At 40.8% G+C, this 72,089-nt stretch overlaps 1 protein-coding gene across 3 annotated transcripts; it reads left to right on the top strand.

Annotated features, from left to right (window-relative positions):
• The first annotated feature begins 33,522 nt into the window (after positions 1 to 33,522).
• On the top strand, positions 33,523 to 37,582 carry LOC147460490 (uncharacterized). Of its 3 annotated transcripts, none has more exons than XM_086507827.1 (3): positions 33,523 to 33,671; positions 33,942 to 36,325; positions 36,417 to 37,582. In XM_086507827.1, exons 2-3 carry the CDS (start codon positions 33,955 to 33,957, stop codon positions 36,752 to 36,754), a joined length of 2,709 nt encoding a protein of 902 aa, XP_086363953.1. In that variant the 5' UTR covers positions 33,523 to 33,671; positions 33,942 to 33,954; the 3' UTR covers positions 36,755 to 37,582. The 3 variants fall into 3 exon arrangements, with proteins under 3 accessions (XP_086363953.1, XP_086363948.1, XP_086363954.1); XM_086507822.1 differs by having other exon boundaries at positions 33,936 to 36,325; XM_086507828.1 differs by having other exon boundaries at positions 33,617 to 33,641.
• Positions 37,583 to 72,089: the final 34,507 nt, after the last annotated feature.

Below are 72,089 nucleotides of genomic sequence, written 5' to 3'. Positions count from 1 at the left end.
ACTAGCAGATCCACATTCTTCTTGGATCTCAAACAAAAGCACGCTCTTCGACTCTATCATCAACACTTCCACTTCACTCCAAAGAGGCCACCAAGATACAAAGTTCCAAACCAAGTAGTGGCTTCTACTTTCACCTAGGCATCCAAGAGAGAGGGATCCACTAAAGTAAACCATGCCCATTACATTCATACCACCCTAACACATGTGAATAAGTAAGAGAACATCACCTTCTTAGGGGATCCAGAAGTACTTACAAGGATAGCATATCATGCTATCGGCTAGGCAGAACATCTACCGCCAGCCCAAGAACAAAATCTATGGCTAGCAAGAAAATGAGAAGAAGAATAATAATTAAAAACAAGAGCACCACCAAATTCGAATAGGCACAAGGTTGTGGACAAGACTTGTCAATGTGTCCGAAAAAGAGGCAACCACAGCAGCTGCGGCCGCAGCAAAAGCAACAAAAAGCAACAAGGAAGAATAAGAGAAAGAGGAAACTCCTCTGGAAAGGAAAACAAGGGGCAAAGGGAAAGCTAAAATGGATGAAGATAAGCCAAGAAGAGGATACGTCCTACAACACTGATAGAGGAGCCTATTTAGAAAGTGGCAAGGGTAGAAAGAGAAGCTACCGCATGTCATAAAATCTAATATCTAGCTAACCCAAATGATTTTCTCATATGAAACTGATCATTTAATGTGAGAGAATAAACGGGAACAAGAGCTAGAATAGAGACATGTGCTTCTAGACCTATCTCAACAGGGGACCAAAAGGAGAGATAGTTACATCTCAATAGGGGTCCAAAAGGAGATGGTCTACCAAAGAGAAATATGTAATAAGTGCTTCTAGACCTATCTCAACAAGGGAGAAAAAGGAGAAATGGCTGCATCTTAATAGCGGTCCAAAAGGAGACACTCTACCAAAGAGCAATGTGCAATAAGTGCTTCTAGACTTATCTCAACAGGGGACCAAGAGGAGAGATAGTTACATCTCAATAGGGGTCCAAAAGGAGGTAGTCTATCAAAGAGAAATGTGCATCTAATGGAGCTTAAAAGACCTTAGGGTTAGCTTCATTAAAGACCTCCAAAGGTTAGTGCTAAAAGTCCTTAGACCTTAGGCAAACTAGGGTTGTGCTTGAGGTGGGAACCCGGCCCAAGCTTGAGGTGCTTGTCGTGCTTGATGACTATGGTGCTTGAGGTGCTTGTCGTGCTTGATGACTAAGGTGCTTGTCGTGCTTGATGAATAAGGTGCTTGAGGTGCTTGTCATGCTTGATGAGGAAGGTGCTTGAGAAGCTTCCCATGCATGGGGGGTAAGGTGCTTGAGTAAAAAAGAGACCCTACAAAGGAGGGGGAAAGCCCCAAAGTTAGGGGAATCTATGACTTATAACCTTCCACTCACCCAAAGGGCACCCCCTTTTCTCAAGGGGCACATGGACACATGTCAGAATCTTCCTATGCTTAGCCACATGGTGTGCTTGAATGCTATTGGATGGGATAAAGAGGGGTCCGATGAGTTTCTAGTTCCATTCAAAAATTATCTAGATATTTTCAGGCTTTCTCTCTGAAAGGGATAAGGAGGACACTTCTCCAAAGACTATCCATGTGCTTGAAATGCATGTTGTATGTGATTGGCTAGGGGTAGAGGGGTCCAATGATCTTGAGGCACATCCAAAGCAAGCAAGGGGTCTGCTGGGGGGGTATACACCTCTCAGAGACTCACTTTTTTTCCACATTCTCACTTGGTGAAAGTAGAGGAACTCCACCTCCTTCTCCAAGCTTGTTGAGAAGTGAGAGCCTACACCAACACTCTTGGCTATGGAATGCAAATCCAACCAAGAGCCATGCTTCAATGCTTAAACTTGCCATCTTGCCCATCTTCATTACTATTCTATTATGTATGCTAGCAAGAAGAGTGATGATAAGTGAGAAACTATTTCTTTCTCCTATGAAATGTTTCTTCTTCCTCTTCCCTACCCTCATTCCTCGCTAGCTCTCTCCACCTTTGAAGGTGTTTGAGGCCTTAGGACTGAGGCTTGGGATAGTTAATGCTTTCTACAAAGTTTATGTTATGCTTGTGATGCATGAAGATTTCCATCTTCATTGCATCACCTAGGTCACAAGGAACACAAAGATTGTATTGTACCAAGTCTCCTTGATGGGAGAAACTATAATACAAATGCTTATTGGAGGGGGGACCGGCTCTGTATGAATCCAGTCCTCAACTGTTGTCATGTTCTCTAAACTCTCTCTCTTGCAAAAGTATTTTTCATGCCAAGTTAACTAAGTACAATGTTTACGTTGATACCATCAATTAAGTTCACCCGCTATGCTCACAAAGTAATCTCACAAAAGTGCTTTATCTAATTCTCTAATTCCGCTACTCTCAAAGTTCATAGGCCATTTCCATTTCATTGGTATCAGAGCATTTGATTTCTCTTTTCTTGCTTAAGAAGAGATCGCCAACTCCTCGCAAGAGGAAACGGTCAACCCATAGTCCATCTTGTCACTCCAAAAGGGAAGAGGGAAACAAAGGAAGAAAAAGACAAGAAAGAGGTCACCCACTTCTCCTTCTTCTTCACCTTCCTCCTCTTCCAACGAAATCTATGGCTATTCTCCTAGAGAATACAAGAGGGGAGGACATTGCAAATCTTACCCTACATGGCGAAGGTCCCAAAAGCTCAAGAAGTTCAAAGAGGGAGGAAAGAGTATCTCTTTTCTCACCTATGATGGCACCTTTGGTACTACCGACAAAGTATTGTCCTTCATCCAACAATTTGATGCGGCCTTTGGAGACGAGTGCTTCATGGAGTCCTCCAAGCTATGCCATGTAGCTACGCACTTCCAAAAATTGGCTCGTCAATGGTGGGCTAGCCTTCATGGAAACAGTGAATCCCCAAAGACATGAAAAACTCTACAAGTTTCCATCATGAAGCAATTCCTTGCAAGCGATGCAAAGGAAAAATTGCTTACCAAATGGCGGAGTTTGAAGCTTCTCCCCCATGAGTCTATCCACAAATATGTGGACAAGTTTTGGGAACTACATCTCAAAGCTATTGTCTTTCAAAAAAGTGTTAGGAGCAAGGACAGGCCTATCGTGCTTGCCCCCAAAGAAATGTGTGCAATGAGCCGCCTAGAGCCTCTATGGTTGAAGCTCCAAAAGAGGATGTTCATTGACAAAGATTTCTCCTTTCCTATGCTTGGGGAAAGATGAAAGAGCATGATGCCTTTATTTTGTTTGACCTTAGTTCAACTCACAACTTCATATCCGCGGAGTTGAACACCAAGCTAGGCATACAAGCCCTCAAGATGGGAGATACATTGAAAACAGATGGAGCTATCAAGGGACAAGAAGTCTCAGTTACTCAAATTGAGGCTTCATGACCAAAGTTATGTGGACAAAGAGGATTTCTCCATCTCCCCTCTCAAACATGGGGATGTTATCGTTGGGGCACCATGGGTTAACCGCATGGCTTCTAACATGAAGTTCCCTGAAAGGAGAATCTACTTCACCTACAAAGAAAAGAGCATGTACATACATGCTAATGACTCGGGGAACACCATATCCCTAGTAATATGCTTTTTTTTTATAAGTCCATGAAAAGCTCTACTTTTGCGTATATGATTTTTGTTGGAGAATCTGCAAATGATTCCAATGGTTTTACTTTTAATAATAAATGGAATAAAGAGGAATTAGAGTTTTCTAATTTCCTTAATGGATTCCAAGATGTTCTCGTTGATGACATCCCTAGTGAGCTACCTCCAAAATGATGGATGATGATCGTGCAATTGAGCTCCTACTAGGAAGCTCACCGCCTAACAAGCCTCCTTATCGAGTTTCCCAAGGTCAACAAGAAGAGATCATGAGGCAAGTGCATGAATTGGTGGAAAAAGGGATGATGAGGCCTAGCTCCTCTCCATTCTGTTCACTAGTACTTTTTAGTGCAAAAGAAAGACGGCACATATCACATGTGTGTCGACTATAGAGCACTAAATAGGATCACTATCAAAAAAAGAGATTTTCCCGTGCCGTGGGTAGAAGATCTATTTGATAAGTTAAAAGTTTTGGCTTGACAAATGCTCCAGATGCATTCAAACTCATGATGGACAAAAATCTTCAGGCCACTCAAATTCTCCTGAGGAGTACAAGCGACACCTCCAGGTAATCTTTCAAGTTTTGAGAGAGAATAAGCTTTTCATTAATCAAAAGAAAAGTGAATTTTTCCTACAAGAGATTCAATATTTAGGTCACATTATCTCTAAAGATGGTACCCGTATGGATCCAACAAAGTTAGAGGTAATAAAAGAATGGCCTAATCCAAGGAATCTACATGAGGTACGAAGCTTTATAGGTATGTGTGAATACTATAGATGCTTCAAAGAAATATTCTCGCTAATAGCAGGCCCATTACATGACTTAACACTAGAATGGTAACAGGACACTTCTGTGTCCTGTTAAGTGACCATTTTGCTTGAGTTATTTGAAGAGTATGAAAATGAATTTCTAGGTGCTATATATCCACAAAGTTGTCTTATGAGCTGAAAAAAACTTAGCATTTTTTTTTTAGTATCGATCTCATCATTAACCTTACTCTTGCACAACATTTTTGAACCTAAACTGTGTGAAAAAACGGGTCCTGTTTTTAGATTTTTTTCAATTTTTGGCAACTATACCACTCTAAACTTCATGTTTGTGAGGTTTAGATGGCTAGAGGTTAGGCCTTCATCGTTCTCTTAGGGAGAGCTAAGTGTTAAAATTGAAAGTTATGACCAATTTACAAGAATTGCATAATCCTATTTTTTGGTCAAAATTAGCTTATTTATGATTTTTTGTGTGGCTTTCTTGATATCCAAATTCAAATTTGATTGTGTAAGTGTAATGTATAACATAAAGCTAATCTTCCTTGAGTTTTGGGGGACCTAATATGCTATATAGCATAGTATATGATTGAGGCAATCTTTTCCATGCATGGGAACCCCCCCATATTTTTTTTCTCTTTTACCAAAAATATTTCCTATTATATAAGTTACTTTTGATTTTTTCTTCCCTTTTTCACTAACGTTTTAGCCTTTATTAAATAAATAATACTTATGCTAATCAATCACGATGTAGCATAATAAGTGAGCTTTCTTTGTTGATCTCTCTTTTGACCTTAAAAATATTAAATATATATATTCTAGTATTTTCTAATATATTTTTTTCATGTATGTATATTATTCCACTCTACCAAATATTTTATTCACTAGTTTTCAATTTCAAACCTTAACCCCACTTTCAAATTTCAATAATACCTCCATCTAGATGATTGCCAATCTTTTCAACACTCTAGGTCATGTTTTCATACACATGAAGGAGCTTACACTTGAAGGCAAGAGAGAAGTCCACTCAAAGGGGACCACCAAAAGACTTTTGCAGCCACAAATAATACATTATTTGGCTGAATTTTTTAAGTAAAGAAGAACCCTGAATCTGAAGGAGCCTTCAACATGAAAGATGTAGCTCGTGGTCTCAACTTTTAGCTCAATTGTTTTCAGAATTTTTGGAGTTATGAACACGGAGATATGATTTTTGTAGTGGACCCTAGTTTTCTCGTATAATGGTGACACATGCCATCCCCACTTTTCTTCCTTCTAGAATGGCTATGGTTCTACAAGTCTTCAAGCATGATTACAAGAGACAAGGCTCTTTTAATGAGGTCTTGGCTAGTCTAGAGTAATTCTATCACCATTTTTGGAGGATCCATCCTCATCAACAAATATCCACCTTCGACAACCTCTCTTATAATTTTCTTACCTCTCTCTTCTCTCCATAATAAGCTTATGTCTATCCAAAGCTAGACTATTGTAAATATTTCCTATCCTCTACATCCTACCCACATTCTCTCTTCTCTCTCTATTGACTCTGGTATTTTAAATAATGAGGAGACAAGATGGGAGCCACAGTCACATGCACCCCATTTTCCTAGTCACCAAAGTGGGACACTCACCTCAAATAGAAATATTGCTAAATCCTTCCCTCCTTCCCTATATAAGGAGGCCATGAGAGCTCACTTGGGGGAGAGAACACACACACGCACACACACACACACCTATCCATACACACTCTTGTGCTACATGCTTGTAGCATGAACCCTAATCACATAATCACAACACCATCATCATCACCATCACCATGCACAAAAGATGAGCACCACACCTCCACACCACTTGTAATTAAGGGTTGAAGGCACAATTTCAAGAAGAAGAAGGGTGGACACACTCATGATATTCCTCGCCATCAACTCCCATCTCTCTATTATGCCTCCTACGATCTTGTTCCCTTCTCATTTTCCTGCCATACGCTACCTATTGTATTCATCTTTTGCAAGCAATCAACACACTCCATCTTGGTGCCATACTTTGTGTCGCTTTGGATACATCTCATTGTGAGTATGGTATATGCTTGTTCCTTGCCATTTTTTTTCTGCTTATATTAAGGTGTGCGGATTCGCCACCACACACACACACACACTCTCTCTCTCCCTCTCATATTCCTATCATCTTGCTACTTCCATCTTAAGGTGTGCGGATTCGCCACCTTTTGTATGAGAAGTGAGCATACTTGCATGTATCCCTGACCTCGTTATCTTCCTTACTACATGCACGCGTAGCGAGCCCATTCTCACTCACTCACCACTCCTCTCACCTTATTCTCCGACCACCCCATTCCACATTTGGGCGTGGATCTTGAAATTGTTTTCCATGCATGCTTCATTGTGTATATGTATGCGTCCTAGCCGCATATCTTGCTAGGTGGTGCCCCTATTGTGTATTCCCCATGATGAGGCCATTGTGCATAGTCTTGGTGTAGAGGCCACCGGGTCTATTTTTTCACTTCCGCCTCTCATTTGGTGCCCCCACTGAGGAGGGCTCTTGAAAACCTTCAGTTTACAAGACTGAAAACCCTAAAATATTGTGAATGGATGAATGAGTATGAAGGATTTTCTAACTGGGCGACAGAAGAAGAAGAGCTCCAAGCACAACTAGACGAACTCCGCATCTCCATCGAAGCTCGAGTGCCAGGCGTAACGGTAATTGATTTGAAGTGGGAGAGTCAACCAACGCGCCAAACCCAGTGGATATACATAGGCCAAGTGCCAAGAAGAAGAAGGAGAAGGTGGATACCATGTCCGCAACCTACAACCAACCAACAACAACAAAATGGAAGGAGCTCTGCACAATAGAGAATCAACACTATTCTACTTTGAGAATCGGGTGACTCAAGTCACCGAGGTAATTATCATAGTCAGTTTTCAAGTCGCACCTGATGCTGCAGCACAGATAACAGAAGCATTGGCTCACATTCTCACTAGAGAAACTAGGGATCTACTGAGTTTGTTTCAGGAAAGAACACCACCCTCTCCTACAAGCTTGGACAGTGACTAAGCACCTCTAAGCTTCACATGAATCAGTACAACCTACCTCAAGACAGATCACACATACCAACACGTGTACGCTCAATCAAGGTAATATTGGACTTGAAGATTCACTACCAGCACGTCATTGACACCATGCCGGGTGGGGAGCGGTTTTTTGAGGTTCTGGCATCAGATCAACCATTTGTTTTACCTTTGGTACAAGGCAATGTACCGTTTGAAGTTTTAATCTATGTCCTAGTATAATAGGGTATACACGCCTCCTTGTAAAGAAGAAAAAATTTTGCAAGTTAAGAAGTGTGTCTTTCTAGCTCTCTCTCAGTAATTATGGCAAGTGTAGCATTTCCAACCTTTACTGGTAAGGTGGGCGAGGATGCTGCAGACTTTCTAGACAACTTAGAAATAGCATGTGTCATCTCTGCGAGAGATGATGATGCTTCGTGCTTGCGCATCTTCCCACTTCTAATGAAGGTGGAGGCAAGATCATGGTACAATGCCTTGGCACAAGAAACCAAGGAACGGTGGGACTTATTAAGGGTAGCCTTTGTCAAGCGTTTTGGAGAGGGCACAACATCAGAGAAACTATGGCAATTGTTGACAGAGTTGAAGCAGGGCAGTATGCTGGAATACGCATCATATGAGTCAAAGTTTGTAGATTTATGGGGGCGATGGGTTGCATCGCTAAGAGAGGATGAGGGGGCACCTGATTTCCTAAAGAAGGATCGGTTTGTGGCTGGGTTATGGCCAACTCTTAAAGAGAAGGTGAAGGGAAGGTTTCCTGCTACGTATGAGCTAGCAGTTGAAGTGGCCCGCCTTAAAGACAAGAAGTTGCGCCTACAAGCCAGGAATATCGATGGAGAGGAAGCCGTTAGGACCCCACCACCTCTAGCACCACCTACAACAGTCGCCCAGAGGATTCAACCACAAGAACCAATTGAAGATCAGCAAGACCTGCTCAACCGAATCACCAATCAACTTGAGAATCTCTCAGTCCATTTGATACAACAAGGGCATGCACACAATCGCAACCAAGAGCAAGGGAGAGGACAATGAAGGCAAAACCAAGAATACCACTGCTACAATTGTGGGGAGGATGGTCATGGCATGTACTACTGTCCACAACCAAGGAGGCAGAATTTCAACAGAGGAGCCAGACAAAACCAGGTTTCACCACCAAGAGCAAGACCACCACCACCGAGGGCACCACGACAAGCACCACCCATGCAAATCTTACAACCACCGATTCAACCACAACCACCACCACCACCACCACCACAACCTCTCATGCCACCCTTACCCCCACCACCAGTTGGCAATCAAACAGTAAGCGTCATCAGTCTTGAAGATAAAGGAAAGGAGAAAGTGGAGGAGGATAAGACCAAGGTTAAAGGAGTAGATGCCATTGGGGTAAAACGCGCTAGGCATGGTGAATCTTCCCAAAAGGGAGAAAAGATGAATACTAAAGGGGAATCTAGCAAAAAGCCCTCCAAGTCACGACGTAAAATTGACATTGTAGATTTCTCTTTGGGTGAATGTTCTAAACCATATGATTTGGTTCAAGATGTTTCTGTGCAGGGCCCAAAAATCACTTGGCCCCAGTTACTCCACCTAGCACCTAGGGTGAGGAGACAATGGACAAAGATGGTTAACACGAGGCGACCAAAGCCAAAGATAGCTCGGGCTATCTCTGGGAGGAATCTAGATGACATACTACCAGTGATGGATGCTTACATCAAAGGGCAACACATCTCCAATATCTACATCGATGGTGGCGCACAAATATGCGTCATGAGTGAAAAAATGATGCACCGTTTGAGTTTAGAGGTGAGTCGGCCGGCACCATGCCGAGCCAAAATGGCAAATAATTTAAAAGTTCAATGTCTTGGTGTCATAAATGCAGTTAGGATAAAGGCATTCAACACCGAGGTAGATGTGGACATCTTTGTCATGCCACACAAAGGGGAGGGCTATCCTATCATTCTAGGGAGGCCTTGGCTTATGGCTATGAGAGCTAAGCAGGACTGGGACACCGGCATAATCCAGATGAAGGATGCAAAAGGGAGGCCAAAACTTTACGACATGAAGATAGGTCAACAACGCGACATGGATCTAGAAACCTCCGAGGATGAGTTTTCTAGTGGTGAATCTTCAACCACTTCAGAGGAGGAGTCAACAGGGAGTGAAGGAAGTGATAGCTCCATTGAGGTAATGGGCCTCACATTCAACCACAACAAGGTGGACCCTTCAAATTTGCAACCACATGTGAAAGTGGTGAAGACACTTCAACTACCCCTATGGCACGAGATTGGTGAAAGACTCATGCAGAGAAATGCAATTGAGGTCTACTGGCACTTTAGGTTTTCCTTTCTAACTGTGAACATAGTGTGTAACATTAATTTGGGAAGCTCTTTAAGTTGGGTTGCGACAAGAGTGGAAGGATTGACATCAACAACCAGTGGAATCAATCTAGGACACACCAATCAAGGAAGAATGGTTTTGCATACTAGTGGTAACATGGAGTCATTTTTCAAAATGTGGTTTGCAGTTTATCTTTTGTACATGGTGGGCTCTCTTGTGCAACAGGCATCAACCATGCAATCTATCCATGTGGGCAACAGGTCTCTATCAATTTGGCATGAAGAAGGAAAACAAGCAAGATATGAGGATTATGGTTTCTTACTCCCTTTTGGCTATGTATCTGGACGAGGAAGCCATGCATGGTCCCACTTTGGAATACTTTCAAGGACTGATCAAGTTCTTTCCATACCTTCTATCACTTATGCAAGAGTTAATTCTTGTGCAGTTTGGGGACTCAAGAATCATTATAAGTGTGATCTTCTGAAGAGGGCATTATTGCAAACAATGGATTTACGCTTTGTGTGGGACCCAGGTGGACACCGAAAAGAACTTTGGGGAGCCTCATGCTTCCAAGGGATCCATCATTCCCTACAAGGATCTACCAGCCACCAAGGAGAAATCCTACTCTATTTCAACATACTCAAGAACAGAGCTAGAGGCATGAATACCTCTAGCCTTAGGGGGAGGGCTAATGAGGCAATCTTTTCCATGCATGGGAACCCCCCCATATTTTTTTTCTCTTTTACCAAAAATATTTCCTATTATATAAGTTACTTTTAATTTTTTCTTCCCTTTTTCACTAACATTTTAGCCTTTATTAAATAAATAATACTTATGCTAATCAATCACGATGTAGCATAATAAGTAAGCTTTCTTTGTTGATCTCTCTTTTGACCTTAAAAATATTAAATATATATATTCTAATATATTTTTTTCATGTATGTATATTATTCCACTCTACCAAATATTTTATTCACTAGTTTTCAATTTCAAACCTCAACCCCACTTTCAAATTTCAATAATACCTCCATCTAGATGATTGCCAATCTTTTCAACACTATAGGTCATGTTTTCATACACATGAAGGAGCTTACACTTGAAGGCAAGAGAGAAGTCCACTCAAAGGGGACCACCAAAAGACTTTTGCAGCCACAAATAATACATTATTTGGCTGAATTTTTTAAGTAAAGAAGAACCCTGAATCTAAAGGAGCGTTCAACATGAAAGATGTAGCTCGTGGTCTCAACTTTTAGCTCAATTGTTTTCAGAATTTTTGGAGTTATGAACACGGAGATATGATTTTTGTAGTGGACCCCAGTTTTCTCGTGTAATGGTGACACGGGCCATCTCCACTTTTCTTCCTTCTAGAATGGCTATGGTTCTACAAGTCTTCAAGCATGATTACAAGAGACAAGGCTCTTTTAATGAGGTCTTGGCTAGTCTAGAGTAATTCTATCACCATTTTTGGAGGATCCATCCTCATCAACAAATATCCACCTTCGACAACCTCTCTTATAATTTTCTTACCTCTCTCTTCTCTCCCTAATAAGCTTATGTCTATCCAAAGCTAGACTATTGTAAATATTTCCTATCCTCTACATCCTACCCACATTCTCTCTTCTCTCTCTATTGACTCTGATATTTTAAATAATGAGGAGACAAGATGGGAGCCACAGTCACATGCACCCCATTTTCCTAGTCACCAAAGTGGACACCTCAAATAGAAATATTGCTAAATCCTTCCCTCCTTCCCTATATAAGGAGGCCATGAGAGCTCACTTGGGGGAGAGAACACACACACACACACACACACACACACCTATCCATACACACTCTTGTGCTACATGCTTGTAGCATGAACCCTAATCACATAATCACAACACCATCATCATCACCATCACCATGCACAAAAGATGAGCACCACACCTCCACACCACTTGTAATTAAGGGTTAAAGGCACAATTTCAAGAAGAAAAAGGGTGGACACACTCATGATATTCCTCGCCATCAACTCCCATCTCTCCATTATGCCTCCTAAGATCTTGTTCCCTTCTCATTTTCCTGCCATACGCTACCTATTGTATTCATCTTTTACAAGCAATCAACACACTCCATCTTGGTGCCATACTTTGTGTCGCTTTGGATACATCTCATTGTGAGTATGGTATATGCTTGTTCCTTGCAATTTTTTTTCTGCTTATGTTAAGGTGTGCGGATTCGCCACCACACACACACACACTCTCTCTCCCTCTCATATTCCTATCATCTTGCTACTTCCATCTTAAGGTGTGCGGATTCGCCACCTTTTGTATGAGAAGTGAGCATACTTGCATGTATCCCTGACCTCGTTATCTTCCTTACTACATGCACGCGTAGCGAGCCCATTCTCACTCACTCACCACTCCTCTCACCTTATTCTCCGACCACCCCATTCCACATTTGGGCGTGGATCTTGAATTTTTTTTCCATGCATGCTTCATTGTGTATATGTATGCGTCCTAGCCGCATATCTTGCTAGGTGGTGCCCCTATTGTGTATTCCCCATGATGAGGCCATTGTGCATAGTCTTGGTGTAGAGGCCACCGGGTCTATTTTTTCACTTCCGCCTCTCATGATGATGGTTGAGTTTTTTGATTGCTGAAGAATACGATACATTTTAGAGTAGCAAGTATAACTTTCTCAATATTGCTAGTTTCTTAGGTCAATTGTGTGTATTTTGTAGGTAGTGACCATATCTAATTATAGACTACAAACTTGGCTAGATATTGAGTAGTTTCTATGGGTTTCTAGACGTCATAATGCTAAACCCAGTTTTTTCATGTTTGTTGTATTTAGCACTTTATCATTGCCCCCAAGGTTCCAATTGTAAGAGATCCATTATCCTTTTGACATGCTCCATGGCTCCTTTTGAATCCAAAGGCCCAAAGGGAACTAAGAAAACATGTATATAGTATCTGTATTGAGCGTGACTATAGAAACTTTGATGATAGGTCCGCAGAATGGCAAAAATGCAACTTTTTTGTACCTATTTTTTTTGCCCAAAAAAAAATTAGTGAGGTAAAAGCAACCATATGTTTTGGTCACAAACCCATTGAAGTTAACGGGGCATTTTATCTCACGTCCTACAAAAATCTCCACTCTTATTTATATGCAATCAACCGTAAGAAATTGCTGTTTTGGGCAAAATGCACTGGTCCATCAACTTTGGAGGCTTGTAGTGACCAAGGGATGAGAAAAATTACAAGTTTCTCATTTTTTCCATATGTAGTAGTTATTGAACTATAAGCTCATGAAAGGATTTTTCAAAATGAGTGGATCTACTATGGTTTTGGAATTTTTTCCCAAAACCCTGAAAGGACACTTTTATGTCCTGTTAGGTTACCATTCTAGTGTTAACAAATAAAAAAACGTTAAGTATTCATGGACTGCAAAAGTGTAAGAAGCTTTTGAGAAGCTTATCTCTCAATGTGTGCTCACACTACTAGATCTCTCAAAGCCATTTGAGGTCCAATGTGATGCTTGTGTTGATTGCCTTCGAGCTATTTTGCTTCAAGAAGGGCATGACATAGCATATGAGAGTCAACGACTCAACTCCGTTAAGCAAGTATTGGGCAAATACAAAAAAGAGATACAAGCTATTCTATATGCCCTTCACACGTGGAAACACTATCTCTTGTGGACTCCGTTCATCCTATGAATGGATCGCAAAGCCTCAAGAACTTCATGATGCAAACCAAGCTCTCCGACAAACAAATGAGGTGGGAAATTTTTCTTTTGCAATTTAAATTTCATATTGCTCACATTGTTGGCAAGCACAATCAAGTGGTCAATGCACTTTCACGACGGCCAAGGGTAAATGTGGTGTCTAGGGCAACTCACAATGATCTTATCTTTTATGATAAACAAGTATGCTATTGACCAAGACTTAAAGTATGTAATTACAGCCTTTGCATTAGGGAAGAAAAAAGAACCATTCACCTTGAAGGATGGTTATCTTCCAAATGGCAATAGGCTATGTGTTACTCACCCATACAATAAGAAAGTCATGTATGAATCCCATGCTTCTTCTTATGCGGGGCAAAGAGGGATTTTATAATCTACTCTTCGAGGAGTAGAAATGTATTTCTGTTGGTCTACCATGAAAAGTGAACATACAAGAATATGTTTCAAAATGCGTGGTATGCCAAAAGTTGAAATTTTACCGAGGGAAGCAACTTAGATTGTTTCAGTCGACAGGCTTAGCAAGAAAACACACGCTATGCCTGTCAAAAAGACTATTAAGGCGCATCAAACGGCAATCCTCTTCAAATCTCAAATTTTCAAGTATCATGGCTTGCCAACATTCATAGTGTCAGACATAGATTCTAAAATAACCAGTAATTTCTAGAAGGGTCTCTTTGAGAATCTAGGAATTAGATTAAATTTCTCTTTTGGAGCAAAGTGAAATAACTAATCTAATAATCCTTGATCTATTAAAATCCTATGTCATGGAAGTAGATCAACCTTCTCAATGAGAGAAGTACTTACCTCTTATAGAGTATGCGTACAATGACATTGTACATACTTAAATGGGGAAAGCACCTTTCGAGTTTAAAGAGCGAATCTCTCTCTCTCTCTCTCTCTCTCTCTCTCTCTCTCTCTCTCTCTCTCTCTCTCTCTCTCTCTCTCTCTCTCTCTCTGGCCTTCAATGGTGTACGCTAGACTCACAAGAATCTTTTCCAAAGATTAAAGAGGTTATATCCATCTCAAAGAAAAGGCAAAAAGGTATGCTGCTAATAAGCAGAGAGGATCCTTAGCCTTTAATAAAAATGATTGGCTCTTGCTAAAGTTTCTCAAGGCTCATCTCAGGCATACTACGCGCAAGAATCCTATGAGCCACCAAGAGTATTATGCTAAACTAGCAAAAAGATACTATGGTCCTTTTTAAATTCGTAAGCCAATCAATGAGATGGCTTATCAATTAAAGTTGCCCAACCATTGACTCATGCACAATGTCTTCCATGAGAGCCTACGTGAGCCTTGCAAAGGAGCACCACCAAAAGAAGCAATACTTGCAGATCCTCCAAAAATTGAAGATCAAGAAGAAGTACTTCAATCTGAGTCCATCCTACGACATGAAGACAAGGTATTAAGAAACGGTAAGATTATCCAATGATATCTTGTTAAGTTTTAGAATTATTCTTTTTAAAGATGCTAGATGATGGATGCAAGGAACCTAGCTTAAGGATAATATGAACCTTGTCAATGCTTACAATACTACACTAGAGTAAGGAAATGAACAATGTTTTTGTCTTATAAGACTAGTTCTCTTTTTATTATGCACAAATTTTTAAATAGTATGCATGCTTAGGATCATGTTTGTGATAACGACGTCTCTCAATTTGTCACTCTACTTTGGAACTATGATATGGACTAAAGAGCAGGCATGCTTACAACAGCTAAGTCTCCCAAGCACTAAATGGATTAGTTTTCCATCTTCAAATGATGTCATAGGGTAAAAAGGGATCCTCTACCCACTAAGAAACATGGACTAATGACTAGGTTTTATCTTCTCTACCTCATAGTCGAGGACGACTATGAGGTAATCATAGTCGAGGACGACTATGATTTCAAGAGAGAGGTAATGTCATAAAATATAAAATCTAGCTAACCCAAATTATTTTCTCATATAAAATTGATCATTTAATGTGGGAGAATAAACGCGAACAAGAGCTAGAATAGAGACATGTGCTTCTAGACCTATCTCAACAGGGGACCAAAAGGAGAGATAGTTACATCTCAATGGGGGTCCAAAAGGAGATGGTCTACCAAAGAGAAATATGTAATAAGTGCTTCTAGACCTATCTCAACTGGGGACCAAAGGAGAAATGGTTGCATCTCAATAGGGGTCCAAAAGGAGACGGTCTACCAAAGAGCAATGTGCAATAAGTGCTTCTAGACTTATCTCAACGGGGGACTAAGAGGAGAGATGGTTACATCTCAATAGGGGTCCAAAAGAAGGTAGTCTATCAAAGATAAATGTGCATCTAATGGAGCTTAAAATACCTTAGGGTTAGCTTCATGAAACTCCAAAGGCTAGTGTTAAAAGTCCTTAGACCTTAGGCAAGCTAGGGTTTTGCTTGAGGTGGGAACTTGGAGGTGGGAACCTGGCCCAAGCTTGAGGTGCTTGTCGTGCTTGATGACTAAGGTTCTTGAGGTGCTTGTTGTGCTTGATGACTAAGGTGCTTGAGGTGCTTGTCGTGCTTGATGACTAAGGTGCTTGAGGTGCTTGTCATGCTTGATGATTAAGGTGCTTGAGGTGCTTGTAATTCTTGATGAGGAAGGTGCTTGAAAAGCTTCCCATGCATGGGGGGTAAGGTGCTTGAGTAAAAAAGAGACCCTACAAAGGAGGGGGGAAGCCCCAAAGTTAGGGGAATCTTTGACTTAACCTTTCACTCACCCAAAGGGCACCCCCTTTTCTCAAGGGACACATGGACACATGTCAAATTCTCCCTATGCTTAGCCACATGGTGTGCTTGAATGCTATTGGATGGGCTAAAGAGGGGTCCAATGAGATTCTAGCTCCATTAAAAAAATATATAGATATTTTCAGGCACCACCGACTAGGACACCCACTGAAGACTGTATGGTGGACAAACTTTCCTCAACTATTCAGTTATTTCATGGGATATCAGATTTGGAATACATCATGTTGGTCAAGATCTCCAAAAAATTCTTCTTACCTGCTTACAAACATTCCTCCATGTGGAGAAAACACATGCAACATGTATGTCCTTCTTGAAGGTAACAAAGGATTATGCTATGATATATCAGACCAACATTTGGAGGAAGTGCTCCACGACTTTTATGCTCGAGTGATGTTCTTGCCATCATATTATATGCAAACTTTTGAAGAGGCATTCTTTACGGGCTTCTTCACTTACATATCTAAGATTCTTAGCCCCGTCACAAATCTCCGAGCAAGGTTTGTAAGCTACTCAATAGTCGAGCAAAGAAACAAAATCACCATGCAATTCATGTCCACCATAGATAAAGAGCTTCGCCTAAAGTATCAACAAGGCTTGGAACAACATGCAAAGCGAATTGAAGCCAGAAAGCCCGACCACTAGTTAGCACCCTAAGTAGCTATGTTGCAGACGACACAATCAAGGAGGGAGGGAATTTTAGCTTCAACTAACAAAAGGACATCAATATTACTTTTATCCTCATTGCTTGTATCACAAATTCATGCATTAATGAGAAATATCGTCAAAGTCCAAAGCCGTTGTATTATCATTGATTGTCAAAGAGTGTAAAGGGGCCAAGGGCTTCCAAATTTGTGTTGATGTGCAATTTTTGAGCCTTATCATTGAGCCCAATTAGCTAGGAATCCATTTTTAAACCTTGGCTAAGGTATAAAAGCCAATTTTGTAACTTTAACTTGAGTTTTGGGATAATGAAAGTGAGTGTACGCTGTAGCTGAGTACTGTGAGCTCTTTGTTTCTTTCAATTGCTAGTGTCTCCCTCGTGCGGTGTTGCATTGTGAATCCGAGCATACCAACACACTCGCAGGTGAAAGATCTCTATTTATACGTAAGTTTATCACGATGAAGTTGTGTTTTTAGGTGTACCCATCTATGAGCTATATTCACTCCCTACGTACAATACATGCATCTAAAGTGATTTTGGACCATAGGGATAGATAGAGCAGGTTCTAAGGAAGCTATAGAGTGCTTCGAAGTCCGAAATTGACTTTCCAAAAATAGGTTGTTTATCTTAGGCACAAATTTTTTTGAGTGTCAAAAATGACTTTTGAGCATATAGGGATGTTGAGGATACTCTGCACATTCTAAGTAGTAAATTTCATTGCATTTAAAGCATCATAGCTATACAAAATCATAAATTGAAGCCTTGCGATAAGGGAAGTAGCTTAGAACGATTTAGGCAAGAGCACATTGGACTTATGTTTTCAGAGATTAACAGAATGTGGATGCAGAAAATACAGGTGTGCAATCACAAGTTTTGAGTGGGCCGTAAGGGTCCTCTAGTGCAAGCCATGGTGAGAATCCATGGAGTGGCAAGTTACATGAAAGAGTGAGTCCTACAAACTCCTCAAATGTATCAAACAAAGGAAAGGAAAAAGTTGATGATGCCCCTAAGTTGCCAAATTTGAGTGCTGGTTATTATGATGGAGATGGCAGTGGTTCTGGGTAGAGTTTTGACGAGGAATTTGGCATACCCTCTGTGAAGACTCCAGGTGCAAGAAGAATTCAAGCAGGAAATATGGCACCTAGAAGTGATCCTGGACCACGCAGGTCAAAAAGAGCAAGAAATCCAATGCAAAGATTGACTTATGACAATTATGTGGCTCGTCATTGTGCATTTATGGCAAAGATTACAAAGGAAGTAGAACCCACATGTTTTGAGGATGTTGTCAAGGATGAAAAATGGCCGAAATCTTACAAAATAAAGCATAATGGCAATGTGAGCAACTACAAGGTTAGACTTGTGGCTAAAGGTTATGCACAGACTTATGGGGTTGATTTTGAGGAGACATTCAACCTCGTAGCTAAGATGCCTACCATTCGTGTGTTTATTGTAGTGGCTGCCACATTAAAATGGGTGTTGAAAAAAATGGATGTGAAGAATGCATTTTTGAATGGAAACTTGGAAGAAACTGTGTATTTGTTTGCGGATGATACAACCCATAACCTTTTCTTTCAGCACTATAACCAGCAAAAATAGATTTGACAGCCTTATCCTCCAAATTTTTGCACTGCGTTTGTGGCACCAAAGCCTATGCCAAATAGTCCCCATGTGCTCAATAGAAGGCTTTCTATCATGCCATGCTTCATAAGGAGTCATAGAATGCAAATCTTTTGAAGCACACCTGTTAAGCACATAAGTGGCACATATGATGGCTTCAAGCCAAAATGCCGTGCGACAAAGCTTGACTTTTGACCATACATCGTGCCATTTTCGTAAGTGACCTCCTTTTCCTCCCTGGATTCATGTTCACTTGGGAGTGCTGCTATCACATGGAGCAGCAAGAAGCAACCTATAGTTGCTATTTCAAGTACAAAGGCAGAGTACAGGGTACTGCAATGGCAACATGTGAGGTAGCATGGCTGGGATTGCTACTTCACGACTTTGGAGTACAGGTACAGAGGCCAATTGTCATTTATTGTGACAACCTTAGCAACATACAATGGGCACAAAACCCAGTGTTTCATGCCAGGACAAAGCACATTGAGGTGCACTACCACTTCATCAGAGAGAGTATTGGTGAGCGACATCGACCTAGAGTACGTTGCGACGGATGAGCAAGTTGAATATATCTTCACGAAGGCCCTTGGAGCCATAAAGCTATGGCGGTTTTCAGTGATGCTTGGCATACAAGAGATGGTGTTGAGCTTGAGGGGGAGTGTTGAGATGTCAAGCTCAACATGTACGACTCCTGGATGACTATCACCGATAGTCATCATCACTGGCTGCCTTGGTGGATATGCATATCTTCGCTACTGATACTCTAGCTGGACTACATTGAGCTGGTCTACCTACCGGAGTGATGGCACTCTTGCCTATTCATCTCACTCACTAGAGGTTCATACTAGACCCGTTGTACTAGTTTCCCTTTTATGCTGTATTTTCCCTTATGTTTTTGTAGACCTCTTATCTTGAGTTTGTGAAGAAGAAGAAGTACAGTCTTTTGCCTCCATCTTTGTGTGTGTGTGTGTGTGTGTGTGTGTGTGTGTGTGTGTGTGTGTGTGTGTGTGCGTGTGCGCGCGCTTGCAAGAGCTCAAGCTCTCCCCTTGTCTATCTCTTGACATAGAGCTATACAAGAAGTGGATTCTTGGATTTGGGTTTGGGAGGGTTCATCAAGGTGTATGTTGATTGGATTTCATGCATATGGTTGATTTTTTGTTTTGGGCTACGAAAAATCTTGGATTTGCATTAATCTACAGTTGTTGGCCCTTAATCTTCTCTATACCTCTCTCTTTGAGCATATGTAATTAGTTTACACTCTTATTTATTATAGCTTAACATCTCTCATAGCCAAAGGTGCGATGGCTACCCAGTGTCCCCTTTAGCAATAACTTTAAAGAAATCTTTTTAGGAACCCAACTTAAAATTGGCCAAGGTGAGAGTGCAGATAGAGACTCTAGCGATTTGGACCTAACATATGCAAAGATGATCCAAACTAGATGTTAAATATACACCAAAGGAGATTCAATAGATGTGAGAGTTTACAGTGATGATGCAGTTATTGCAAGGTTCTTTGGATGAAGATGAAGATCAAATATCAAACTGCAAGAAAATGTAGGATTTTGTGGAAGCAACATTGCATGCTATATATGTTGAGTGGAACATCTTCCATTATTATGATCCAAATGGATATCTTGCATATTGTGAGATAGAAATGCGGTCTCAAGATGTACCAAAAGATCATATGATCGAAACATTTGTGCAATTAATAATTCCTTGCACATGGACTGTAGGATATATGAAAACCATATGAAAAACTGCAAGTTAATATTTATTTATATCTTATTAAAAATTATCTAAATAATTTAATAGGCCATGGTGTCTTTGTAGGAGAGATTTATTAAAGTTTAATCGTTTAAGTATGGCTTTTTTGACATGACTGCAATTTCTATAAGTATATCTATTAGGTGATCATAGGATCTTGTAAAATAAGCTTTGTATCTATCAATAGCTTGTGTAGAAAAATGAAAGTATAATTATTAAGGTTTTAAATTTTTTAATAAAAATGAAACATGTGGAAAATGTTTAGCAATAAGTCAAATTAAGCTCCTCAATATGTGCTTAAGTTATGTACAAGGAAACTTTTGCAGTACACAAGCAATACTAGACCTACATTGAAGTCTTTATAAGAATCACAATGCTATGATAGTGCACGAGAGGTAGAACAGAGGAGAGTCTTTACACACAAAAATTAGTCTTTATGTGAAATCAATTGACAATCAATACTTTCGAGTATGTTCCCGACTATTTGTTTTGTGTTTGGACTAGTTCTTAGCTCTCAAATTTGAGCACAACTATGCTATATGCCATAATATTTGCATAAATGCTTGTTTTTAGGCAATCCAAGTCCATACAAATTGCCAAAAATGGGTACTCCTTATCTTATTCTTCACAAAAAATGTCACAACACTGAAGACCAAAAGCAGATAGAATAAGCCCTTTTGATCAAGTTTTTGATGTACATAGTCTTTTTTAATTCCCACACACTCGCATGGAAAATAGCAACATAAATCAAGATGCTATTGTGACCTATGCCTATAGTGACACCTAGCAACCACCACATATGAACACTTTATACATGCACGATTGATGTATATGTGGAACTTCCAAATTCAAATGAAAACATTCTTAAGAGTCGCTAGGGTGGCTCACACCATCACCTAAAGAAAGTCCTCGCAATGTGTATAGGGCTATGGTTTATAATTTCTTGAACTCGTGATATTGATGAGTAACTACTCCAAGTTAGTATTGGTTTGTGATATTTTTTGAAACAGTTGGGTTGAGAATGGAAATCTCTGATCACAATTTCAAGAATTTCAAACTTCCAATAGCTAAGGGAAATGGTAGGAGGACAAGATTATACATACAAAATTTGCAAGCCCTTTCTTTTTCTATGGAAGGAAGAAACAAGGTGAGGGATCACGAGGGCCTGCCAATGGAAGGATTTGTGAAGGTGCTTTTAGGAAGTAGGAAGAGGAGGCATTGGAATGTGTTTTTGGATTTTAGTGGCAGCAGTAAGTAAATAATGGAGTGGTCTGACCAGAATGAGAAGTTAGTGCCTGTTGTTATGTTAGTGAAGGAATTTGTAGTCCAAATGTGATCCAAAGTTGAATCGTAGATTGTTGTGGTTTGGGTTATATGTTGTGTGGAGAGAAGGTTAGAAAGTGCAAGGTATTCAGGGGTTTGGTAGTTAGCGTTGATGTTGGAGTCACCGAGTAAAATGGTAGGGGTGTGTTGGAGGTGAGGTGTGAGTAGTGTGGTCAATGTTTGTAGGAGCAAGGGAGGTGGAGTTGAGGGTCTGTGGTACAATGTTATCAGGGTTATTGGTGGATTATGCGGCTTGCTGAGGAGCGTTGTAATGCATTCTATTCCATTCGTGGAGCTGATGTTGTGGTGTTGTAGATGTATGTTTTTCTTTGATGTGAAGAGGGATACTCCCATGGGGCCAGTTGTTTGAGTGTGTGTGTAACCGTGTATGGCCAGTTGTTTGAGTGTGTGTGTAACCGTGTATGGCCAGTTGTTTGAGTGTGTGTAACTGTGTATGGCCATTGTGTTAGGATGTTGTAGTTTTGTTTCTTGGAGACAAAGAACGTGGGAGGCCATTAAGCTATTATCATGATAAGGTTGTTGTAGTGTTTCTTTAGGGACACAATGTTAAGAGATTGTATTATCAAGTGATTACCGGGCAAAGAGTGGAGGTCAAGCTGTGTAGGTTGCCAAGTGGCATGTATTTTGAGGCGGTGAAGCTTAGCTAGAATTGTTTGGTCTACTTTAATATGGTTGGAAGTTAATTCTGCCAGGAGGTAAAGGTTGTTGGGATCTCTTACACGGGAGAGGGTAGTGTACACAAGGCCGTGACTTCGAATGTTGGTTGGATCGAAAGCCAAGGTATCCAGTGTCAAGCCTTGTGCATGATGTATGGTTCTAGCAGCTGCATGTTGAATTGGGAATTGTGTTTTAGTAATAGTGTTCAGGAAGTTCTTTCCTATTTGAAACTCACGTGCTATTTTTTGGATTGGTGTCCAATGTCTATCTATTGATGTAATGTATAGTTGTTGGTTTTCATATCTAGTTTTTTGGCCTACTTTATTGGTTTGAAAGTGAATCCAGATGGTTTGTGTCGTGGAATTTTGTGTTATTGCTTTGAATATACCGTCGGCTCCATTGACTAGGCCATTTAGAATGTCAATATTTCCAGCACAAAGTTCTATAATTAGGCCTGGTTTTAAGTGAAGTTTTTTGTGAAGACCTGCTGTCAATTTTGGATCTATCGGTATTTGAATAGTTTTGCTGCATTTTTTTGCCCTTGTGTCTTGTGCTTCAATAAATAGTGGTGTCCCTATGGTAGTGTTGAAAATATGTTGGTTGTGTAGGTCTTTATCGTTGTTCGCATAATAAAGGTGGGAGACCATGGCTGGATGAGGTACTGTGCGCATGTAATGTGTATTGAGGTATGAAATGTCTTCGTTGGTGTGCTTTGAAATGCGTATCATGTTGAGTATATCGATGAATGTCTTGTTAGTTTGTCTCATGGTGCTTGTTAACTCATAACACTTTATGCGGCCATGCCAGAAAGAGGGTGAGATAGCTTCGAGCAACTGATGTTTTCTGGAGAAAATCCAAGAGTCGCGTCCAGGACTCGCTTGGCAAAGATCGCCGCACAAGACAACATCAACACCACCGAATGGAAGGTCGTAGTTGTTTTTTATTGCACGCAAGCGAGAGTCTGGCATAGCGAAGATGTTGATTCCAATCAAGGAGACTTCGTCGAAAACGGCTAGCTGCAGGTCATGATAAAGCAGCCGTAGCTCATTCAGCCTCTTAGGCGATAGGGAAGTGTTAGATGATGTGAGCAGTGACAAGTGGAGGGCTGAGTGGATAGTGGTTCCACCAATGTTAAAAGCAGCCTTGCCCGTGTATGCCATTAGCAAAGCTTTTGTCGTTGTTGGGCTGGAATGTGATCTGTGGTTATAGAAACGTAGAATTCCTTGGACAATCAAAAGGAGGGTGAAAGTTTTCCCTGTGTCTGCGTCTCTAGTCAGGAAAATATGGATTGGTTCTGCGGGAAATATACGTTTTTTCAGCATAATATCATCTAATATTAGCCTTTGTTGGGTGTTAAGTAGTAGGATGCTTTTGTAATACATATCGTTTGGCTACAACAGTATTTTTATGGTTGGTACAGTGTGTGTATGCAGTTGGTGGTGTTGGATATTTAGGTCTTGTGTGATGTCAACACATGAATATGGGAGGAAATATTAGATAGTGTTGTAGATGTCGAAGGTGAACTGGTGCCTAATGAGTTGGTGTTAAGGTTGTCTTTCAGTATTGTGGTTTTGTTATATTTGGATTCATTTGTACCAATGATAGGTTTATTTTGATTGCATACATCTTTCCATGTGATTCCATCTGTTAGATGTTGAGTTTCATTATTTATCCATGGTAGAAATAGAAGACATTGTTCTCTATAATAATTATCTGGATTCTTTGCGGCATTATATTTGACATATCGTATAATTTTTGGTTTGGTACGTTTTTTATATATGTTGCTTGTTGTATTGTATGTGGAGGCAAATTCTGCCAATGATATGGCATTGAGTTGGGCAAGACGTGTACAGTATTTGTCTATGCTTGTCTCGTAAAAGATTTTCGTGCTAGTCGGGTCTATGTTTTGTAGGAGGTGTTTTCGCTTGAGAAGCATTGTTCTCTCGTGGGGAGGGTTTGTGTTTATGAACATAAATTCTCGAGTTGCGCTGTAGAGAGGTAGGGAAAGTGAAATATATACTGCTTGTTGTGAGCTTATTTGTTGTGTGTTTAGTATTGTGTTTCCTATTTTTCGAAGTCTATCGAATGTAATTGCATTGTTTTCAATGCAAGAGTCAAATTGTTATTTGATTGCTTTGAAGAGTGTGTTATCAAATTTTGTTATATATGAGGTGCAATAGATAGCTACTCCGTGTGCATTTAAAATGTATTGTATATATGAATTCACATCCCATAGCTTTGAAATGGTTGGATTGAAGTTATTTGTGTAAATACCTTTAATATTTCTTTTCAACAAAAATGTTGGGCATGAGATTGTGGATGATATAGCTTCAATGTAATCGTCAAATCGAAGGTCCATAGATAGGAGCCACTGTCCGAATGTAATATTTGCTTTATAATCTAGTAGTAGTAGATTATCTTTGATTTGTTTGTGTTTCTTTCTTTTGTATTGGATATTGTTATGTGGAGAACGGTAGGGTTCTAAAATCATAGTGAAAGGCATCGGGTAGCGAAGAAAGTCAAAGCGGCATCCCTTGCGTTTTCTGAAGCAAGGCTTCCTATGCTTGTGTGTTTGAATTTCTTGTAAATCAACAGGAAGGAGCATGGAGTTAGTTGTTATGTACTTATCAATGAGATCGACAACATCTTCGTTGGGATCTTTCCCATAGATAGAAGCATTTTCTATCCATAGTAGCCCATGATCATGCTGGCTACGTACCTCGGCTCTGAAACTCGGTTACAAAAAATTAATCTTTGAGTTTTCCTAATATGGCTATATCCTTGGCTAGCAATTTCTTCATCTCGTTAAACCGGTTCAAGTAAAAGCGGGCTGTTGTTACAGGGTCGGCTCGGACCAAATCTCGTATGTATGATGCTTCTGTTTGTGTGCTTGCACGCATGATGGGGTTGAGCTTAGTAAGTGCTCTAATCAAAGGCTTCCAACGTTTCTCAGCCGCAGAAAATGTAATGAAGAATGTTAGTAGTCCAAGTTGTCTAATCATAGCGAAGGCGTTTTTTTTAGTTTCTCCTTGTAGTCAGGTGATGTTTGCAATGCCTCGAAGTCACGATATCCAAGTTGGGAAGACAAGACCTTCTCAATGTTAGTATCTCCAACAACCTGTGCGGCCACTAGTGTATTGTGGTTTATCTTGCCTTTGCGCATACGGATCCAAATGGACCCCATGATTTTTTGAGTCATTACTTTGACTGTTTTGAAAAAAAGATTCTCTAAATTTAGTGAGAACCTTCTATCACTATGCATAAGCTCCCATTGAGCCACGTGTTGATATTTATGCTTAGCAAGTGTATGGTATTTACGGGGCTCACCATAGAAAATAGTAGGAAAACTAAGTTCTTCACAGTATTCATCTTTGAAAATACTCAAAGGATTATTTCCCTCCGCAAGAGCTACAAAGAAGATTTTGTCCTTGTGATCTACTACTTGTTGTGATGACTCAATTCCATGGAGCATGACATCTGTAGCTAGATCATCTTCTTCTGATGGTTGATTGTTGTCAGCAAAATCATTAGGCAAAGGACAATGAAGACTATGGAAATGGCTTAACCACTTGCTGTTCAGAGCAATTTTTTCGTTCTTGTATAAAGATGTTTGCAATAGTTGAGCAATGGCTTTCATTGTAAGCAATGGTCGAACAACCCTGGAAAGGTAGCAATGATTGTACTGTAGACGATGCTTAATACCCACTAGTATCGAGGCTTCATCATGAATAAACCTTGGCAATATTTGTTGTGTTTTCCCCAAGGATGCCAAAACATTAACAACGCTACCTCGCAACCCAAATTGACCATCGTATGTAAGCTCCCTAATTTTGGCGAAAGGTAGCCTATGACTTACAAGGCGGCTTTGTAAATGATTTGATTTAGCTTCTCTACTGTAGCCAAGGGGAGGTTAAATCCTATGGAATTCAATTGGGTGAGCAGTGCACCATGTTCTTGCCTTTTATGGCCGCATGAAGTGCAAACATAGTTTTCGTGTATCTCATTGTTTCTAGACCTCCCAAGTGCTGACCTACGCCCTTTTCGAGCTAATTGCGAAAAAAACATTAAACGTCCACATTTATAACATCCATATATAGGAATATCGTTCGTTGTTTCTATTTACTGTTGTATAGCTTTTTTTGTGGAGAGGCTTGTTCAATGTTTATGTTGAAGGGATTTGTGGGGTGTATTTTTTTTCAAATTTTTTTAATTTTGATGTTATTGCACCTATTTCTCGGATGGTTCTATCACCTAAGCAAGCAAATTGTCTCGCAATGGAGATAGGGAGTTCATTCGGTTGCTGGAGAATCAAAGATTTCAATGATTCCATCTCATTTTTGTCCTTGGTATGAGACTTGCGTTTGTGTGAGCGTCGGTTGTCCCCCAAGTAAAAAAATAGGTAACCACTTCGATCAACAATGATGATTTTGTGCAATGTCGTTGGATCGGCTCCACTATTGAATGTTGTGTTTTTGAGTGAAGTTATTGGCACACCGTAAATATAGACATCACATATTGCAATACTAAATCTAAAGAAGAACACATGGATAATATCAAACGCAGTACTAATAGATGATGTATGGCTATTTAATACTTGGGTCAAAATGGAGAAATCATGTCTACTGGAAGCCAAATGCGCTAGAGAAGGTGTGATCATTGGTGTTTGCTCCGATGATACTCTCACTGCGTCTATCATGATGTTGGTGATTTTTTGTAATGACGAGCGCGACTTTATTATTTTATTAAGCACGAGGAAAACATTATTATTCCGTGGGTGATTAACAAGGAAAGCACTATCAATATCATTCTGAATGAGTTGTTCAAAAGATGCATTATGGTTGGTTGAGGAACCCATGTGCGTGCAGTTTTCCCTCCCGTTGGGCTATGGGGTGGAAGGAAGATAAGTAAATGAAACACGCACACACTGAGAGAGAGAGAGAGAGAGAGAGAGAGAGAGAGAGAGAGAGAGAGAGAGAGAGAGAGAGAGAGAGATGGGAATTTACAAGATGAGCAATGGATGAAAGCAATATAATACAAAGGGTGTTTTTCGCCGTGGAGGTGATGGAGCTTCAATGTTGTAGAGGAGCGCTACTTTGTCTCTTTGACAAAAGATGTGATGAGGCCTAACTTGTTGACAGTGAATTTGCCAGTACGGACAAGGGAGGCTAGTAGCTCACATGCATCCAGCACATCATAAGCATATAAGTCGACAAAGTTTTTGTCAAGGTGAAATACTTTGTCGACTATGTGGCCCGCTAAGGAAACATCAATTGGGGAAGCTTTGTTGGCCAAAATCTTTCCTTCAAGCTTGGGCACCAAAACAATAGTTGTAGATTTTGAGCAAATAGAGCAAAAGTCTGTCTCTTGTTGGTGGTGAATCTTAGTAGATTTGCATTGACCGCAAAAACATTCCACCAAAATTGAGTTCACATTCACAAAGTGCAGTGTGCCAGTCACCTATGTATAGGCACCTGACGAGTTAGAGCTTTCTTGAGTTATTACGATGAATAAGGAAAAGCAAGATCAATACTTACTTCTTGATTGTGACCAACATCAAGAATATAGGCCTTATATGCTTCCTCCAAACGATGCTTGAGACGAGGACTTTTGACTTGTGCTAGGATAGTAATATCCAAGTCTGAGAGTGTATTGCTCCGACCTATGAAGGAACCTATGTTTCGTGCAAAAAACTTAGGATGCACATCGGTCTCAAGAGCACGAAAAATAGCGTGGTAATCGTCTTTGCGTGCATTCACAAAGCTAAGCTGTGACGGCAAGAGAGGGAAAATATTAGAAAGATGCAAATCTATAGAAGGGCGAAGATAAGTAAGCCTTACAGTGACAAGGTCCTAAGCTGCTGGCCCATCTGCAACAACAAGATCACCTTGGGAAAGACCAGCTTTTGAAGTGCTAGCATGGCCTTGTATAACAACAAAAGCTACAGTTCCAAAGTGTGTATGGGTGCCTTGTGCATGCAAGGACTGTGCCTCATCCAAAAATTGACGCACTTTGCTCTCTGGGTAGAAACTAAGGTTGACTTCAAAAGGCTTTGTCTTTTCTACAACCGTGGAAGCGTTGAAGAATAGTACATAAGGGGATGTGCAACCATCTGACTTAGTTTTTTTTTTTTACAGTTACATTCTCAATGTGGACAAAGTCTCCTATAGTAAGGGTGTCAATGAATTGCTCAGTAAACTGATCACTAACAACACAAGTGATGGTGTCAGTGTTGAGTGGGTCAACTAGGTTTTCCTTAAGGTAACGCATATAATTAGCGACTTTTGGGCTTTGTTTGTAGGTTCCATATCAGTTAAGTATGCACCCCTCGAATGCGAAATGAGGGAAAGTTTCAGTGATGTCAACAATGCGCAATAGAGGGATCTTAGTGGGAATGTAAGGCACAAGAGAAGATGAACCAGCAGGAATTACATTCTCATGGCAACACTTAGTAGCAATATGTGCTTCTAGTTTGGCACCCTCCACGACACTCTCTTTTTTTGCAGCTGCAGGTGGTGGTCCCCCCCAGTAAAGGTTTGGCTGCCACAAAAAAAACAAAACTCGTAAGGGTTGGATACAACAATAGAATATCTATGCGGTGCAAGCAAGCCTTACTTAGTTCCGTTGTCACCTCGTACGTCTTGGAAAGTGTACGTGCTATTGCACCACTTTGATCCACACGCTTGAGGGATTTGGACCCAACGCCAAGAGAAGAAGAAACATCAACCTTAGGTAGGCTCAAAGCGCTCCTTGTGCGGAGTGGACACACGATCAAGAATGAGGGCACTATCGGGTCCCAAAAATGATGCAGCTGTATCACGGTGCACTATCTTGTGTAACTCTGGAAAAACAGAAAGGAAAGTCGCATTATTGCCAAGTGTACATCAAGCGTTTTCTATAAGTTAGCAAGCTATTGAGTCACCATTTTCAAACTCCATCGAGCGAACATCACTAGATTCATCGCACATAGGTTCGACATTGTCATTGTAGCCATCATAATGTCCATCGAGTGGATTTCGCGAGGAGGAAGAGGCAACCATATTAAGAGAGGATGGTAAATAATGTTCACACAATTATTACTTGATGTGTTCAGACGAAGCAAAGGGTAAAGAACATCCTTTAGCTAAAGGATAAATAAGTTCATAGGAACAATACTTCACATAGTCACAAGGATCTTAGGATCAATAAGGAGAGGGATGTTTTTGAACTAATTTTTGAAGCAGCAAGACCACTTATATACTACAACCTCCCTTCCCTTTCTCAACTTGACCACTTATATACTACAACCTCCCTTCCCTTTCTCAACTTTTACTATGTCTTAAAGCTAGCCTACTATCATATCTATGAAATGGATTTGACACATAAATGGATTTGACACATTTAGACACATGCAAGAGGTGACATCAAATTCAAAGGGATTAATGAACTAGTGGACAAGTGTGTGTTGTTGGTTTAGGGTTCCCACCATGCTCATGCGTTGAATACCATAGAAGTAGCGAATGGATGAGTCTAAAATTTCCTCTTGACAAACTCAATGAAAAGAAATTTTCACACTCAAGGAAATGATTTTTCTCGAGCACTTGGAGGGAAAAGGATTTCCAAAAACCAGTGCTCGTGGTAAATTGTGTCTCGTCTTAATAGTGTGCCGGTTTCAATCTCAAAAATTCCGCTTGAGGGCACGATAGTGTTTGGAAAAAAACATTTTTTTAAACATACAAAAATTCTTCCTTGGATTTGTCAAGAGGAAATTTTAGAGAATCAAGTTAATTTTTTTGGTTTATACACTATTTTTCTCTATTTTGGACCAGAAGTTTTCCCATCTTGACAGTGTGCCGATTTCAATTTCAAAAATGCCGATTGAGGACATGACAGTTGTTGGGAAAAAACGCTTTTCCAAACATAAAAAATTCCTTCCCTTGGATTTGCCAAGAGGAAAATTTTGAAAATCAAGTTAATTTTTTGGGCTTTTACACTTTTTTTTTCTATTTGGAGTGGAATGTTTCCCTCTCCTTGGCATTAGTCTTGAAACGGTTCGAATTATGAAAATGCCGATCGAATGCAAGGGGGAAAGGAGAATTTCTGCCCCAAAGCAGAGGAAAGTAGGGTAAAAAGCTAAAAAAGACCGTGATTTTTAAAAAATCTCCTCTAGGGATACTCAAGGAAATAAAATTTGCATGCTTGAAAAAACGATTTTTCTCAACCATTGGGAAGGAAGGAATTTTGAAAAATACGAACAGTTTCGATGCAAGGGGAAAAGGAGAAATTCCACCCCAAAGTAGAGGAGAATAGTGTAAAAACGATAAAAAGTAACGCAACTTTTGGAAATTTCCTCTTGGCAGTTTCAATCAAAAGAATTTCGTATACATGAAAAAATGCTTTTTCTCGAACACTGCTATTATCATAGCTTGTGTATGACGACGGTGTCGAAGGTGACGTCGTGCTGCCTAAGGTGAGAAGCAGGGCTCAACTTTGAACTCGTGACGCAGTCTCGCAGAGGAGAGGAGTTTTCTCGCGCCACGACCAGTGTGTGGGGAAAATGTGTCTCAGCTTGATATCGTGCCGTTTTCAATGGCAAAAATGCCAGTTTAGGGCAACGAAAAAAGGAGAAATTCCACCTCTAAATACAGAAAATTAGTTTAAAACCCTAAAAAAGGTTACCTTATTTTCTAAAATTTCCTCTTGGGAAATTCAAGGAAGGAATTTGATATGTTTGGAAAAAGGATTTTCCCCGTATAGTAGGCATGACCCAAAAATAGTGTAAAAACCTGTAAAATATATGTGCTTTTCTAAAATTTCCTCTTGCCAAATTGAATAAAAGGAATTTTGTACATTCGAAAAATTGATTTTTCCCGAACATTGCCACAGTGCTCGAAAAAAACTGTTTTCCAGAAACTTCGCAAATATGTAAAACAACAGAGGCAAATTGCGAGTGCATCCATTGGATTGGGCGGTGGAGCAGGTCTATGTCCGACCTCTCCAGTTTTCGGCAATATTGTGTCGTTTTGAATATAAAAAATGCCAATTGAGGACACGGGAAAAAGGAGAAATGCTGCCCTAGAATAGACAAAAAATAGTGTTGAAATTTTAAAAAGTAGCCTAATTTTTTGAAATTTCCTCTCCAGTGTTCGGTAAAAATGTGTCTCGTCTTAATATTGTGCCGTTTTCAATTTAAAAAGTGCCAATTGAGGGCACGGCAAAAGGAGAAATGCCGCCTCAAAATAGACAAAAGTAGCGTAAAATTTTTAAAAAATAGCCTAATTTTTTGAAGTTTCCTCTTGAAGTATCTTTGTACCATAGTCTCTCCTCTCTGTGTGTGTGTGATGCGATCGACAATTCGAGGGTCTGCCATCGTCTACAGGAGGAAGTTAAGACACACACCATTCTCATGAAGCAGAGAGCTCGCAGGGTGGCAGTAGGCAGGAGCCTCAACATTGTCGAGTAGTATTCAGGGAAAATGTGCCTCGGCTTAACACCGTACCATTTTGAATGTCAAAAATGCCGGGAAATTTTAAAAAGCATGCTAATTTTTTGATGGGTTTTTACACTATTTTTCTCTCTTTTGGGGTTAAGAGCATTTTTGAAATTGAAAACGGCATGGTATTAAGTTGAGACACATTTTTCCCTAAGAGAATTTTTCAAGAGGAAATTTTGAAAAATTAGGCACTACTTTTTTCGTTTTTACACTATTTTTCTCTCTTTTGGGATTGAGAGCATTTTTGAAATTGAAAACGGCATGGTATTAAGTTGAGACACATTTTTCCCTAACACTGCTTGACAGGCTTGACTCTTGAGGCAATGAGGCGTGCTGCGACTCGCGAGTTCATCTGCCTGCAGCGAAATGCTACGCCATTAGTTCATGCACGATGGTTGGACGCCTTGTGCCATCATGGTCCAACGTGCTGTAATGCACCTATCAACTCACTCATCTATCAACGACGACAGTTTCTCTGTCTGTCTCTCTCTCTCTCTCTCTCTCAACACACACACACACACACACACACACACACACACACACACACACACACACACACACTGTACAGTGTACACACAGATATTGGCGTGCACGGAACAACATGACTAGTCTTGCATGGTCGAACTGCATTTACTACAACGCTCCGTCAGCTCTCATCATGAGGGGCACTGCCACTGTGGCGAGAGCGAGAGAGAGAGAGAGAGAGAGAGAGAGAGAGAGAGAGAGAGAGAGAGAGAGAGAGAGAGAGAGAGAGAGAGAGAGAGAGAGAGAGAGAGAGGACGTCATGCAAGCTTCAAGGCACGAAAGCGAGAGGTGGGCGTCTCTGTTACATCTTCAGCTTTTTTGGAATGGAAAATGGGGGATAACTCGCGTGCTCGAGGCCTCGGCCCGAGGGTCGAGAGGTGGAGGCTGGAGCTCAATCTTCAGAGCTGCAGCCTGCAGGTCCTCCACAAGTCCACGGCCTGCAACTGCAACAGTGCCACATACGTGAACTGTTCTCTCTCTCTCTCTCTCTCTCTCAATGACACAAACACAAAGTTTGTCTGCTGAACGCAGTACTGCAAGAACAAAACTGAGCTCGAGAGTCCACCTGTAGCGAAAGACTTAAAAAAAATAATACCCGTCCACGTGAACGGCATCGGTTAAAGGACGCTAAGCTGACCCAATACTAGGGCCTTTCTTTAGCAGGCCAAAAAGTAATTAAACTGAGCAAGGATTGCCCATACTACATGACTAGCAATCATCGTGTGTTAGGGGTAAAGTTAAATTGACTTTGAGAGACTATACTTCAACCCATATGTTTGTACTAAAGTGGTAAAGTTACATGCCTTGCTGTCGATCTCCCTTTAAGATTAGCCTCCAATTTTTGTCTGCCCTCTTTAATAACATTGGAGAGTAACTTTGATCCAATGACATAGTTAAATTTTATTTTCTCTTTGGACAAGGCACCAACTACCATCCATTGAGTTCAATAGCATGGCTGATTGGCTTTGAAGGCACAGTGTGGCCATGTCTCTAAATGACAGTGGTGGTTGAGGGGGATCTATGGTTGAGGGTCGATGTGACGAAGCTGTCGTTAAATCACTCCTCCTATTTCACACATTTATCCAATGGCTGATAGTGATCTCCCACACTTGAGTCCGTCTAATTGGAACTATAGATCCCCTTGAGGAGGGCTTGTTATAGGCCCCATGAGGAGGACAATTAAATTGTTTCTCAGTCATGTCTTAAAATTAAGGCCATTTCTTATTATTACGGCCTTGAGAATTTAGCATCTTGACATGTCTTGAGAGCCTCAACGCTAGCACTCCCTCGCAAAAAAATGGGCACAAACTAGAGATGAACCCCAACAAGCATCAAGGCTGGTACCGCCCAGGAGGCGCTTTCCCTTGGGGTGAGGACTATGCTCTCTTGTCTGCTACAGGTACCTTCACTCTCCGTTCTACAGTGGACGCCATCTCTTTTAGCCCCTTGTTACTGTGTGGCAGACACACTCCCTTAGCCCCTTGTTGCTGTGTGGCAGACACACTCTTTATGCACCTCAGCATCTGCTCTTTCGGCGTGCCCATTGAATGAGCTCATGGATTTAGCATGAGAGAGAGAGAGAGAGAGAGAGAGAGAGAGAGAGAGAGAGATTTTGATTTTTATTGTGACGGCAAGATGGCATACTGATTCAGAATTTGTTTAGACTCAGCTTCATCGCCAGTATGGCTTTTGTGGGCGGCTGGGTAGTGCTGCTTTGCTTGAGCAGTATTACTACAGTTCTCTCCACAGATCTGGAGATCTTGAAGCGTTTGAGTGAGGATCTAAAAGGAGAAAGATCTTCATGGAACACAAGTGATGTGAATCCCTGCAATTGGCAAGGCGTTCAATGCAATGGAGTCAGTGTTATCAACATTACTTTGTCAGGCATGCATCTGAAAGGGATTCTTTCACCCACGATTGGGCAGCTCCAATCCCTCAACATGCTTGACCTGTCCAAGAATGGCCTCTTTGGGGAAATCCCTTCTAACTTGTCAAGTTGCAAGTCTTTGTCTAAGCTGATTCTTAGCGAGAATCGACTTTCTGGTCTGATCCCCAAGGATTTAAGCAAGCTCAGCAGCTTGCAGTGGCTGGACCTGTCAGGAAACGCTATTAACGGCAGCATTCCAGAGGCACTCGGGAGTCTTGCTCGCCTTGTGCATCTTGATCTCACCTATAACGAGCTTACCGGCACCATACCTGACTCATTTGGCAACCTCAGTGTTCTGGAGTTTCTCTCTCTTTCCCAGAATTCATTGGAAGGTAATATACCACAGGCTTTCACCAACCTTACCCTCTTGCAAACTCTATCAGCTTACCAGAATAATCTCTTTGGACTCCTGCCTCCTTTGAATTGGACAAGCCTTCAATGGGTGAATTTAGCCTCCAACAACTTGAGTGGGACTATTCCCACAGACATCTGCTCATCCGGTGCCCTGCAAGTTCTCATCTTGTCAAACAATGCCTTCAATGGCACGCTTCCAGAGAACCTTGGGGCTTGTGGTGCGTTAACCAACTTTAGAGTTGGACACAATGTTCTCACAGGAGAAATACCTGCTACACTAGGGAAGCTCGAGTCTCTCATATATCTTGATGCCAGCCAGAATCATTTAACAGGACCAGTCCCTACCGGGTTGAGCGGATGCAAGAGCTTGGCTCTTCTTAACCTTGCCAGCAACACACTTGTGGGCACTATACCCGAAGATTTGGTGAATGTGTCCACTCTTCAGGAACTGCATTTGGCCAACAATGACTTTCGAGGCATTATACCTCATGGCCTTTCACAATGCAAGCTCCTGAATGTGCTTGACTTAAGCAAGAATAAGTTGGAAGGTGGCATTCCATTAGATTTGTGCAATAGCAGTAAGCTTGTGTATCTGAGATTACAAGAAAACATGCTTTCTGGGCACATCCCCACCAGCATTGGAGACTGCCGGCAGCTGTTAGAGCTCCAGCTTGGTGATAATAGCTTTGATGGCACCATTCCATCGACCATTGGAAGCCTGATCAATCTTCAAGTTTCCCTTAATTTAAGTATAAACCACCTAACAGGAAGTATACCCAACTCCATTGGCACTCTGAGCAAGCTTGTTTCCCTGGACCTTTCCCACAATGGACTCTCTGGACAAATTCCCTCTTTGGTTGACATGGTAAGTTTGGTGAGCTGGGATTTCTCATACAATTTGCTAACCGGCCCTATTCCACAAGTGGGCTCAATCTTGAATAGCTCATCAAGTGATTACGTGAGCAGTTATGCTCACAATTCCGATCTTTGTGGAGGCCCTTTACCTTCATGTAATGCAGATGAACTGAAAGGTCAATCCAAGGTTTTGTCCTTTGGGCAAGTTGCTGCGATATCTGTGGCTTCGATTATCATTGCACTGCTGATTTTCTCATGTATCACTTTGGCAGTCTGGTACAAGCGGCATCCATCAGTCTCTATAGATCCCACACCATCACCAATGGTTAGCCAGGTTTTTGTGCCACATTTCTCACAGGCAGTGAACTTTGAAAGTGTCAAAGAGGCATTGCAAACCAAGGGATATCTTATAAGCAGCAATCACTTCAGCACCATGTACAAAGCTATCATGCCTTCTGGTCTGATTTTAGCTGCCAAAAAATTCCACTCTGCAGAAAAAGGTCTAGTGCTCCATTATAAGAAACTGGCCTTTGATCTAGACAAGTTGTGGAGGCTCTCACATGAGAACGTCATGCAACCCATTGGATATCTGATGCAAGACAACCTTGCTGTACTTCTGTATGACTTTGTACCTGTATGTAGTCTTGGGCAGCGACTGCATAAGAGTCCTGAGCGCACATCATTATCCTGGTCTATGCGCCATCAGGTAGCAATTGGTGCAGCACAAGGGCTAGTTTTCCTGCACCACGCTTGCCACCCCCCCATGGTTCATATGGACGTCAATTCGGACAACATCTTTCTGGGTCATCATTTTGAGGTGAAGGTAGGAGATATTGAAGTTGCTAAGCTCCTAGATCCTACAAAGAATACAGGAAGTGTTAGTGCAGTGGCCGGATCTTTTGGGTACATAGCCCCAGGTAAAATCTGCAAGGGCTCTTTGTGTTTTATGAATAGCAGTTAATGAATATCTTCTTAGTGTCTGATATTTCTTCAAAATATTTGCTGCAGAGTACGCTTTCACCATGCAAGTAACTCTACAGAGCAATGTGTATAGCTTTGGGGTCATTCTCTTGGAGCTTCTTACTGGCAGGCTCCCAGTTGATGAGGGGTTTGGGGATGGGGTGGATCTTGTGAGATGGGCTCATGGGGCTTCTGCAAGAGGCGACACTCCAGAACAGATCCTTGATTCCAGAATAAGCACTGAATCTTTTGTAGCTCGTCAGGAGATGCTTGCCATATTGAAAATTGCACTGCTATGCACAGATGCTTCTCCTACGCAAAGACCCCGCATGAAGAAGGCTCTGGAGCTGCTTGTAGAGGCGAAAACGCCAGCAATAGCCAGCTGACTTCCAACTGTGCTTGCCATATCCAGACAGTGTGAATTTGTGGCTCGTTTTCATGTCTAGGTTCCTGCATTACATAGGCTGTGCTTTGGACGAAAGCGGAGACAGGTGCCTTGAGTTCATGGAGTCCTTCGCTTGTTTCCATGTATAGGTTCATGCCTATTACAGAGGCTTTGCTTTTGCCAAAAGAGAAAAGAGTCGTCTTCTGCAGCAGTGACGGGTAACTCCCCTCAAACACAGTTTTTGCACGTGAAGGGGCCCATTTGGAAATCTTCAAGTATGATCTTGAGATTGTGTGGCAAGTGAGTTAGCGGCAAGTTGTAGTGATGTGAGATACATGTGCCATCCTTCGACTAACATGTTGCCAGGGCTTTTGCCACGGTGAGGAGTCTGGTGACGACGCGAATGTGTTCACAGGGCCTTTGACCCCTCCATGAAGATGTTGAGGTTTCTGTGGCTCATGCCATCTTGTGTATGACATGAGAAGGCAGGTTTTGACTGGGTGCTAACAGAGTGTAGCATTTGTGTTTTCTGGATTCTGGCATTGTCACTAGCACCTTTCATTCACAACACTTACCCCCCATTGATTGGTCATGGCAGCAATTCGGTCTATTGGGATTGTTTTAACAACTCCTCTCTTTTGTTGTGTTAGTTGAGAAACTGATGGTTGAAAGCCTCAGTTCAGGAGATCGCCCAAGTCAGACCTTGAGTGCAAAGTCGGCTAATTACTAGTGTGATAGACATTGTTTTTCACTGGATAGGATGATGAATTTTTATCTGTAATACCCATGGCCAGCAAGTGAAGTTAATGGTGCTAATAACTTTGGAAAAGCTCTATAAGTCTGGAATATGGCACACCTGGAAAGTGAAGGGTACGTGAAGTTATGGAACTTGGAAGGCTTAGCATTCTTTTCTTTTGGAAGTTGAATGGGCACCTTGTGAGATAAGCATGGAGATGAATTTAGATGCCAGTTAAGGTGTAGGGAATGGCCCTGCAGTGGCCATTCCCTGAAATAATGCACGACCTCATGGTGACCGGCGGAGGCCGGGAGCCATGATGGGAGGGCATTAGTTCAGGGAATGGCCACTGCAGGGCCATTCCCGGCCGTCATGGTCGTTGGGAGAGGGGCCAAAAGAGCTGGGGTCTGACAGCAATTGAGCCAAGGTGTGTGAGGAGTGTACCTTGCAACTGCAGAAGTCATACCTGCGAATGTTTCTCGTTGCTGAGTTGGCGCTCAACAATTGCATACAAGCGACTGTATTATGCATGTTGAGTTGGCGCTCAATGATTGTTGCAAGCAAACAATATTACGCGTTCATACAGGATTATGCATGCTGAGATGGCGCTCAATAATTGCGCGCAAGCAGTAGTATTCTGTTTGTTGAGGTGGCGTGCATCCCATGGCGGGAGAGGAGCATTCTGCATAGTAAATGACAGTTAATGAACCGTCGAGATTGTCAGCCCCTCGACCAACGACCTTGACGGAGCCGAGTGGTTAACAAGCTAGGCGCTTTTGGCAGTCGCTCGCATGTAGAGCAGCTTTAGTGAAGTTGTATATCAAGGTGTTCGTTGAGTTGTACTTACCCTTTAAGGGGGGAGCATAATTGGCTTGGAGGCATGGACATACGCATCAAAATACAGCCTCTGGATGGATCAACAATACAAATACTAGTGGACAAAGGAGCAAGAGCTGATATCATCAATTATTCGACATACAAGAAGAAGAAAAATGCACCACTATCGACAAATCAAATGGAACTCAAAGTTGCAAACTAAGAGAAGATTGTAAGATTAGGCCAAATCAATTTACCAATCATTGTTGACGGCCATCAATGCCCATATCAGTTTTATGCCATGACAGATACAGATTTCAATGAGGCAATCATTCTAGGTGTTCCTTGGATCCAAACATACAAAGCATTTCCACATTGGCAATAGTATGCATTAACGATACCTCTTATGTCACTCCACTAGCAAAAAGCGATCACTTGTGGAAAGTACATCTCATTGTTGTAGATCCACAACAAGTGGTGATGCCTACACTTGGACAACATTTCAACAAACAATCAATGACTGAGTAAATATGGGTAAATAAATTGACCATGGCTATCAAAGCTAAGAAAATATGGATACCCAAGGCAAAAGCTCAAAAAGTGGCAACCAAAACGAAACGGGATAGTACCCCTACAAAATCTCAATAACCTCAAAGCAATTATACTTGAAAGTAGCAACCAAAATGACAGTCAAAATCCACAGAAATCCCACCCAAGTATCAATGGATTCCCAAGAGCACACAAACCCACCAACCCCAGCCAGTGTAGACAGCTTGGTAGTGGAGATCGAAACTACTGACTAGACATCCAACACATCTTACTCCACCAACCACAACAACCAAGTACAAGTGGGTACCTAAGCTACCCCGACATTTGAAATCATGACGTAGGTACCTCACAAATCCACAATTACACAAAGAGCGCGATATCTTCTAGCACTTTTATTCAAAAAATGTAAAATAGATGAAGCCTCTACAATGAATACGACCGAACAAATAGTTCAGAATCTACATCTTGCACAATATAGTGTTTCCCCATGCATTTCTTCCATTAGCATAATAGAGTCACATTACATGGCCTTGCATAGACATAGCGTTACTGCCCATACACATTGCACAACCTTTCATTCGGGACGACTCAAAATAGGAGGTGGAGAGTAGTAGCCTATGGCTATCGCAAGATGAAGAGAATTCATGTGTACAATGTACAAAGTGCTCTTTGCTTAACTTGTTGCTTAAGTTTTTGCTTTTTATTTGGTTTTTATCTCTCATAAGGCATATTAATGAGCCATACTAACCAAATTTTGGCAATCATGATGTTTAGACAGTGAGAGCATATATTTATATGAGTGTGACAAATAATTTTGGCTTATTTTTGGTTTAATAATAATAAATTCTAGCAAATTTTCTTTAAGTTTTAGTTAATAAGCATAATTTTTTAATAAAATTGCACAAGAGAGCCAAAATCAAGTTTTGAAAGTAAATGCCAAATTAGCAAAGCAAAAACTTTAAGCATCAAGCATAGAGAGTTTCGAAAAATTTGGTGTAAATTAATTTTTTGGCCAACTTACAAATTTGCAAAATCAAGGGCAAACAGTGACAAGTGAAAAAGGGCATCTACCTGTTAAGGCTTTAGAAAAGGCGTGCCAATGACGTATTGCTGATTGGTCTAAGCTGCTACCTTTTGCCTTGTGGGCTGATCACACTACGCATAGTTCTCTTACATGTTATATGACATTTGAATTGATGCATGGACAGAAACCCATTATGCCTACAGAGTAGGCAGTTATGTCTTGGATTATAATGCCATGGGAAGTAGATATTTCTACAGAAGATTTGCTTGCTTTACACATTTGCCAACTTGAGAGGTGTCAAGAAGATATTGAGCAAGCCAAAGAAAACCTCAAGGAGGCAAGGTTGAAGAATAAAGCACCATTCGATGAGAAGCATAGACTACGGCCATATGCTATTAGAGATGGAGATTGGAAACTTGTTTATGACAGTAGCTTGGAAAACCAATACTCTGCTATGCAAAAGATGGTCAAGCAGTGGTTTGGACCATATGTTGTACTTCATGTTTATGACAATGCAACATATAAATTATGTGAGCTCGATGGCACTGAGCTTAGAGTTCCTATGGAGGGAAAAGAATCAAGTTGTTCAAGAAACGGGAAGGTGAGTTTAATTTTGAGGATCAAATCTTAGAACTGCAGGTAAGGGATGATGCTGATATGTATGCATCAAGCGTTGTGTCTGATGAAGCTTTTGATGATGCAAATTAAAGGGAAAGACGGTTGGCACATGCCGGAGAATGTGTATGTTCAGAGGGGGTGGATGTCGTGCCGCTCCGCTCCCATGATGGGAAAAGGAGCAGAGGAATGTAAATTAAACTTCTTTGAAGTCTCTCTCTCTCTCTCTCTCTCTCTCTCTCTATATATATATATATATATATATATATATATATATATATATATATATATATATATATATATATATATATATATATATATATATATATATATATATATATATATATAGGGTAGTGGCCAAGGCTTGATAACGGGCAAGGTTTGATGCTAAATGTATGCCAGATGTGACTTTAAGGGTCATAAACTATGCTAAAAGTGGGTATGTTTGAGGTGACTAAAAGTGGAAGTTTATGGATTAAAATTGTATTTATTAAGGTGCTCTACGGGCTTGTCTTTACGGCTCGTCAATTGGAGCTACGGTGAGGAAGTTATGTCAGTTTGGAGTTGGGTTTGATTGCAGATTTGTACCGGATTGGGTAGCTGTAGATGATGGATCAAGGATGAAGTGAATGCCTAGGCCTGGAGTGCTCATCTTGTGGAGCACGTCAGTCTTTTAAGATTGGAAATCGGAGATCTGGTTGCCAAGATATTAGCAGTTTAAGTTTCACAAGAGGTCTGGTTTCACACCAGTTTGGTCGCCTCAGTGAGTGTGTTGACTGGGACTTTTTGGGTATTGACCAAGTTTTGGAATGCGGTGCACATTATAGGGAAATAGGCGGTCAAGTAGCATTTTGCCCAAAATGTCATCTTCTGTAGTGCATCAAAAGCGGGGTATGCTGCTAGAATTATGCTGCTTTGGTCAGGATGTATGACAAATGTGTTGTGTTTGGCAATGTTTTGGTTTGTAATTAATAAAAATGTTGTGCCCTCACAAAGGCAGCTAAGTTTTTGAAGGACTTCCCATCCAAAATGTCACCACTCAAAATGCCTTGAGTGCGGAATATGCCTTGCCTTAGTTGATATGTATGCTGAATGTGATGCACTTCAGAGAGCACGATAAGTGCTTGAGTGAAATTTTTGAATGTCGTCTCTTGGTGTGCATTCAACATAGCTACGCCACGAAATTTTTGAGCTGATTTTATAGAATGTGAAGGGAAGGCCTTTCTCCAAATGCATCTTGAGGGCATGTGGCACTACCTTGGTGGACATGTAAACTAAATGTGGTGCACTACAAAAGCCACCCACCCACCATGGCATTGGCCACCCGTTTGAAAAACAACACACACCATGGGTGTGGATGGGGGAAAAAATAATGGAGGAGGAAGTGGATAAGGCAACGAGCAGCAAGGGAAGAGAGAAGAGGACTGACGCAGGGGGCCGTGTAGGGCTCGAATGATCACGTGCATGAAGCAAAAGGTAACGCAACATGGCACCCCTACTCGGCCCAAGCGACTATGTGATTTGGTGGATCTTGTTGTTCGGCATGCCACATCATCTCTTCGCTTCCCACCTAGCAACGATGGTGCCCTCGTTGCTTAGGGGGAAGGTTTTCTTAAAAAAAGGATATAAGGGGAGCGAGATAAGGTGTAGACGACGAAAAAAGGGGAGGGAGTGCAAGGAAGCCATACGAAGGGAATGAGAAGGAGCTCGGGGAAGTGATGTGAGGCAAAGAGAGGAATTGATGCTCTCTCTCTCTCTCTCTCTCTCTCTCTCTCGCTCTTTGCTCTGACAACACGATCTCCTACCTTGTCACAAGGGCATACGAGGTAGGGAAGGAGCAAAGGGGAGGGAAGGAAAGCATAGAAAGAAGATCTCTCTCACACTTTCACCTTCGGTTTACAAGGGCTCTCTTTTGACATGATCAAGGATGGCATGATGGAAGCATAGTGTGTGGAAAAGGGGATTAGGTCCGGAAAATCAAGCTAAGGAGAGGCTCTCTCTCTCTCTCTCTCTCTGGTACGAGAGTAAGGATGCAAGCAAAGGGAGAAGGTTCTTAATCTCTCTCTCTCTCTCTCTCTCTCTCTCTCTCTCTCTCTCTCTCTCTCTCTCTCTCCCCGCTTATTGGGAGCTTCAAGAACAACATGAAGGAGGTGAGATAAGTTTATGGTGATGAAGGTATAAAGCAAGGGAGACTTGGCCTTGCATTGAATAAGGAGATACCAATAGGGGATGCAAAGCAGGACAAAAATCTGAAGGTGGAGATAGCTCTTACTCTCTACTACATAGGCCATGGGCAATTAAATTCTCGGCTTCTTTCTATTTGATGTAAGCAGAGGTTCACCAGTTTCCAAGTTCTGATAATAGCCATTCTAAGCAGATAGACTTCAAGGTGTAACCATGGATAAATTTTACCTTCTTGGGTGGATTTTCGGAGGATTAATCTCTTATCTGCTCGAGAATTGATCTTGTGGTGCCTGTAATGGAAGCTTTTGTAATTAATTTCACTTGAGGTTAACCATTACCATCTTAAGGCTTTCAGGGTGTTTATTTTAAGTTATCAAAGTGTCATTGGAGATTGTGTGTCGTGTAGTGCATCTGGTCTATTATTTTTTCCCACAGCAAGCAGCCCGGTGCTAACCCGTCTCACCTTGCGAGCCCATTATCCCCGACATCGTTCTTCCAATGGTCATCTACCCCAGAGTTATGGAAATTTCTTGTTTTTGGTTTGGACATTGGTTTGATCATAGGTGGTCTAGCTCCTTGGTTTGCAATGGAGTAAACCGGTGATGTATCCAAAGTGCTTGATACATTGTCTCTATAAGGATTGGAGTTGATTGATTATACCAGTCTTCTTCTAGGGGGGTTCAATGTTTCAATACCCCCCTATATAACGTGTGCTCATGGGGTATTTAAAAAATCCCTCTTTTAACATGTCTGAATGAATAAAATGACCCCTTATTTTAGGGTTTTTTCCCCAAAATTGAATATAAAACCCCCTTATTTTAATGTATCTTTTCTAAATAGCCTAAAATTTTTGCATTTTAAAACCCTCCTTTCAAACCTCATGTTATGCATTAACATGCTTACATAGTGTACCCTGCAAGCTCTTCTTCTACCCCCATTGTTACCGAACTTGTTGTAGGGTATGGAGTAATGGATACATTAGGAAGGGAATGGGGTCTAAGGGGGCCTCTTTATTTGCCATGAGATTAAAAAGGAGATTATGAAAGGGGAAAATGGGTGGATGCCATGTGGACTAAAATGGTGGGTATGGCAAGGCTCAAAAGTAAGTGATCAAACTTGTACTCTTTTATAAAATATAAAGAGAAAATCTCTTATAAATTGAAAAAACTGAACTTTTCTCTAAATAGTTTAGTAAAAACCAATTCTTTCTCTCTCTAACGGCTGTTAGTTTCTCCCCCCCTCTCTCCTAAAAAGGGGTCTCTACAAAAACGTGTTGATCATTAGTCTGCTAAGCCCTTCTCCTAAATCTTGAAAATACACACTATCTTCAAGGGTGTTGATTGTCCTGGTTTGGCATGGGTAGTCCATATTAGATATGTGACATTGTTGGCTTCCCAACAATAGACTCCAAGCCTAGGGTTGTCTGTCAGTATGTGTTTCAAAGGTTTTGTATCTATCTAGTCATATCCATATAATTTGAGCACACAAGGTCCTTATTTCACAACCTTATTAAGAATTAGAGTATCAGTCTCCAATCCCCATTTAATGAATGAAGATTCTATATCTTGAGGTATTGCACCTCATTTTGGTCCATATAGAAGTTGTCTTGTTTGTTTGCCCTAAACTCCTCTTCAAACTTGACGGTGTGGTCATATATCCTTACACAAACTCCTCGTTAGGATCCAAGTAAATTTAGGCTTTGTACTTTTTGGTTTTGAAGAAGGTCAAGGTATACTTTGAACTTGAGAGAGGTCCCACCTCCTCATTGAGTTGAAAAAGAAGACATCTCGGAGCTTGAGTCAGAATAAGTGTCTGACACTTCTTCCGCAATAGTTTCTAATGGTCTCCCTTGGTTTACACTCTCTTCTGTGGATGCTTTACTCTTATTCTCCTCGAAGGTACCCAAGTTTTGCAAATCACTACCAGATCTTAGGTTCATATATGGGCTCACACATCTTAATTGAACAGATACTTCAATCGTGGAAAGTTGCCCTTGGTTTTGGACACAGTGCTTCCGCTCCTTGGCTCCTTTTTCGCAACTCGTAATTCCCTGCACACTAGCACTTCAAACCGTATGTGATTCCACAATTGTCAATTTGAAGTCACACATTATCTAAAAATCCCTTTCTCCAAGCAATAGACACATCCAATATGTCCCACTTCTAAAATTTTTCTCAGGCTATCTTAGGCGTGCCTAAGATGACTCCAACTATTTGTGGAGGTAAATTCAAATTTTATCACATGGATGGGGTCTTCACACCATGAAAAATATATCCCTAGTCTCAATTCCACAAAAGTGACACTCCTAGAGAGAGATTTATCTTTAGCGTGCCTAAAATAAATCTTCTCTATTTTAACATATTTTTTGTCAATGTCACTTGGGTTGGTTTCTACATGTGATTTTAAACTTGTATAATGAGTTTCACAAAGTTTGGAAAATTTACTAGTGTTTGTCACCCTTTTTGATCCCGTGACCAAGGTTTCCAATTTTCTTGGTGATTTTACCCTTGCAAAACTCCAAACTTGATAAAACTTCTCAAGAGATGTATTATGGTCGAACGAAACCTGTGAGTTGAAAGTTTGGCAAATACCCTCTTTGGATGGACTTCTATTTTCAGCGCACTTAAGATAAATCTCTACCAAATTTTAATGTATTTCAATTTTTATTTCACAGATTGATTTTTCCACAAGTTTTAAGATTATCCACACCCTGGTTTCAAGTTTTACCAAGAATTTATTTTTCCTTTGCTAATTTTCTCTGAAGTTGGCAGTTTTTTCCAGATTTGGGCTTGACCAAGCCTTTTAGTGATCCAAACGTTTTCAAATTTAAAGGGAGTAGTCTACTCAAGTTGATCTACCACCTTGCAAGTTTAGTTTTTTAGTATCAGTCCCATAAGGGGGCCCCCCTGTCTATCTTCGGTGCGCCTAAGATAAACGACATTTTTTTAGTTTTCTTCAATGCACCTTGGATTAGATGCAAGCGTGATGGTTTCCTACTTACCCTACTCCTACTGAACATGAAAAAGAGTGCAAAAAGTGGGAATTTCAACTTTCAATCTCAAATATCTAGTTTCTACTTAGATGATACCCTTATCGACCACTAGCTAGTCTCAAGGATCCTTCACCTAATTCGTACCTCTAACTAAAGCTCCCGAGGTCCTTACCGAGTATTACTACTGTTAACCCTCACGGCTCACGGACACCCTATCACCTACGACGGACATTGTATTACTTATTTGGTAGAGTCAGGTACCGGGCTTGTCGGTCCAATAGGAAAAGGGTAAGAGTGATCCCCGATGAGAGGCGCACTCTAACTAGAACATTCAAGGGATTAGTTGGCTAAGCATGGGCGCCCAAGTGTGAATGGGGTGAGCTCATATAAAAGTCAACTAAACCTAAAATTCACTCATTCTCTCATTTGTGCAATAGAAGAGTGCTCTTGCTCCATCTCCATCTTCTTCTTCTTCATCTCCTTGTGTGTGTGTGTGTATGCGTGAGAGAGAGAGAGAGAGAGAGAGAGAGAGAGAGAGAGAGAGAGAGAGAGAGAGAGAGAGAGAGAGAGAGAGAGAGAGAGAGAGAGAGAGAGAGAGTGCGATCCAGCACTGCGACGACGGCACGGCGGCGGCGAGGCGGTTGAGCGCGGAGAAGCGGCGGCTCCTTCTTCGCGGCGAGGAATCCTCCACGAAGCAAGCGTAGAGCGGTGAGTGACACACCATCGCCTTCTTTGAGCTTACTAGTTTAGGCTTGTTGTGTGCTTGGAGCCATTTGTGGCTTGCACGCGGTGTATTGGTAAGTTCCTTGCATTGACACGTGCGACATACGCGCACATTTTTGGCGCCGTTTCCGGGGAATTCCATACACTAAGCTTGAATGGCACTCTGTGCTTCTTTCGTGGTGCAATTTCAATTGTAGGAAAGGTAGGGAAGGAGTGTGTGTGTGTTGAGAAGAAGGATTTGGTGTTGTACTGTGTATTTTTTTTGTTAATGGAGTTTTCAAAGGTACTGTGTTTATTCTCTGTGTATTAAGGTTGTTAGTTTTCCTTGTTAATGGAGTTTTCAAAGGTACTGTGTTTATTCTCTGTGTATTAAGGTAGTTAGTTTTCTGTGTACAGTAAGTAAGAAGTAGATCTGTGAGAGTTAATAGAGTGTGTTAGTGTGTAATAGTAGGTGTATTAGTTAGAAGTAGGTAGATAGAGTGTGTGTGTGCTCTCGCGCAGGCCGCGGCGACCTTATCCTTTAAATAATAATAATAATAATAATAATTTTTTTTAAAAAAATAATTTTTTTAAAAAAAATTGTAGCACCGGGATCGGAAATATCTCCCAACCCCAAGCCTAGACCCAAGCCCAAGCTCACGCTCAGGCATAGGCCTCAGTCGCCTTTAAAAAAAAACGAATTTTAGCTTCACACGTAGCTAAAAATCGATTTCTTGAGGACTAATGGAACTTTAGATGCCCGAAAATTGTGCTTTAAAGCACACAGCGACCCTCCGAGTGATACGCTCATTTCAAGCTATCACACACTTTAATAAAAAAAATCAAACATTAAAAACACGAGTGAAAACGGACGCTTAAAAAAGGGTAAGCGGTTAACTTTCGAGGTTATTCGCCGACGTTTGTAGGGTGCCAAAGGCACATGCATCTACGCTCTGGTCGTGTGCTAGAGACGGAGCAACTAGAGAGAATTTCGACTTACGCGAGTTCTCAATATCCACCTACTTTAGGTTCTGGGCCCTCAGCGGGGACCCAAGGTAGTACAAACCAAGACCCGAACATAGCAGCTAGTGACTCTTCCTCTGACTACGACGTCATGGAAGGTTTCCCAATGCCTAATCCCGATAGCTCAAGCCAAGACATGCATGCCATGGGTCCTCGGTCCGGGCCGAGTGTGCTTAGCGGCCTGAAGGAAACCTTTAGTAGAGCCACTCGCTCCGAACATGGAGCTAATGATGTAAATGAGGGGGGTGGGGAAGTAAATTCTCCATTCGTGACAAATGTAGACCCTATATCGTTAGAGAATGTGCACGTGAATACTTCATTCACTGCACCTCCTGACTCTTCAGAGTTATTTCCCTCCGAGGTCATATTACCCGATGGTAGAAGCCTTGCCGAAGTGCAAGAGGTTGAGCGATATATCCTTGCAGCGAGGGAAAAGGAAGTCGAGAGCTTACGTAAGGCGGAGCAACGAAGAGAGTTAAAAGAGAAAGCCCCTATGTCAACATCCTTGCTAAGAAAGCAATTGAGTGTCCTGACTTAGCAACCGCTAGGGGCTAACCCCTAGAAAGCAACATTGCATCTAGCTCAAAGGACACCCATAGCACCTCAATCCTAGATGGAGTGTTCTTAAATGAGAACTGGGAGTAGGAATTACAAACAGAGACTCTGACCGACCTATACACAGGTAGGTCGGTCAGAGTGGGTGCTACTAGTGTAGAGGATCAACAACAAAGAGTTTGTGAGGTCATCCATAGGGTCATTGAGTTAGAGAGACAGAACAAGGGGATCAACATGCCTTCAACGGGTCTCATGAGATTCTTGGATACAGGGAAGGCTAAACAACTAACCTTATCGCAAATGGAGACTCCCTCGGTAAGTCCGATGGATCCCCCATATGTTGTTTCTCCAGGGGTCTCAGTGCAATCTGAGCCCACAAGTGATAGCTTCACCTTTCCAAGTCTAGCTCATCTTTCCCTTGATGACACCACAGCTACCATGCCTACCCCAATGATGGGCATGCCGAGAAACATGCCATGGACCTCATTTGTTAGTAAAGCACCACTACATGGTAGCTCAATGCCTGCAATAGTACGTACAAGTGTGTACCAATCGTATGCACCTATGGGTCATCACACTCATGTAGTCCCTACCCCTCCCATTGTTTCAACTACCTATGCTCCACAACCACAATACACAAGTTCTTATTTCCATGGGACTATACCGGCTAGCATTAGCATGTCACATCCTACGTCTGCTATGCCTAGGGCCACCCATATGAACTATGGACCACCACATGGTACAACATCGTACCCAATGTGGAACCCAAGGGCTTCCTATGCGCCAAGACCAATGCCAATGGTTTCCCCTTCAACCTGTGGACGAGAAACTTCAACAAGCGTTTGCCTCTTCCTCTTGATGATGTCAATGATCTCCTCATGGAATTCGCGCTTTGCAATGCCAAGAACTTCTCCCGGAGTAAACTCAATCTTGCTATTCAAGATCATTTCCTCCAAGACTTTCTTTAAATCTATAACAACCTCACTATCAGATTGTAGTTTATAAGTTGAGCCTTTTGTCTTACCTTTTGTTGGCTCTTTCTTCTTTCCTATTGTAGACTCCTCCATGAGTACTTCAGGTGGAGATGCTCCTTGTGTTGAGGGTGTTTGCGAAGGCATTGAGTCGCTTCTTCGCCCACTTTTAGAAGCTCTTGTTGATGGTCCTTCATCAACATTATCACGTCTGCGCTTCTCTTCTACAATCGCCTCATTTTGTTGGCATTTTGTAATGTAGGCATGCACTGACAATGAGTCCACTGGATCATTCCATCCCGTTTCTAGACGTATGTAATCACGTGCTTCATGTAGAATCTCTTTTGTAAGCTTTCTCTTTTTAGCTAATTGCATGACATTTGGACAAATTTGACCATGATGGTCACTCACCTCTTCATCAATAAGATGCTCAATTTTTACTCCATAAGTAGCTGCCTCAATTGAAGAGGTGGCATGGTTAGTTGCCATATCTTCAACTAAGGTTTGCATTCCCCCTTCCCAAAGCTAGTTCTCAAGGGTAGACCTGTCTCTCTTAAGTGGATTTTACCATCCTTAAAAAAGACAATATCTTTTGACAAAGCATCACTAAAATCATCACAATCCCTTCTTACATGGTCTGTACTATCACACCTAATACATCTATTAACAAACCCTTCTTTCGGCTATTGTCTTTTCCTAGGAAGTGGCCCTAATGGTTGGCCTTTTTCTTCAAGCTTTGCAAGCTTCACCTTCAAGTCACACATTACCTTCACAAGCTCATCTAGCATGGACTCATCAAACTTAGGAGCGATAAAAGTAGGCTTTACCATTTTGTCAAAAGTTGAGGTGGAAGGACTTGTAGTGTTTACTACCATCTTGTCCCTTCTTCTTTGTCGTTTGGCAAGCAATGAGACAGCACCTTCAACCTCATTCCAGTCAGTCTTTAGTCCTTGCTCAGCATCTTTATCTTCAAGAAGAAGCTCCAAATTTTCTTGAAACTCTTTACCTGCAGCTTGTAAGAAAAGATCTGTCTTCTCTGTCTCTACTGTGGACCTTTCTGTCCTGGTGAGTTGTGCATAGCGCCGCTGAAATTCCCTAAGTAGCTTTGTTATTGATAGTCCTTGCTTTGGCTTGACTACCCATTCTAAGAATGTCCTTTTGGTTACTCTCTTAGAGTCCTCCATGAAATATTCCTTTTTTAAAGATACTTTGAGTTCTTCCCAGTTTCTTCCATGCCCATCTTTAATTCCCCTAACATGTTTCCTAATTTCTGGAGCAACAACTAGCTCAAAGCTTTGAATCATCTCACCTTCTGACACGTGATGTAGCTCCATCTCCTTCACATACTCGCGTAAATACTTGGTTACATCTTTGCCATTGATTTGATCCATTCTGTTGACGACCGCTTGTATGGCCTTCGTTGCTGAAATCTCTCTTCTTTCAGTGACATGTTGTTGTTGCATGAACATTGCAAATGCTTGAAACATTTGCATTGTTGTTGGGTCAAAATGCATACCCTGTTGCTCAACATGATCATCCATGGTTACCCAAAAACTCTCACCCTGGCAGTTTCACGTCGGGTTCACCAAAAATAAGTCGAGAAATTTGCAGTCTTGTCAGGAAAGCACCGGGATTTTGGCTGTGAGAGTTTGTGAGAGAACTCCAAAAACTATATGAAGGAGTTAAGCCATGGATGCCATGAAGAATAGGGTTTGGAAGGAAGTGCAATCAAAGAAGCCCCACTCTTTCTCTCTTTCACTCACACACATAAAGAAAGAACAAAAAAGAGAATATCAAAACAACACAAAGATAAAAACATCAAGGCTATGGTCATATCATACCATGGGTAATATGAAAGGGTTAATAGATGAGTTAATGGCATTTAATCTTTGTCGACCAAACAGTCTACGAATTGTTCTTTGGAATTGTAGTTTTATGCTTACCCTAATATATATGTTTTGTCTAGTGATTGGGATTAATTGTGTGTACAAATCCTCTTGGTTCGTAGCAAGATAACTACACTTACGTCAAAAGAAAAGCTATAGTCTATAAGAAGTAGTATGATGCGATCCGATGAAAGAAGTATTACATTGAGCCTTTCTGGGCCAAAGAGAAACACTATACGTTGTTGAAAGTGTATTTTACAACTAATCCATACGTTAATTCTAATAGATCACACAGAGTGGAAGCGATAGAGATTTTCATTATGTTGATTATTCATCTAGGATAACTCTAGTATGTAAAATATGTAGATATGAGAGAAGAGAAGAGAAGAGACTTTCCCTCTCAAGCCCTATTATTGCCCATAGGCAATAAGGATACTGCGGGGAGAGATGTACCTGTAGCAAGGAGAACCTAGAATTTGTAGAGAGAATGAATTTCTAAGAGTGAGAGAAATAGGTTTGGTTAAGGAGATGAGATTACATATATATATGTTAGATTAGAGATGAAAAAGAAAACAACAAGAAATCAACAAAGTATCAATGTAGAACACATCTTACTTGACAAACCCTTCGGCACCATATTTGATGGAGAGAGAAGAAGAGGGAAGACTTTTACTTTGATTGATACACTGAGTTTATAACCTTCTTTGATTAGAGTTGATCTTCCAAGGATAGCGTACAAGAATGGCTAGTCTTCCTCTAGGAGAAAGTGTAGGCTTAGGCTTATCTTAATGGCTAAGTACAATTAGGCATTACTACTCTCACTCCCTCATGAATTCCTCTCATCAATGGCTTGAATGGCTTGAATGCTTCAATGTTTTTCAAGGAAGAAGAGGTTTCTATTTTATAGGTGAAGGGAACCCCCAAGGGTTTACACAAGAAGAGAAGAGCCAGTGTGAATAGAAACTGGAAAAGTTGGAAATGAGCTGTCCCTGCATGATGTCGGTAGACAAAGGTCTAGTATTTTGATCATATCTCCTCAACCATGGCTCCAAATAAAAAAGTAAAAATATGGACAAATAATTCAACTCATTAGCTACGATTCTCATTTTATATACTTTTTTCAATTCGGTTTGGAACCTTGTGTAAAAAAATCATCAAAATGGGGTCCATTTCTAGCAGCAAAAGTCATCCTGTGGTCCCCTTAGCCTAGAATTTTATTTGATTCCAATGGATACCTCATGCCATATGAAAGCATGACATTGCTCCTTGGCAAATTTGTGTAATCATGCTTGCAATAATGCATTAAAATAGGGGTATCTTTGAGAATCATGCAAGCTAGTGTCCCACTAGGATATGATTCCTTCCTAGTAGCTATTAAAAAGAAATATAAGAAATATATAGAATATATATATATTGGAAATTACCCTAGATATAGGGATCTAGCTAGGGTGTGAGATGATAATGAGATAGTAGAAATAAAGAATCAATACTTTTTGCCCCAAGTTAAAGAGGCGGAGCTATTGACGGTTTTTCCATAGTACTTTTTGACGGTAAAGTAAGAATACATTACCCTTGAGATAAATAATAGAATGAGATAGAAAGCTTATTATTATATTCAGATATGCATATGTACATTATAGGAAATATAATTATGTATCTAAATTGTTACAAGATAGATCTTGTAGCATGCGTTCCCACTATGTACGTGTCACAACATGACACCGTCCTTGGAGCAAAATCATCAACCTCCACGACATCCTGTCATAAATCAATGAAGGTTGAGAAAAAAAAAATGAAGGATAAAATAAGAACCTAAAAATTAAGATATAGTTTACCTCCTTCTCCTTGTCGTCCTCCTCCCTGTTGCCCTTTGCATCCCAGTCAATGCTCTCATGCACGGTAGCTACGAGCTTTGGATCATCAAATGGGAGGCTGCATAATGGCATAGGCATCCTAGAGGACTCAACCTTGGCTTGCGTGGCTTGGAATTCTTCCTCAGCCACGTGCAACTGCTCTGCTACCAGGACCTCCGCACATACAACTGCAATAGTGTCAGCAACAGAGTCCCCAAGTGGCAAGAGCTTGCTTTCTAGGACATCTGGCATATTGTCTAAGGGACATTTGGTGCCGTTGCATAGAATGCTCAAGCATTCATCCATGCACATGCCAAATTCTTTCTCCAAATCATGCATAAAGACATACTCCTCCCCATCCAGTACCACTGAGGAGAAGCGGCTGATTTCTACCTCTTGGATAGCCACATCCATCATTGGTAGTGACACTGGAGTGTCACTAGGGCCAGCCACAATGATGGATTCCTCAACCACTTCCTCGAGCCCCCTGGGGTACTCAAGCCGAAGTGTCTTTCCTTCCGCTGTAAGGTTCATGGGAATAACCTCCTGCTCCTTGGTGTCCTTCAAATCAGGTTCCTTGCTCACCAAGAAGATAAATGTTGCTAGCCGAGAAAGGTACTCCACCCCCAACTTGTGCTTCTTGAGTACTGACACCCCTGGGGCTTGCTCGTCCAAGAAATGGCCCGCGTCAGTGGCAATTTCTTGGAATCGTTGCAACTGCTTGGAGAATGGGCAATCACCTTTGTGTATGTAGCACAAAAGATCGCAAGGAACCTAGATCCCTGCTTGTGGGGAGATAGATACAAAATATTTTATGATGTGCTCCTCCATGAATGCAAAAATTTCGGCAAATGCATCCACGTGAAGGGAAATTGTGGCGCCAAGGTCAGGGAGATGAGTAAAAAAGGTGTGGAGGTCCACTTCCCTTTGTATTTGGTGTCCTCAAGGAAGAGGATGAAGCGTGACAAAGGGGTGGATGTGGGTGCAGATGCAGAGGCTGTGGAAGCGTCCATGTCTAGCCCGGGGTGTAGATAGAGAGTAAAGGAGCTCAAGAGTTGCAAAAGTGAAAATAGTGAATGAGTTATGCGGCCCCCTTTTATAATGGTCCCTTTTTTAAAGACATAAAAAAAGAGATACTTTCACCAAAAAATGATCTCTCATCTCAATGCGAAAAAATTATATTCAAAGACATGATTTGCCGAAGCAAATCATGTTGATTACATCGGGGATTGTTTTCAAATTGCAAGAGTTACAAATTTATAAGAGCGATAGCATAGTTCCATCCATCCCCCAACCCTCCTCTACCTTCAATTTGTCTTCCATTCTCTTCCCAATCTGCGGACATTCATTACAATAAGCATCCAATGATTGACAAACTATGATGTATTGAAAATGTGTTGGAAGGATTCTCACCTTGTGACCTTGTAAACGAAAGTGTGCTTGTTGAAGGGCCTCAAAACCCATGATAACAAAATGTTCTTGCACATTACTGAGAGTCCCATGCTTGTCCACTTGGACTGCCTCCAAAGCAGTGTTGGGAATCTTCACTGCAATGTCAAAGCTTTCAATAGCGCCGTCTACACTCTGTAAGGGAGTCCACACTCTAAGCTTGCACATCCAACAATCATAGTGAAATCGTATGTACAAGGAGGTGCGGGATTTCAAATAGCGCATTCCAATACCTGAAGCTACAACCTTACAACCGGTCCCCATTGTGCATGCCCTCCACAAAACCCCAGTCCTCTTCTAAAGCCTTCCTAATTCCTCATAATGCACATCTTTACATACAAGCATTGTGTTAGTCTCCACAAATTCAAACTCTTTAAAAATGTGCACAAAAGAGTGAGTAGGCAAACACCAACTCAAGCCCATAGACCTAGAAGCTTTAGAGTATTACAAAGAGTTTTGGACATCTATTATCATCTTTTGCTTGAAAGATATTACCGACCACAAATCTGGCATCGGCCACTCCATACTTAATAAGGAAGTTACTTTGATGGGTTCAAGAGTTCCAAACTCTTGTGTAGAAGTAGGCACAATATAGGAGTGAGAATAGAAGAAAATCCTTCTTTGAACCAGTTTGGTTGGGCAAAGATGCGCAAACATTGTTGCTACAATATCTGCATGTATAGCTTTGAATGTGCCGCAGAGACTATGTAGTGGCTGCTCGTCCACCAATGTGGATGAAAATATGACTATAAATGCATGGCAAATCTTATGAATCCATAATAACATTGCACTGTGATTTCACACCTAGCTTTGTATTCTCAAAACATGTACTTACAATGTGTTGGAAATCAAGGTGGTTGTTGCAATTGCATGCTTGACATTGAGAAAACATGTTGCACAATGGCTACGGTCCCCTTGTCTTTGCGGTTCTTGAAGCCAAGGAGCTTTCCTTTCCAACGATGATCCATGTTTGCACGATTCCGCACATGATGAGGGCCAATAACAGATGGTTTCATGTATACCCAAGCACCTTTGGTGAACTCTTGTGGCACCCACTCATCATCTATACCTCTAGTGTTGTGTCATGCAAGTGCTATGACCTCATCCTTTGGCCGCCTTTGCGAAGTAGAGTTGACCATGGTTGAGCAAAGAAAATTAGGAGGAGGAGCATGACCTTGCTTACTGCTACAATGTAGGTGGGATAAAGTGATAGGAGAAGGTGGTTAACCCTTGCTTGGTGTGGCAATGGAAGTGGTAGGGGAGAAGAGAGGAGCTTCCTTGCTGCAGCAATGGAGATGGTGTAAAGAGAGAGTGTTGGAGTAGAGGATGAGTTTGATGATTGCAACCAAGGAGGGGTTGGAAAAGGGGTTATAGAGAGAGAAAATCACTTTTTTCCTAAGGACTACTTTTCGAGGGTTCTGGATAGTAAAAAAAGATTTTTTAAAAATTTGAATTCTAGGTTTTTTGTGTGCACATTTTGACTTTTTGAGGTTAAAAAAATGCTTTTTTGACCATAAAATAGATTTTGGGGGGTTTTAAGAAGATAAGATTTAAGTTTTGAAAGTTTTGAAAAATTTCAAAATTTTGAGATTTTTTCATAACCCGATCAAAAAAGAGGGAAGTTGGAGGTTCCATATGGCCCACTCCCCCCCCCCTTCTCACTAGGTAAGAGCCCATTAAGAAGTGTAATACTACTTTGTCCCCCTACATTTTTGAGGGCATAGAGTGTGTCCACCACCCTCTTCTCATTGGCTGGCCTCTAATTAACCTTAAGCCCAAAGGGCCCCTAGAGGGTTCATATTTTTCCTAATGATTTGCTGCAACCAACACTCCTCGTAAGAGTGCTCCCTTCATGCAATACCCTCTAGTTCTTTTGTTGATGCTTTTGGCCTCCTCTTTTGGTAGGTCCCCTCTCTTCTTTTTGCGGAGCTGGCACTTCAACTGTCCCTACTTACTCACGACCCTGCCCTTCCTTTTTGTATGCGGGCTCCGGTCTCTTGCGCTCCCCAACACCTTGGAGGTTTGAATTATTTTTAAATCACACTAGTACTCATCACATTCATTCAGCTAAATTTGCAAAAGAGGCTGGGATATTCTGGCTAGCCTTTATGCAAGTTGCAATGAGGCTAAAATTCCATTGTTGCGTAAAGAGATGGAGTCAAAGATTATGCGTAAGGAGGATGAAATGGAAAGTTTTCTTGTTGGTATCAAGGATATTAATGAGCAACTTATTTATGTAGGTGAAGTCATTTTTGACACGTGCAGACTGCAATGTAGCCACTTTGCGTGGTTCTTTTGCAACTGGAAAAACACATGTTCCTATTGCTTCTTTGGGTAGCACTTTGTCTGGTAATTCTAGTGAAAAGGAAAAAATCAAGATGCATTGACATTATTGTTGTTACCTATACATGTGGTGGTGATGTGTGTGAATACACTAGGACCTCCGAGGCATTTTTCCCCTCTTTAAGAGGTTTTTCCCCCCATGCATTGTATATACGCCCATCACTCTAGGGCTATCCATCTTTCCATTGCACACTAAGTAACACACTCTCTATTGTGTGCCTTAAGCTTCCTTCATCTTCTCCAAGCTGTGAGTTTCTCTGCAACCCTAATTCCAACAATTGGTATTAGAGCAGGTTGCATCCTCCCCGGGCTTAGTCGCCAACTGCTCCAACACACGCCTGCTCACTTTCTCCGATTACAGTGAGGTTTGGCGAGTGTTCGCACGTCGATAAATATTTTGGGAGAGCTCGTAGAGTAGGTTTTTCTCAAATTTTTGATTCGAACTCATTTCGGCCTCCGTTTTCACTACAGGCAGGTCTGCACAGGCAATTTTGTCATTTTGTGCAGAATTTTTGTTATTGCCGTTTTTTGCATAGCCGGTGCCTTACAATCTTCTATGGTTTGTTCTATATAGCACGTGTTGTCCCCACTTCATTTCACATCAGGTGCAGCATTTACCATGGCCGACAACGACACATATGTGTTCAAGATGTTTGCTGCTGAGGATAGGTTGAATGGGGACAAGTACCCTATGTGGCCTTGTATGATGCAACATGTTCTTGTGTCAAAGGGTGTCTAGAATGTTGTGCAGGGAATTGATGTACGTCCTTGTTCGGAGGATGTAGGCGATGTTGAGGATGTTGCAGGTCTTGCTGCAAGGATTGTTGCAAATAGAGCTGTTTTGCCTACGATAGAACAACTTGTTGGGATATAAAGGATACGCAGGCTCATGCATTGATTGTGTTGTCTGTGAAGCACACCATTGTTCCTCACATTTGTTCAACAAAATCTGCAAAACAGACTTGGGATATTCTAGCAAGTCTTTATGCAAGCCGCAATGAGGCCAAAATTGATTTGCTGTGTAAAGAACTGGAATCAAAGATTATGCATGAGGAAGATGAAATGGACACTTTCCTTGCTGGTATCAAGGATATCAATGAGCAACTTATTTTTGCAGGTGAAGTCATTTGAGACAGTTCCCTTGTGCAGACTGTTCTTGATGCCTTACCAGATCCTTACTAGACTTTTGCTAGTACTTGGAGACTTATGATCCAAGGAGATTCTGAAGTTGTCAAGTTTGATGCATTATGCACATTGCTTTAGCAAGAGTCACTTTCTAGAAAAAACGGGACTAGGCAGTGAGCAACTGAACAGGATTTTATTGCTTCTCAAAGAAAGGGTGGTAACAACAATGCAGTCACTTCTTATGGTTCTACTGCGAGTGGCAAAACTTCTGTTCCTAATGCTTCTGCTGATAGCAATTCGTCTGGAAATTATGGTGATAAGGGCTAACCCTAATTCAGTTACTTGTGCCAACAATGCCTCTTATCCGGTTCAAGGAGTTGAAAAGATTGTGCTTACTGCTGCAAATGGCAGTTCTTTCACAATTGTTGATGCACTTTATGTACCTGGGATCAAGAAGAATAATTTGTCTGTATCTGGACTTGCTAGACTTGGACTTGTAGTCAAATTTGTGGATGATAGATGTACAATTCATGATCTCAATTTTGGTGATGAAATTGTTGCATCTGAGCTTTTGTGTCATGGGCTGTATAAGCTCACTTTGTATGACAAGTGTAGACAAAATTTTGCAAATGCAATTGCTGATTCGAGGGCTATTTTAGATGCAAAACTTTGGCATGCACGTTTTAGTCATCTGGATTTTTCCAGTTTGCTGCGTTTGCAGAAATTTGATATGGTTGCTTCTTTGCCACCTCTTGAAGAACCTATCAAACATGTTTGTGAAGGCTGTATTTTGGGTAAGATGCAGCGTTTGAAAATTCCGAAGGATGGTTCAATTAGGGCCACATGCAGGTTGCAGCTTGTGCATAGTGATGTTTTTGAGCCCATGCAAACTCCGTCCTTGGGTAATTACCTTTACTTCATGACTTTCGTTGATGGTTACTCCAGACATGCATGGGTATTTCCGCTTAAAGAAAATTCCAAAGTTTTTATGTGCTTCAAATAATTTCTGGCTATGGCTGAAAATGTCTTGAAATGTACTATGGGCACCCTCCGTTCCGATCAAGGGGGGGAGTATATGTCTCATGATTTTAATGCATTTCTGGTTAGTCGTGGGATAAAACACCAATGTACAATGCCTTATACACCTCAACAAAATGGTGTTGCTGAGAGGAAAAACAAGTCACTTACGAAAATGGCACGATGTATGGTCAAAAGTCAAGCTTTGCCGTATTCTTTTCGGCTTGAGGCCATCATGTGTGCCACTATGTACTAAATAGGTGTCCTACGAAATATTTGCAGTCTATTACTCCATATGAAGCATGGCATTATAGAAAGACTTCTATTGAGCACATGCATGTTTTTGGATGTTTGGCATATGCAATGGTGCCACAAACACAACACAAAAAATTGGATGATAAGGCTGTCAAATGTATTTTTGTTGGTTATAGTGCTGAAAGCAAAGGTTATAGGTTGTATCATCCGCAAACAAAGTGTATTTTGGTTTCACGAGATGTAGTGTTTGTGGACGATTCTGTTCAGCCCTTGCTGTCATGTACTAGAGACACTAATGTAAGCTCATAGGAAATTTATGACACTTTGTTGCCTCTTTTCAGTGGTGAAAATATGAATGTAAATTCCAATGTGGCAAATGTACAACCTATGGGGGTTTCTAAAAATGTTATAGATCAGCCTATTACTGATGCATATGTACATGATGTACTTGATGAGGAGAGGGCTGAAAATGAGCAGGCTAGAGGTATGCCAAAATGGCTGGTGCATACATTGCATGACAGTAAATTGGATGCACCTTTGTCTAGTCGTACTCATGCATCTTATGCATTAGATTGTTATGCTTTAACTGTGTCTACCTTACATGATGTTTAGGAACCTCTATCTTTTGATGAAGCACAAAATTCAAAAATTTGGATGGCTGTCATGCAATCAGAATATGATGCCCTTATAGAAAATGACACATGGACTTTATGTGATTTGCCTCCTGGAAAAAAGGCCATTGGTACAAAGTGGGTTTACAAGTTGAAACGCAAGCCAGATGGTGAGATCGATCGCCATAAGGCTCGACTTGTTGCAAAGGGTTATGCACAACAAAAAGGCATAGATTATGAAGAGACTTTTGCTCCCACTTGTTGTATGACTACTATGCATTTTCTATGTGCATTGGCAGCTCATTTTGGTTGGGATATACATCAATCAGACATTGTTACTGCTTTCTTGAATGGTGACATATTTGAGGAAGTTTATGTAACACAGCCTCGTGGTTTTGTCAAGAAAGGACAAGAGGACAAAGTGTGCAGATGTAAGAAGGCTTTGTATGGGTTGAAGCAATCTCCTTGTGCTTGGTATGAGAAAGTGACACTCATTTGGTCAAACAAGGCTCTCGTAATAGTCTAACATAAAGCACATCGTATGTAAAGCGTGAGGGTGATGTACTGTCATTGTGGTTCTTTATGTTGATGATTTGCTGATCACTGGACCAAACTCATTAGGTGAAATTTGGACTCACAAAGGGGCCCTTTAAGGAGTTTGACTTTACCTCTCTCTACCAAAACGGGTGCATGGATAAATTTTTTCAAACAAACTCCAAAGTTGGTGGAAGTTCGATAGTTAGAATGCCCTCTTCAAGCTCTATCTACTGATATATAGCACGCCATGAGATTCCTCTTATTTTAGAAGATTCTTTTTTTGATTCACCTATAATGTGACAACTCTGTCGGAATCTAAGTGAATAAAAAAAGAATCTTCTAAAATATGAGGAATCTCATGGCGTGCTATATATCAGTAGATAGAGCTTGAAGAGGACATTCTAACTGTCAAACCTCTACCGACTTTGGAGTTTGTTTGCAAAAATTTATCCATGCACCCGTTTTGGTAGAGAAGGTAAAGTCAAACTCCTTAAAGGGCCCCTTTTTGAGTCCTAATTTCACCTAATGTGAAAGACATATTGCTGAATTTAAGGCTGATTTGAATGCTACTTTCAAGATGAAAGATTTGGGACCGTTGCGTATTACTTGGGTATACAATTTAAGCAGTGTGATGGTGGTATTGCCTTGTGTCAGAAAAGTTACAGAGAGACATTGCTATGTAAGTTTGGACTTGAGGATTGCAAACCTATTACTCACTCCTATGGAAACAAGTTTGAAATTTAGTCTTCATGATGCTGATGATCCTGTAGATGTCACTCTTTACCAAAGTGCTGTTGGATGCCTCATTTATGTATGCAACACGAGGCCAGATATTTAGTTTGCAGTCTTACAGGTCAACAGATTTATGCATAGACCAAGTTCTAAGCATTGGCAGGATGTCAAGAGGAATTTTCACTACCTTAGTGGCCCTTTACATCATGGCTTGTTTTATCCAAAGGAGGGATCATTGCCGCCAGACTTACATGCTTTTTCGGACTCAAATTGGGCTGGTTGTTTTGACACGCGAGTGTCCACAAGTGGTTTTTGTTTCATGCTTGGCAGTTCATGTATATGATGGTTGAGCAAGAAGCAACCTAATGTGATCATTTCGAGTTGTGGGGCTGAGTATAGGGCAGTCTTCACAACTACGGTTGAGTGTGTATGGCTCACACGCCTTATGGATGATTTGGGTGTTGGATAGGACATTGCCAACACTATCTACACAGACAGTTAGAGCGCATTGGCAGTTACAAGGAACCTAGTTTTTCATGCTCGCACAAAGCACATTGAGATGCATTACCACTATGTCAGGGAGAGACTCTCAGCAGGAGAGATCAGTTTGGCTTATGTGCCAACACAAGAAACCTTGCAGATCTTTTCACAAAGGCATTTCTCGTGAGAATCTCAAAGCTTTCTGCAAAGCTTTGGGCTTACTCCCGTTTGTGGACTGATCATGTCCTCAGGGCATCGCACTTCCCTTTACTCATGTGCCAGCTCTTGTTCACCGCATCACTCCAAAGGGATTTGTTACCATATACATGTGGTAGTGATGTGTGTGAACACACTAGGACCGCTGGGGAATTTTTTCGTTCTTTAGGAGGTTTTATCCCCCGTGCATTGTATATACACCCATCACTCTAGGGCTATCCATCTTTCCATTGCACACTAAGTAACACACTCTCTATTGTGTGCCTTGAGCTTCCTTTGTCTTCTCCAAGCTGTATGCATTTCTCTACAACCCTAATTCCAGCAATTTTAAAGCTAATAATCACTGGATCAAGTAGTATCAAAAATTGAAGGAAAAAGAGGCTAAGAAGAAAGAGGTTGGTTCCACTACAAACGTGCAGTGATTTTAGAATCTTCTACAAAAGGAGATTGTGATGTTGATGTAGGTGCACAGTGGGAATTTAATGTTGCACTTATGATCCTTTTGACCATGAGTTATGTATGTCAATTGCTGTAGATTCTCATGTGTGGTACTTTGATAGTGGTGATACAAAGCACATTATCTATCATTGTACTTGTTTACCTCTCTCGAGGTTGTTGTTCATGAGAATACAGTCACTTGGTCAGCAATGCCTCTTATCTGGTCAAGGGAGTTGGAAAGATTGTGCTTACTGTTGCAAATGGTAGTTCTTTCCACTTGTTGATGCACTTTATGTACCTAGAATACAAAAGAACTGGACCATAAAACCCTTCTGTAGTGCACATAAGAAATATAGGTATTGCAAGAAAAAGTGGAAAAATTACAAAGTAAAGATACAAGCTTAGGTGTTCATGTGCAAAAGAAGAGACTACGGAATATTGAAACCTTGAAGGTTGGCTCTGGAGGTCTCAAGAAAAGAATCCAAGCATTGAGGCCAGGATTGTGAACCTTTTAGTTTATTTCAACTATACATTGTTTATTTTATTGTCTGTTATATTTTCTATGTAGACATGCTATGTATCCAGACAAAGAGAATATAGAAAAGCAGTTGAAGCCTTTGATACCAAGTGGTCTCGCAAAGAATATAATGGATGACAAAAGTATAAGGTTTTGCAGCTGGGGCTTTTGGTTTTCATATCTATGAGTTTAGTAGAAAACATTGGTGATGGATGATTTATCAAGGTTAAGGCTCATGAATTACTCTCAAGATAGTTTTTGACAAGCCCACCTTGGCTTAGTACAACTTATCCCTTTTTGTCCATGTTCAGGTCTCTCAAAAGCCAAGTTTTTGCGATTCTTTCGTCTATGGAAATTTGTTTTGGGTACGCTAATAGTTTGGAATTACAAAACCTATAAAAGTTTGACTGAAACTTGAGATATAAGATATACTCAAGTATATCTACAAGCTCATCAAGTCAGATACCCCCACTATGAAGAGGTACATGGATTCTGATTTATGACCCCCTGTCACATTTCGACTTCAAATTTTGATGGTAGCTAGACAAAGTCATATATAGGCTTTATACAAATTTTAAATAATTTTTGAGCTTAGGGGACATGGATTGCGATCCATGTTCAACCACCTCTAGACTTGATTTCTAGAGAGCTTGTTACAATCTATGTCCAGAAGTTGTTTTGATAAGTCAAATGCCAAACCCTAGGTTTGATGAGTTTGTCTTTTGTTTTTATGACTTTTGACCCAAATTTACTCAATTTTTTTCTAAATTTGACTTCGGGATATGTTTACTGTTATATATGCACTACACTCTAGAAAACTTTTAGGTCAATCTATCACCATGGGAACATGGATTGTGATCCATGTTTGCAAAACAAATTGAGTTTTCATGGTACCATTAGAATCAACATGATTACTAGATGCTATGGTAGCAAATTTTTTGGGTTTGGACCTTTGGATTGAAAATTAGGTCATTGCTTTCATTTTCTTAGAGTACTTGGACAATCTCAAGATTTTGACTAGGGTTTTGATGTTCAAATCAAATGAAACTTTGGGACTAGTCTATAGATAGCATACAAATCAAATCGGCTAGGTTTTGGCTCAAAAATTTGGGAGAGGTATATCCATGTTTGGAGAGATTTTGATCCCAAAGTTGAACCACTTATAGATGAAGGTATTTCTAAGCTATCCCCAAAATCTTTTTGGATTTGGACAAATTTTGGTCAGCCAAAAGTAAAATACTAGGTCTATTTTAATGGCTTTTGGATATCTTTTGTGTCAGGCCCTTTTGATCACCTTTTCTAACTTTTTTTGTAACTTTGACTTTGGGATTTATGTTTTTGTATGTCTCTGGTACTATCTGTTCAATTTTTAACTAAAATATCAAATGAGATATGTTACCATACGTATGTGGAAATGATGTGTGCAAATATATGTGGTAGTGATGTGCGTGAACGCACTTAGGGCTATCGGGGCATTTCCCCCCTCACTAGGAGTTTTTTCCCCCATGCATTTTATATACACCAGTCATTCTAGGGCTAACTTATCTTTCCATTGTACACTAAGTAATACAACTCTTTATTGTGTGCCTTGAGTTTCTTCATCTTATCCAATATCTATGTGTTTCCTTGCAACCTTATTTCCAAAAATTGGTATTAGAGTAGATTGCATCCTCCTCCTGGGCTTAGTTGCCAACATCACAAGTACATGCCTGCTCACTTTATCATATTTTGGTGAGATTTTGTGAGCATCAAAAAAAGGCTTGTAGATCTTGGTCTACTCAAAAATTTTATTCAAACTCCTTTTGGCCTCTATTTCCACTACAAGCAATATTGTGCAAGCAATATTTTATCCTTTTGTGTGGAATTTTTATTGGTACCATTTTTTGCATAGAAGATGCCTATGCTATATAGCATGTGTTGGTCTCAGTCTGTTTCTCCTCTTTTTGTGCAGTTTGCACATCAAGTGTAGGCACTCACCATGGCTGATAGCAACATAGATGTGTTCAAGATGTCTGATGCCGAGGATAAATTGCACCAGGAGAATTACCCAATGTGGGCTTACTTGATACAATGTGTTCTTGTGTCAAAAGGGGTTTGAAATGTTGTGCAAGGCATTGATGTACATCTTGATTCTATGGATGTAGGCATTGTTGAGGATGTTGCAAGATTTAGTGGTAAGATTCTTGTTCCTAGAGTTGTTTTGCCTACAGCTGAGCAAGATCATTTTGCAAGAGTCACTTTCAAGAAAAGAATAGGGATAAAGAGCACGCAGTTGAATAGGGTTTTGTTGTTGCTCAAAGGACAAGTGGTAACAACAATGTAGCCACTTCTCATGGTTATTTTGCAAGTGGAAAACACAATGTTTCTAATGCTTCTATTGACAACACTTCGTTTGGCAATTTTGGTGAAAAGGATAAAAAAGACAATGTGTTGCCATTATTGTAAAGCTAATGATCACTTGATCAAGTAGTGTCCAAAATTGAAGGCAATAGAGGCTAAAAAGAAAAAGTTGGACTTGTTCCACTACAAGTTGGACTTGTTGCACTTGTTCCACTACAAGTGCAACAATTGTAGAATCTTCTACGAAAGGAGATTGTGATGTTGATGTAGATGCAAAGTGGGCATTTAATGCATAGTGCACTTATGATCCTTATTTCCATGATGCATGTATTTTGATTGCTGCAGATTCTCATGTGTGGTACTTTGATAGTTGTGCGGCAAAGACATTATCTATCATCATGACTTGTTGTTCACTCTTGAGGTTGTCCCTCATGGGAATACAATCACTTGTGCCAACAATTCCTTTTATCGGATCAAGGGAGTTGGAAAGATGTGCTGACTACTGCAAATGGCATTTGTCTCACACTTATTGATGTACTTTATGTACCTAGAATAAAAAAGAACCTTCTATGTGTATCTACACTTGCTAGACATGGTCTTTTTGTCAAATTTGTGGATGCAAAATGTACACTTTATGATTTTAGTTTTAGTGTGATGAAATTGTTGCATCTAGCCGTTCATGCCATGAGCTATATAAGCTCACTTTGTACGACAAGTGTGGGCAAAACTTTGCAAATGCAATTGTAGATTCAAAGGTTGTTTTAGATGAAAAACTTTGGCATGCACTTTTTTGACATCTGAATTTTTCCAATTGTTTATGTTTATAAAAATCTAATATGGTTTCTTCTTTGCCACCTCTTGAAGTGCATGCGAAGCATGTTTGTGAAGGCTATATTTTGGGTAAGATGCAACATTTCCAAGGATGGTTCAACTAGGGCTACATATAGATTGCAACTTGTGCATGTGATGTTTCTGGCCCTATGCAAATTCTGTCATTGGGAAGTTACCTTTACTTCATGACTTCATTGATGATTACTTTAGGCATGCATGGGTGTATCCGCTTGAAGCTAAGTCCGAAGTGTTTATGTGCTTCAAGAAATTTTTGGCTATGGCTAAAAATGTCTCTAAATGTACTATGGGCACCCTCTGTTCATATCAAGGGGGAAGTATATGTCTCATGAGTTTAATGCATTTTTTGCTAGTCGTGGGATAAAATACCAATGTATAGTGCATTATACACCTCAAAAAAGTGGTGTTGTTGAAAGGAAAAATAGGTCACTTACGAATATGGCATGATGTATGATCAAGAGTCAAGCTTTGCCACATTCTTTTTGGCTTGAGGCTATCATTTGTTCTACTTATGTACTTAATGGGTGTTCTCTACGACTCCTTATGAAGCATGACATGCTAGGAATCCATCTATTAATCACATGCATGTTTTTGGCTGTTTGGCTTATGCTATGGTGCCACAAAGACAATGCAAAAAGATGAATGATAAGGTTGTTAAATGCATTTTTGTTGAATATAGTATTGAGAAAAGGCTACAGTTGTACCATCTGCAAACAAAGCGTTTACTGGTTTCACAAGATGTTATGTTTGTAGAAGATCTGTTCAGCCTTTGTTGTCATGTACTAGAGAGTAATCATCTCATAGGAAATTTATGAGAGCTTGTTGCCTCTCTTCAATGGTGAAAAATTGAATGTAAATTCCAATGAGGCAAATGAATATCCTATGAGGTTTTCAAAAAATGCTACAGATCAGCCTATTACTAATGCAGATGTACTTGATGTGGAAACGACTGACCATGAGCAGGATAGAGGTTTTTAAAAAATAGCTAGTGCATACTTTGTGTGGCAGTAAATTGGATGCACCTTTGTCTAGTCTTACTTGTTCAGATTCTCACCATGCATCTTATGCATCAGATTGCTATGCTTTGGCTATTTCTAGTTTATGTGATGTTGAGGAACCTCTTTATTTTGATTATGCATAGAAATCTAAAAATTGGATGGCTACCACACAATCAAAATATGATGCACTTATAAAAAATGACACATGAACTTTATGTGATTTTCCTCCTTGAAAAAAGGCCAATGATACTAAGTGGGTCTACAAGAAGCATAAGCCGAATGGTGAAATTGGTCTCTATAAGTCTCGACTTGTTGAAAAAAGGCATAGATTATGAAGATTTTTTTTTTGCCACCTGTTGTATGACTGATATGCATTTTCTATGTGCATTGAAAGCTCATTGTGGATGGGATGTGAATGGTGATATATTAAAGGAACTTTATGTAACACAACATCGTTTTTTGTCATGAAAAGACAACAAGATATAGTGTGCAAATGTAAGACAACTTTGTATTGACTGAAACAGTCTTCTCATGCTTGGTATGAGGGGTTATACAAATTGGTGAGCGGGTATTTTTGAGCAATGAAATAATTGAGCAGGTCTCTTCAGACAAGGTAGATTAAAGAAGTTTATAAATATATGATTTCTTGAGCTTGAAGATCAAAATAATATGGCCAAATTCACATCACGTGGCGGCGGTGCATATCTTACAGACAATATATCCTAATGGATCTAATTCACACACTCTTGACATATGATTAATGTCAGACTCCCACAACAACTTGGGCAATCATATGAGTTGCTATAGAATTGTACCCGTGAAAATTATAAAACTTGCATGTCTTCTCACATAATTTAAGACTACACATGCTTGATGCATTGTGCCACGATTCCTTGGCTTTACGTGCTCCCTCCTTGTCTGCCCCCCACCTCACCCAATACTACTTGTCTGCATCGACTGGCTTTCTCCTTCACATTTGATGGTGCCGAACCGCTAGTATCCCGTTCAATTCTTTAAGTTTTTTATTTAAAATCATTGGCCCCTCGTTCGATGCTTTCAATTTTTTATTGAAATCATTGGCCTCTTCTTACGTAATGGGCATACAAAACACACTAACATTTATTCAACTAAAAATGAAGCAATTGTATTCCGCAAAGAAACGAAACTCAAGTGAACTAACACCTTTGAGGAATCAAATGCGATTGGCAAGTTCAAGAGATATTGCTGAGATGTTGCTATTTCCACCTCCTCTTCACTTAGAATTTTATAGTTAATCTTCTCCGTAATCTGAGAACAAGTCTGTGTGTGTGTGTGTGTGTGTGAGAACAAGTCTCTGCGTGTGTGTGTGTGTGTGTGTGTGTGTGTGTGTGTGTGTGTGTGTGAGAGAGAGAGAGAGAGAGAGAGAGAGAGAGAGAGAGAGAGAGAGAGAGAGAGAGAGAGAACAAGTCTCTGTGTGTGTGTGTGTGTGTGTGTGTGTGTGTGTGTGTGTGGAGATGATCATTGATAACGGATGTGATTTGTTTGCCGATGAGCGATTGGCTTTTGGTGATTTCAGTCACTTGAGTTTAGCTTGAGTTAGATGCGAGTTTTTTGTTGTTTTCCAAGAGATTGACATCCTCTTGTAGCCTCTATGCACTAGTCGAATCAGCTTCATCCCATGGATTGACAAGTATATTCGTGGTTCTCTCTACATTTGCAATAAGATAGGAGTGAGGTTAGACGACCATCCCATAGGAAGACACGAACTGGAAGACTGGGAACAATATTATAGATTCAGATCAGTAATACCAAGATAGTCAGTATAGTGTACAACAGGCTTAAGCTTGGATGTAGTCTGAGGATTGATTATAGGAATCGGTGATTACAAAGTTGTAAGCCAAGAGCTTATCAAGCTAAGAGTCTAGAAGTAAAAACTCGTAAGCCAATAGTACAAAAAGAAGCCCGGATACAATGTAGTGGCTCCTATTTATAGATTTACAGAGTTATTGAAGTAATTGTTGTGGTTGCTACCATGTAATTACTGCCAGTTGTTCCCGTTGGTTGGCCTTCTAAGGAGTAGTTCCCGTCTGCTGGGACTGTCTTCGCCTTCTACATCCTTCCCTCCTTTCTTCAATTTTGGTACAAACCAAAATTTCCTTCTGACTAGAAAAAAATCCACCGCCTGATTTTGATGTATTGTTGAGAAAACCAGTCTAGTTTCCTGAGTTGGCCGATGTTCCTCATGATAGTACTCTTTCGATATTGATAACTTTATACCATACTTCATGATTGTTCGGTGCTTGACACCTGTTTAGTTATAATTCCAAGGGTGCCCCTCCAAGTAGATTCCAGTTCCTACTAGATGGCCGGGAGGATCCACCGTCTGATGTTGAGATGAACTACCCAGTATCCTTCCACTGAATCCGCTTCCTCTTGCCCTTCTTCTTTGGTGCCTCAGAAGTCCCAGTGCCCGCATTGTCCTTCTAAATAAGTCTGTAAATGGCCTCCTACTCAAGTTGATCCCACCTTTTTGTGGTTATCTCAAATTCGTAAGGCATGAGAACGTTGTAAGTTTTGTTGTCAGGATCATATAAATTGCGTTTGCCCTTAGTGAGATGGGTTCTAACGAGTTTATGAGAATGCGAGGCTGTGTGAATCCATCCCTACGGAAATGGCTGATTCGTCTTCATTCTAGCTTCCAAGATAATCTCTGCTATTTCTTTGTATTGTGGTCGCAGTCCTAGTTTGACAATGATATCATTTTCAAGAATCTTGGAGGACTCCACAGTCAATTGAAGTAATTGATTTGTGATCTTTGTTAATCCACGGAGCTGGATCTTTCACTAACCCATACAGAGTTTGAACTTTTGCATTTCTCCCTCTAGATCCATGACAATGTCCATTTTGAGGGCATCATTGACAAGTGATTGCCAATCTTTCCATTCCATAGTGGCCCACTCATATCAGTCATGGAGTTCATCAGTGATGTTAAAATAAGTGAGTTGATCTACTGGTTTCAGATGTTGAGGATACAAGGCTAGGAAGAACCTTGGCAGTTCCACCTCCTTGGTAGGTAAAGCATATAGGAGTACTAGAGAATTAGGAACAAACTCCAAAAATTGAGAACAATTTGGTTCTCTTGCTGTATCATCTTCTTAGTAATTCGGACCAGCTGGAAAAGTTTTTTGGAGAGAAGTTGCCTGTTCTCCTACTGACATTTGGGTTTGGGGTCCTTTACTACTGGTAGGCTGATCTTCAATGATGGCCTACACCCTTTGATCCAAAACACCTCTGGAAATTTGCATCTGAAGCAAGACTTCTTTCAATTGAATCCTGACCTCCTTCATACATATGCATGTAGGTCTGTTTCCTTGCAGCATATCCAGTTCAATGGCCATGGAGTGGCGATCTACAGTAGATTGTCTCTGCCAATGTGAATTGGCTATTCTATCATCAGAAGTCAATGTCCACTCAGGCACCCTTTCTAATAGTTAAATGCTACTAGGATGAACAGGTAGTTGGCACAACTCTTGATCATGTAAAGCAGCCAACTTCCAGTGTTGAACCATCTCCCTGGCTCCTACATATAGCCTTTGGAAGCATTCCAAATTAGAGATAAGAGCATCATTCTCAAAATATTCTTGAGTAATATGAGCTTGTTCATGCCTTAATCTCTTATTCAATGTGATGAGATGCAAAGAGTGTTGGTCATCAATTTCAAAAGATTTAGTCACAGCTTTGGATTTTCCTTTGTTGTCGAAATTGTGATGTGACTAGTGTACTGAAGGTTCTCCAATGTTTCCCTTAATGTGTTGGTCATTGCCTTGCTAGTGCTGATCATCTGACTACTGGTTTGGATGATTTTGGTCAGTACCCGGGTTCCCTTTGTTTGGTCCACTACCCCCCAGTTGTTGCAGCTGATTCTCTAGCTCCAAAAACTGAGGGTGGGGAAGGAGGAGAGTCATCATCATCAGGCTTGTCGTCCAACTTGTCATTCTCTTCCTCCTCATGCTCTTATTCCTGCTCAGACTCATCTTCAATATCATCTGGCTTGCTGATATAATCCATAATGGCCTGATTTACCAAGGCTGTATTAAATTCAGTGATCATATCTTGCAGATCACTCTGAATAGTCTCAATGAGTGCCTTCAAATTATCCATATTCATTGCTACATATCCCTGAGGATTTAGGATATTAGCAAGGTTATTGTATATGTATCTCTCTGCAAGGGAATCCATTAACACATTGTGAGTGTTGAGTAGTTCCTTGAACTCTACGCGCTTCATTTGTAACATGGTTTGAAATCTGTCAGCATCTCTCAAGGCAGCTTCATTGTCTTCATTTCGATTGTCCATTTCGGTTTCTAGCTTCAGCATCTTTGTTTGCAGCTCCTTAATTGTACTCGTTGACTGATTCTCAGTTATAGCATACATGAGAGACTGATCAGATATTTTTTGTTGAAGTTTGCAAACCTGATGTTGGTTGCTTCTTAGTTCTTCTTTCAGCCTAGCCACTTCTTCATTGGAAGCTGATACATCCATCATCTATCCTAGGGATTGCACAATAGTTTTCCATGATTCTTGAATGATCGCGGAGAAGCCATCGACTATTGTAGCTGCATCAGATTAAACTGGCTCATAAACCATGACTGGGAGCCACATATGGCAATGCTACCAAGTCTGGTTTTTGAAGAACCAATCGACCTTTAAGAGGGTTATTCTGCAATTGCTGCAATCAATCCTTCTTGGCTACTGATAAAGCCATTTCACTGAAAAGAGTTTTGGTGGCCAAGCTGGCAAGTGCTGGGCCCTTTCCTTTGCCAATATTAGTTGTTACATGTTTAGTGCTTTCTTGTTTCAGTGCTGACTACTATTTGAGTCTGCTCTTTCAGCACCACTGAAGTCTGGTCTCCAGAAGATTTTTCAGTGGGGGCAGGGTTTGGACCTGACTCTCAAGTTTCTTCAGTTGAGCAATACTACTTTCTAACAATATCTTGGGTTTCTTTGAACTACTGGCCTCGGCCAGTTCAACCTTCCTCTTCTGTCTAGTGACGGCCAACTGGTTACCTTGGTCCCCTTCATCTGAAGATAACTCCACATTGTCAGTTGATGGAATAGGCTTAGGAATCCAAGCTCGCTTTACCTGGGAAAAGGCCTCTGGAGCAGTAGCCCAGTACAAAAATTGCCAAACATACCAAGATTTAAATACACTCTGTGACTTCAGCTTAGTAGTATGTTGTTGTAAGACATTGTGAGATAAAATCTGGCAGAGATTGATTTTGTCTTTCTCATCCAGCCTTTTTGCCAACAACATTGCAAACAATTTTTTAGACACATATGGCAGATTGTTTTTCAAGCTGACCGCTTCTACAATGAACTTGTATGCTGAGGGAACATCCAATGCAGCTACTGGAATCCCTTGCCCACTAGACTTCCTCTTCTTCTTAGCTGCTTCATCTTCCTTAAGGGCCCGACTGATGAGTCTTGCAGATGTTGTGCTGGGCTTTTTCTCGTTGGGCAGCCTGAAGGCATAAGCAACATCTT

This window comes from Adiantum capillus-veneris, chromosome 3 (assembly GCF_014529385.1).
Source record: "Adiantum capillus-veneris isolate H3 chromosome 3, ASM1452938v2, whole genome shotgun sequence".
NCBI lineage: Eukaryota > Viridiplantae > Streptophyta > Polypodiopsida > Polypodiales > Pteridaceae > Adiantum > Adiantum capillus-veneris.
The sequence above is the reverse complement of the archived record's forward strand: the minus strand, read 5'-3'. Positions and strand labels throughout refer to the sequence as shown.

Bases quoted from the DNA above. Each gene is read 5' to 3' on its own strand.
- LOC147460490 (XM_086507827.1), top strand. From the start codon at position 33,955: ATGGCTTTTGTGGGCGGCTGGGTAGTGCTGCTTTGCTTGAGCAGTATT. The intron at 36,326-36,416 runs GTAAAATCTGCA...TATTTGCTGCAG, and splicing joins TTTTGGGTACATAGCCCCAG to AGTACGCTTTCACCATGCAA.